This window comes from Raphanus sativus, chromosome 5 (assembly GCF_000801105.2).
Source record: "Raphanus sativus cultivar WK10039 chromosome 5, ASM80110v3, whole genome shotgun sequence".
NCBI lineage: Eukaryota > Viridiplantae > Streptophyta > Magnoliopsida > Brassicales > Brassicaceae > Raphanus > Raphanus sativus.
In genome coordinates this window covers 29,302,956-29,363,903 of record NC_079515.1, presented here as the reverse complement: position 1 = coordinate 29,363,903, position 60,948 = coordinate 29,302,956, and the positions used below count along the sequence as shown (strand labels likewise).

Genomic DNA, 60,948 nt, shown 5'->3' with positions numbered 1-60,948 from the left:
GTTATCCCATCAATGATCCCAACACGATCAATGAAAAGACTACCAACATACTTTGGAGTACAGTGTCTCCGCTGAGCGATTCGGTCTCCAATTGAGCATAAATGTTTTTCCACATACTTTGTTACCCAAAACGTGTTTGACCCATGTTTCACACTCGCTCTGATCTTCCATCCACAACCGCTAACCCGACATATTGCCACAAGGAGAGTTTTTGTTGATTTGTATATTCTGAAAGAAAACCTACCCCTCACTGCTGTCAACCGCAGCTCTGAAAGCAGTGCATCCTTGCTAACAAAACTCTGGTTGACATAGATGCTGGTACAATCCGATTTTCCTCCTTCAATAGCATTTGTCTTAGCATATGTCTTTTCAATTTCTTCAAAACAAATATTATCATCATCTTCCTCGTCCTCATCTAGAACCTTTCCATAAAGACTGTAATCCCCACCATTCTGATCCGTTTCACCAACAATAGTGTTATCAGCATCCTCCTCCCCATTTTCCTCCTCCCCATTTTCCTCCTCCCCATCTTGATTTTCATCTTCAACAGACTCATTATCACCAACATCTTCAAAACATTCATCAGCCTCATCATTATCACCAACATCTTCTTCCCATTCACCAGCTTCATCATTATCACCAACATCTTCTTCCCATTCACCAGCTTCATCATTATCACCAGCTTCTTCTCTTTTCTCTGAAACCGTTTCCACCTTGCTGCGGCTTGATACACAAAGACATACTCTATGCGTTTTGAGTATCTCGAGCAAGTTTCGAACTTGTCTATCACTTGTAACATGAATGGGAGGACTGCTTGGAGTCATCATCATTTCTGCTGGTAATGAGTAGCTAATCTCCACAGTCACTGATCTCATGTCCAGGTTATAATCTTCTTGAGCCATTGCAACAAGTTCAGCATGTGTTGAATCTTCATTCAATAAAAACAATCTTGCTCCTTTGAGATCATCAACCACAAAATCCCAACGGAAATCTCTCAACAACCATTCTCCATACACTGCATGTAACTTAAAAATCATCTGCAAATATTCAAAATAAAACACATTAGTAAACATAGAGAAAATGAAGAAGTTCAACAAACATTATCGCAGACGACTTAGATTTAAGTCGTCCAGAAGACTTAAAGGTAAGTCGTCTAAAGAGGTCACTTTTGCAATTGAAAATTAAAAGGGACGACTTAATTCTAAGTCGTCCGGCTTTGTTTGTTAAAAAAAAAAATTCAGACGACTTATATATAAGTCGTCTACGAAAAACGGGCTAGTTTTGCATTTGACCGAATCGTGTCAGATCTTTGACTATTTCTGGACGACTTATAAATCAGTCGTCTCTGGAAAGTAAAAATTTCAATATTTTATTCAAACTAGACGACTTACACGTAAGTCGTCCCAGGTTAGTTTTGTAATTGAAAAATAAAACTTGAAATTTAACTTTCTCCAGACGACTTAACTAAAAGTCGTCCAGCTAGACGACTTAATTTAAGGTCGTCCGGGATAAGCAAGGTTTGGACGACTTAATTGGGAAAATTCTGGACGACTTTGCTTTCCCCGGACGACTTTAAATTAAGTCTTCTGACGGGACGACTTTATATTATGTCGTCTGGTAAAAATTAAATTATGAAGTTTTATTTTTCAACTACAAAACTAACCTAAGACGACTTACACGTAAGTCGTCTAGTTTAATAAAATATTGAAATTTTAACTTTCCGAGAGACGACTGAATTATAAGTCGTCCAGAAATAGTCAAAGATCTGACACGATTCGGTCAAATGCAAAACTAGCCTGTTTCTCGTAGACGACTTATATATAAGTCGTCTGGACTGTTTTTTTTCACCAAACAAAGCTGGACGACTTAGTTTAAGTCGTCCGTTTGACCAGAAGACTCATCAGTAAGTCTTCTACATACAGATGACTTACTTGTAAGTCTTCTACGCGAACAGATTTTGAAAAAAATTCAAATTCGTACCTTCAACTAGGTGAGATGACTTTGTTTGCACACAGGGTCTTCTCCAACCACCCAGAACCTCAAACGAAAGCAACCGTAAGTCAAAACGAAAGAAATATGGCTCCAAACAATTTTGAATCAAAAGCTTCAGTTTTTTGGATGAATATGGAGAGAAAGTGAAAGAAATGTTGTTTTTAGTTCATAACAATTGAAACAGAGAGAGTGTAAAGAGATTTACGTGCATTAAAGGGCATTAAAAGCTCCAAACAGTTCGTACAAGGTTGTTCCCACTATTCATGGCAGTGGCAATATTGTAAATACTTGAAGAAAATGAGGTTGAGACAGTAAAGAAGCCATTTTCGAAAAAAAAAAAAAAAAAAGGTTAATGGCATTTTCGTAGATAAAATGCAGATGTGGGGTTAAAAACTCAAAAAAAAATTGAGTCAAAAGAAAAGGTTAGTTTTCTGTTTGAATTCAAGTTTTGAGTCACTTTTGCAATAAGCCCTTGATTTTTTTGTCCGACAGTATTAACATAAGAGGAAAAAAAATGTTAACTTAGAATCCTACTGATTCAAACATAGACTAGTCGTTGCGATTGCAGATACGAGAATTTGTGGATAGAAGTGTTTTGTATGTATACATTTCAAATTTGTTGCATTGCGGAATATTAATGACTGGTTGGTTATGAAATATTGCAGCGATTTTAATAATAAACTAGATTTTGACCCGCCCTTAAAAAGGGCGGGTATGTTTTTTGTTGGAAAAATAATTTATGTAGTAAAAATAATGATTTTTGATAAATTATATATTTTAAATTTTTATGACATATTTTTGTTATTTTAAATATGACTAAATTTTTGAAGACTCTAGATAATTCTAATCCGTAATATGATTTTATTTATTGAATCCGAAGTTCAACTTATTTTACACTGATTTTTTTTAATTTACATAAAATATTTTATATCTTCAACCCTCTCTGTATTGAAAATTTATTTGTGCGTTTTCAAAAATTTTCTATAATTTTATTAAATTTAGTTTATGTGATTTAGTTTTTATTTTCAATGAAACTATTTTTTAAGAAGTTGAGATAATTCAGACCCGTATTATGATTTTGTTGATTTAATCATTTGTTATTTCAACTTGATTTTATTTTGAAATTCATTTAATAAATGCTTTCAAATAATTAATAACGTGAAAGATTTTTTTAGAAAGATATGGCGTAAATGTTTATGAAACAAAAATTTTTAAAATGGTAAGAACTGAATTATTAAAATACTATTTAATGTAATTGCAAAATAATGATTTTTTATTGGTTGCAAATACTGACGGCAAAAAGGTACATACAATATTTGTAATTAATTGGAAAAGTTAGGACCATATTCATAAGAAGTATTATGCTTTAATAGTATAGATGTTCAAGCCTAACTGATTTTATAAATTGATAAAAAGACTGTTTATTTAGTAAAATAATTATATTAAATAAAAATTAAGTGACAATAAATGTACACATTTCTATTTTTATTTAAGTTATTATTTTATTCATAAAAATATGGCTTTGAATAATGTTTTTGATTATGTTATTTTCCACCGGTTGAAACTAAAATAATTTTTATTTATTGAACCTGAAGTCAAACTTATTTTACACTAATTTTTTTTTAATTTAAATAAAATATTTTATATCTTCAACACTCTCTGTATTGAAAAAATTAATTGTGCGTTTCAAAATATTTTTCTATAATTTTATTAAATTTAGTTCATGTGTTTTTAGTTTTTATTTTAAATTAACTATTTTTTAAGAAGTTGAGATAATTCAGATATGTATTATGATTTTGTTGATTTAATCATTTGTTTATTTCAACTTGATTTTATTTTGAGGTTTCATTTAATAAATGCTTTCAAATAATTAATAACGTGAAATATTTTTGGAAAGATATGGCGTAAATATTTAAGAAACAATTTTTTTTAAAATGGTAAGAACTGAATTATTAAATACTCTTTAATGTAATTGCAAAATAATGACTTTTTATTGGTTGCAAATACTGCCGGGCAAAAAGGTACATACAATATTTGTAATTAATTGAAAAGTCACGACCATATTCATAAGAAGTGTTATGCTTTAATAGTATAGATGTTCATGCCTAAATGATTTATAAACTGATAAAAGACTGTTTATTTAGTAAAATAATTATACTAAATGAAAAATTAAGTGACAATAAATGCAACACATTTTTTATTTTTTTTTATTTAAGTTATTATTTTATTCATAAAACCATGGCTTTTGAATAATGTTTTTGATTATGTTATTTTCCACCCTTGAAACTAAAATACTTTTTTTACTAAATCAAACATTTAACCATATATAAAAACTTAGTTATTTACATTTTTGATTTTATAATTGGCACAAAATCTATATTGATTAACTAATAAATAAAAATCTACACTATTATATTATGGTAATATAATTAATGATGTGTATTAACGTTAAGGTAATATAATTAATAAAATTATTAAGCTAATGAAATATGGAAATACAATTAATGTAATACTAATATTTATGTTTCCAAACAACTTTCATTTAGAATACTATACTTGTTTCCAAACATCTCCTAAATGTACTTCAACTTTAATAATATAGATTATAAATATAAATATATTATAACATTATAAATATAAAAACATATGATAAAATATAATAATTATTAAAAATAATATTATGTTTATTTCTTGGATTTTTAATTAGTTGAAAGTTATAATTTTAATAATTATTTTTGAAAATTTATATTAAAAATTTTAAAAGAATATTTTGTTTTTTTATATATGTGTATATCTTTATATATGTATGTATATTAAATTTTAAAAAATTCTAATGAATAACTAGTTTAAAGTTTTTATAAAATAAATTATGATATTGTTTGTGAATTTAAATTAATATATAAAATGTGCATATATATTTTTATAATATTTCTATTTTATTTTTTAATTTAAAATTTTAATAAAACATTAATTTATATTTATTTATCTATCCGCAACCGCAAACGTTAGGTGGAATCAATTGTTTTGATTTTAAGAGATCCAGAGTAATTTAAAACGATTTATAGCGGTTTACATGATTATTTTGAAGTGCTGTCAACCGTTACCAACCATAAACACTGTATTTACAGGTGATAGTGGAGAAACTAGTCGTACAAAGACCAAAAGAAGCAAAACATCAATTTGACTTTTTTTTTTCGCTCAACATCAAACTTTATATTTACCAATAAATGAGTACAACTGATTGAAACCTCTATAGAAATTAACCACTCATATGAGGAGATGTACTAGTATCACCCTAGGACACTTACAAGGACATCGATTTGAGTTCGAACGAGAGAAGATGAAAATTTATCTCTTTTTAAAAAGTAAATGAAGTTTTATTATTCTATCAAAACAAAATAATATAACGAGAGGTCAAATCTTTTCTTGCGAACAGAACGCGTAATAGGTCAAATGTTTTTAAATCAAAGCTGGACCCATTCGTGTGAATTTTCGAGTACACACCTTCTCTCTGTGTTTTTTATCCTTTACATTAAAATAAATTTTGTATAGATTTCTGTTTAATGTCGATTAAATCGGATTTAAACTATAATATTTTGCGTTGACTTTTTATTAGAGTAAATTTTGAAGATAAAGGTTTTAGTATCATTTCAGAGCATTTCTAGTATATTTCTATAGCATTTAGAGATTTTTTTCTATGTTATAGCCCGAATAAATCTATTTTGCAGAATATGAATTTTCTATTTTGAAAGAAAAGAGAGGTGGTTCTACTGGAATCATAATTAACAGTTTTTTTTTTTTTTTTTTTTTTTTTGAAAAGGGTAATTAACAGTTTTTCATAGATCATTTAGTAAATTTAAAAGGTAAAAAACTGTAAAAGAACTAGTAGAAAAGATACTTCTCCGGTCTATACTCTGCAATTTGTTTATATCGAAGTAGATGCTTGAGAAAGGCAAAAACTTGTTTCTTGAAGTATAATGCTGGAGAAAGGTAAATCTTAAAGAGGAATATAGTATTATTTTACTTATTCACTAAAACATTTTGGTCCTTTTGACCATTGTGTGCTATATTTATTACAAGGAAATTGTGCTATTTTAGAAAAGTTTTCTATTATTAACTAACACTGTTTTTCTTTGAAAACAATTAATGTTTTAGCAAAAAGAATGTTTCAAAAGATATATATTTATATTTTTAACATATTTTTATTAGTTAATAATGATAAGTAGTAAATTCTGAAGAAATTATTTTGTCTTTATAAGATTTTAGTTGCTTAAAATCGTGTAGAATAATAATCATAAATATAAAATATTTATACTCAAATTTAATATATTTATAATTACCAGTAAAAACTCTAAAACATATATTATTTTAAAATGAATGGAATAAAAAATAATTCAATAATATTATATATATTCCACAAACAAAAACAATAATTTGATTTTCAGACTACCTGATCAAGCATCAAGCTTATATATTACTCCTCATAATAATACCATTGATTGTTTACAAAAAAAATAATAATAATACCATTGACTGACAAAAAATTAAAAGTTTTTACGCATACGAAAAAATATCAACAGTGGCAAATACGTAAATACAAGTAGTCAAAGGGGCTATTTATTTTATACAGAGATGAGGATAAAAATGAAGCGAACGATTATTCATTCATTCCACCGGTTGGAAAGTGGACAGCAAGTGGTACTACCAACAAACACTTCTTTTTCGATTCTTCATATCAAAACCAACAAATCTTTTGCTTCAAACTTCGAGAATCAAAACCAGGTTCGTGTCCTTGACTGAGAACCTTGATTTCAAAGTTTCCATCTTTATCTTCTTCTGTCGGTTGCTTTTGTTTTAGTTTCTTGTTTGGGTAGGTTGTGCTGAAAGCTATGAACTTTTCCCTCCCTCCCTCCCTCCTACTGATAATTAAAGTCATGTTTCAGTCTTGTTTATGGTTTTTATCAATTGGTTTAATCTCCAGTTGAATTTATCTAAATAAAGATCCAACCTTTAAGGTTAGTCTCTGTAAAATCTTCATGTTCTAAGAAAGTGATTTTTTTTTTTGGTTGGCAGATAGTTTTTAATATGGAGGCTACAAAGAAACATATCATCATTCAAGATGGGTCTTCAATGTTTTATCATCAACCATCTTCAGTCCAGCAAATGAACCTCTCTGTTCAGACATTTGATTCTTACTGCACACTTGAATCCTCTTCAGGCCCCACGTCTCATCCTTGTCCTGACAACCCCACTTCTTCGACCACAAGCTTTTCCTCTAACGGAAGCCCAGTTTCACAAGCCAACAACAACTCTCCTTTGAGCGGTTCTTCTTCAGCAACAAACAACAACGAGACAGAGCTTAGTCTCATGCTTAAAGACCTAGAGACTGCAATGATGGAGCCTGAACTAGACAACAACAGCTTCAATAGTTATGAGTTTGGACAACAACAACAACAACAATATAGAGCTGTTTCTTCAGCTATGGAGATGATGATCTCCAAGGGAGATCTAATAGGAACCCTCTACGAATGCGCCAAAGCTGTTGAAAACCACGACGTGGCAATGACTGATTGGTTAATCTCTCACTTACAGCAGATGGTTTCGGTATCAGGAGAGCCTGTTCAGCGCTTAGGAGCGTATCTCCTCGAAGGGCTTATAGCTCGGCTAGCTTCTTCTGGTAGCTCAATCTATAGAGAGATGAGATGCAAAGACCCGACAGGTCCTGAGCTTCTTACCTACATGCATATCTTATACGAAGCTTGTCCTTATTTCAAGTTCGGTTACGAATCTGCTAACGGAGCCATAGCTGAAGCTGTGAAGAACGAGAGTTCTGTGCATATTATAGATTTTCAAATCTCTCAAGGTGGTCAGTGGGTGAGTTTGATACGTGCTCTCGGTGCTCGTCCTGGTGGACGAGCACCGAGAGTGAGGATAACGGGGATTGATGATCCTAGATCGTCCTTTGCTCGACAAGGCGGTCTTGAGTTAGTTGGACTCAGACTTGGGAAGCTTGCTGAGATGCACGGCGTGCCGTTTGAGTTCCGTGGAGCTGCTCTGTGCTGCACTGAGGTTGAAACAGAGAAGCTTGGAGTCAGAGACGGTGAAGCGCTAGCGGTTAACTTCCCGCTAGTTCTTCACCACATGCCTGATGAGAGTGTAACAGTGGAGAATCATAGAGACAGGCTGTTGAGATTGGTTAAGCGTCTGTCACCAAAGGTGGTTACTCTAGTGGAGCAAGAAGCGAACACGAACACTGCGCCGTTTCTTCCGCGGTTCGTGGAGACGATGAGCCATTACTTGGCGGTGTTCGAGTCCATAGATGTGAAGCTCGGTAGAGATCACAAGGAGAGGATCAGCGTGGAGCAGCATTGTTTGGCTAGGGAAGTGGTGAATCTTGTGGCTTGCGAAGGGGTGGAGAGAGAAGAGAGGCATGAGCCGTTGGGGAAGTGGAGGTCGAGGTTTCGCATGGCCGGGTTCGAACCGTATCCGTTGAGCTCGTACGTGAACGCGACGATCAAAGGGTTGCTGGAGAGTTATTCGGAGAAGTATACACTTGAAGAGAGAGATGGAGCGTTGTATTTAGGGTGGAAGAATCAGCCTCTTGTCACTTCTTGTGCTTGGAGGTAACAACAACAAAAGGAAAAGAGAAGATAGTAACAAGTTTGTTTCAGAGGTTAGATAATGTTTATAAGTTTGCAGATTGTGTTATGTGTCATGAACCGAAGAAACAGTTGTTCAGATGTAATAGTAGTATATAGTACTAGGCTACTAGCGTGTGGTGTTCATACCTTAAAGTTTACAGTTTATTGATTTTTATTTTCACAAGAAACTGTGTTTTGACTTTGAAAACGTTTAACACTCTAAAAGAAACCAAGAAGAAGTTGATGTAATTTCAGTTATCTAATTGATTGATGGAATGTCAAGACAGTCATGGAATCAAGCGTTTTAACCAGTTATGCCATATTCAACCAATAACAGTATTTTTGAGTAAAAATCATACTATTTTAATATAGTTTTAGCACTTAAAAAGAATAACAGTATTTTTGCGTAAAAATCATACTATTTTAATATAGTTTTAGCACTTAAAAAGAGTTTTTCTCCGACTGCAACACCAAACTTTATATTAAAATTTTATTTTATAATATTATATATATTTTTTTTTGCTTGTCATTTATTTAATTGTATATCTATTAATAAAATAAGTGATAATATTTTATGAAGTGAATAGTATTTTAGTGCGATGAATAGTATCACATCAAATTTGATATAAAAGAAATTTAATTTCATACTTTTTCCAAACTAGGATATGGTACATTTTTTATTTGCACGAAAACACGTGTCTATTTCTATGTGTTTATTATCTTTTCATAAATTGAGTTTATTACTAAAATTTATACAAGTATTGATTTTTAATGCATTCAATGCAACAATTCCTTTTTCTTATGCAATTGTTAGTTTTTGGTAAAATATTTTTATTGATATATCTACAATATCAAAATTTTGACCGTATCAACATTTTTTTTTACTAATATAGTTTTTTGTTATGTTGTCAAATACATATTCTATTTAAACTTAATAATCAATGATAACTATTGGTGGTATATATGATATGATTCATTGTGGGAACCAAAATTTGCACTGTTAATTTTCGTAAACGGAAGAAAGCAAAAAAAATACTCTATTTTTCTTGAGGTCTGCATTTTCTGCGAGAACCAACTATAAGTGACAAATAAATGCGGAAAATATAGAAATATAACAAAACAAATTTAGAAAAACTAGATCTTTATTTTGAATCCGAGTAAGAGCATTGCGATCATTACAAAATGTTGTAAAAGCTTTGGCCGCAAGAGCTGTCAACGCATTCCATAGTTCTGGCCACCTAAAACCTTAAACCTAATTGAGTCGCAACTCGATAACATAAGACGAAAAACAATACGAAATATGTTTTATTAATTTTGGATTGGACCTTATGAAATGCTGTCTACGTACCCATTTTTGAGGATCAAGCTGAACGTAATTCAGTTATTTTTGCCAACCTACCAATCGGTGTATCAATGTCGGCAACCTTTCAAAAATACCATCTTGAGCATCACCGGTTCCAAGGAGTAGACATTGTTGATGTGGATGTGCCAACTTATAGAAGCTTACTTAGTAACAAACATCTTTGCCAAAACATTTTGCGATTTTTACAACTCTTCTTCTACGCTCTTAGACCATTATTCATCAAACCAAAACACCCGGTTATTGGGAATTTGTCAACTTTATTATTCAGATAGGGTAGATGTATTTGTGGTTCTCTTCTTGGGATGGTCGTCTTTTGCGTATTTAATCTTATTGACATTTGTTGGAGGCGGAATGCATCCAAGAAACTTATTCCTATTATGGTCCATTGAATCTGTTCACATTGAGTGTGGGATACCATAACGAGCACCATGATTTACTAAGGATACCGGGACATAAGTTGCATAAGGTGAAAGAAGTAGCAAGAGAGTAATATGAAGGATTGAAGTTGTATAAGTCATGGTCACAAGGGACTATGAATAAAACAATTGGACCTTTTAGAAAAATGAAAAGAAAACTTTCAACAACAGCTACAGTAATAAGTCTGAATAGTTTATTACTTGTTCATTACTCAACATGATCTTTATGTATTGAAGAAATTTCTTGTGATCTTATGTTAGTTTATCTCACACTAAGACTTCAAAATATGTGTGGATGATATAAAAATCTGTAGTAACTTACTAATTAAACATTTATTAAGATAGTATCATAAAAACAAGGTTTTGAAGTTTGATGTTAATCGTCTCATATAGAAATACTTACTGAACAGAAGAATACAAATAGTTTGTTTTTCATGTCCATTTTTATTTAAAAAATTCAGAAATATATTCTAAAAAACAGTTCATAAAAAAAAATATATATATATATAATAAGATAAGTAATAAATAGGTTAAATTAAATAGAAAGAGAAAAATTATTTAAATACATGTTATAAATTTCAGCTTAAAAGTTAATAAAAAGGGTTAAAATATCTAATTACACACAAAGCTGGCATCCTCCCCACCACTTATACAGCCTGTTATCACTCTCCTATTGGTTTACAAAACGACAAAAGTTATAAATTTCAGCTTAAAAGTTAATAAGAAAATTGATAAATAAATAATTGTTACTTTTAGGTTCTTATATCTCACATTAATGTATTATTTATCTATTTTAATGAGTTATCTATTTTTTTTTAAAAAGACACAGATAATAAAATATTGAATTATAAACTAACACATAAAAGATAATTTGGTTTTATATAAAATAAAAAAAAATAAAAAAACAACAGATTAACTGATCATTTTTTAATTTTAAACAAAATAAATATTATTACACTTTTTGAAGAAAATATTTGTTGTTTAATAATAATTTATTGTACTTCATATATCCCTTTGATAGAAACTTCCATATTCAACAATTCACCATGTAAAACTTTTTGAGGGATCAACATGAAATTGTCTTGAGGAATTTGAAGACTCACTTTACGAATCTTTTTCACTTTTAGTGATTTGTAAATCATACTTTGTCCACCCATATTATAAGAGAGATCATATGAAAATTCTTCGACTTCTGGATAAGATGGTGCAATGCAACATATAGTTACATACACACCACAAGGCTTTCTGAAACACTGAAAGACAAACAATAAGCTCTTCTCATGTTCCATCATAATTGATACCTTATAATTACTCGACAGAAAAAGACATGCCGGATGTAAACATATCAAGCATAGGTCTTCCCCAGCAGGAACCTTTCAGGTGGCCAGTGATATAGTGATCGTAGATATTCTTGTATGAGGCAGTATACTTGCAGCCTGGTACAGGGCATGCACAAAGAGATAATGTGCATTCTTTTTCATGGGCTGATAATTCTCCATAACATAGAACTTTGGTGCAACCTAGCACAGAGCATGGGATACGAATCGTTTCAAGAACTTTTTCCATAGCTCTACATCTTTTATCATCGATAGGAAAAGCACAAGAAGGACATTTGTTCCTCAGTTTAGGACAGCAAACAGAGCAAACCAGATGGCCATTATCACACTGTCACACAAAACGAACGAATAATAACCAAAGTTACATTCCAAAAAGAAAGATTGAGATATCACATTAAATTATGCCACTTTAAGAAAACAATAGCAAATGGCAATAATCTAAAATATCATCTTTCGAATTCAATGTTCTCAAAATGTAACCTGGAATATTGGAGCAATGAATGGCTCAGTACAAATAGGACAATCGAAATCGTCAAAATTGATAATGGCAGAGCGTATTTTATCATCTGTTCTTTTCATTTTTTTAAAGTGAATGCTGCTTGAATCATTTGTATTGCATAGCGATATGATTAATGAAAAAAATGGATATAGAATTGATCAGTTTTAATCAACTCACACAAATAGGATATATGATTTCAAAAGTAAAAGATGGCATGAATATATTACTTACTTGGAGGAAAATCTTTATGAAGTATGTAATATGACCAATTAAACACACACGTATATATTGAAGGCCTCAACCGACTTGACGAGATCAATATACTTTTATACTAGCCAATTTCTTATACGCCAAGTGTAGGTAAACAAAAATCAGCCTAATTGTAACTTATGTGAAGTTATGATATCCAAGTAGGCATTTTTATAGGGGAAGTTTAATTGTATATTTTTTCAAACTCCGATGTGGGACATTTTTTATTTGCAAAAAAAAAACACGTGTCTATTTTTGTGTGTTTATTTTTTTTTCACAAAATGAGTTTATTACTAAAATTTATACAAATAATGACTAAGCATTCAATGCAACAGTCTTTTTTCTTATGCATTTAATATTTTTGGTAAAATACTTTTATTGATATATCTACCATATCAAAATTTTGACCGTATCCACAAAATCTTCTTGCTAATTTTTTTTGTTATGTTCTCAAAGACATCTTCTATCTTAACTTAATAATCAATGATAACTATTAGTGGTATATATGATATGATTCATTGTGGAAATCAAAATTTGCACTGTCGATTTCAGTAAACAAAAGAAAACAAAGAAAACCATACTTTCTTTGAGATTCATATTTTCTGCGAGAGTTAATGACAAGTGACCAAATAAATGCGGAAAAATACAAAAAGATAACAAAACAAATTTAGAAAAAGTAAATCTTTATCTAAAATCCGTGTAAGAGCATTGCAATCATTAAAAAATATTGTAAAAGCTTTGGAAGTAAGAGCTGTCCCTAGTTCTAGCCACCAAAAACCTTAAATCTAATTAAGTCGTAACTCGATAACATAAGACAAAAAAACATATGAAAAAGATTTTATTGATTTTGGATTGGATCTTATGAAAGATTGCCTAATTATCCATTTTCGAGGATCAAGTCGAACGTAATTCAATTAAAAAGAATGTCTAATTGAACTAGCAATCGAATAGTAATATATTTAAAAAATATATATTCGCGCGGATGCGCCAATCAAAATCTTGGTTATGCTTAAATACTTTACTATCCTATATATGTATTACGTGTTGGGCCAATCTTGGTTATGCTTAAATACTTTACTATCCTGTATATGTATTACGTGTTGGGCCTAATATTTTGTACTCTGAAATTTCAATTTGGACTTTTTAATAAAATATAAAGTTGCTAAAAAGTAGATTAAGTCACAGATGATGGCCCAATAAAATTTGACCTCGAATTCTAAAAGTCATAGCCGCCGTTTTTTGCTTCTTCTTCACGGTCCATCAGAGCCGTCCCTCGTATTTGCCTCTTTCGGGTTTTACGTAGCTGAAAAATGGTTCGCTCCCAAGCTCCTGCAAAGAAGCAGCAAAAAATTGATTTCAAGGTTTGTTTTATTTTATTTCGGGTTTCCACATTCTCACTTTCCTTCATGCATGAATCAATCTTTTTTGCAGAAAATAAAGAGAAAGCTAGGGAGAAAGTTACCTCCACCAAAGAATGCAACTAACACGGAGATCAAATCCAAAGGTATATGTTGTCACGCCTACATGAATCTAAAACCTTCTGCTTAAGTTTCACACTTTCTTTGTTTAGTTCTCTGCCCCTTGATTAGCTTAACGTTGTTTTGCTTTATTTGCAGCAATTATAATTCGTGAGCAAAGTGTGGCAGCAGACAAGGATGGCTTTGCTACAAGTCATAAAAACGCGACCTTGCAGGAGCTTCTACGACAAATTACTCATCCCAATGCCAAAGTTCGCAAAAGTACTTTCCTTCTACTTTTTTTTTTCATGTTTCATTACACGTTTTTCATGGTTGAGCAAAATATGGATCAACTTTTTTTTTTGGTCTGTGTTAATTAGATGCGTTACTTGGTATCCAAGACATTTTCAAGAGTCACCCTGCAGAGCTGCAGTCAAATAAATACACTATCGTAGGGTGTCTTAAGGGACGCATTTGTGATGTTGATAAGCACGTGAGAACAGCTGTTTATAAACTGTTTGAAACTCATATCTTTCCTTTCTGTAAAGAAGAGGTATGTCTTCTTTTATTACCACATGGTGTTTGTTATTTCATCCTTATGCATCCACTTTTCAAACTTGCATGTTTTTGTGAATATGTTCAGGATAACCAGCGCATCATGGTGTTACTTTTGAGGCTATCCATATTTCTCGCTATGGCTGATTCATTGATTGATGTTCGTTTGATGGCTTTCGATTTTTTGCACCTTGTTGTGGAGTACTACCCGCCTACATTCTTCTTGTATGCTGAAAAGGTGTGTATACTTAAAGATTATTACAAAAGTATTTTTTTATTCTTGCAAGACATTTCTTGAATTTTCCATGTGCTACTTCATGCAGATTCTTGAAAACTACAAGGATATCATTAACCAGATAAACCATTTTTATGTGCAAGATAAACTCAATCTAAAGGTAGTTCTTTCCGGGTTGACACATTGCCTGTCACTGCTGCCATGTGATGAGAGCGACGCCAAATCACATAAAGAGGTATCCGTATGCATACTGAAAGACAGACTTCATATGAAGAGGAAGTTACTCTGGACCAGGACATTGCATCAAGGTTAACAAACAAGTTACTTGGTTCTTTTCCCCTTAATCCTGGAAACAATCTTTCTCAAAGGGTATGAATCATCACAATGCTAGAATATAATAATTTATATAGCCTATGTTTAATATTTAATTCTGTGCTTATCATTATATTCTCCCTGCCATTTTTGTATTTTCCCTAATGATTATATGTTATGTTTTGCTTATTACTGTATAGTAACATATTGCATTTGCTTATTATCCTAAACACTTAGTTGACTGTTTTCTTGATAGAATGATGAAAGCTACTTTATCCTCAAAGGCCTATTGACAGAAATCTTTTCGGAAGTAAGTGGATGGAGCCACCTTCCTTGTGATCTTTCCAATAGATTTCTGGTATTTATTGAGAATACCCTACTAGGAAAGGTTAGCTCTCAGTATTATATAACTGATCAAGCTGATTAGTTTTCATTAATATATTTTTATTGCGCTTACTCTAACTGCATTGCATTGTTGTATCGTGTGAGCGTGTATTTTTTGCAGATATCCAGTAGCATTAGTAAACCTATTCGTGAAAAGACTTTGCTTGCATTGCACTCATGCCTTTTGTTCCAAAACTTACTTTGAGCTTGGACGGTGATTCTAGAGATAATCTTATGCAGGTTCGTCTATACTTTCTTAGTTCCTTTGATAGCTATAGCATATAGCTTAATTTATATATATGATTGTTTATGTTTTTTTCAGGCATTTTCTACTACCTTTAGCAATTGCAAACCAGAGTCTCCACTTAAATTGGCTTGCATTTCAGTTGTTAGAAACCTGATTATCCCTGTAAGTAACTAACTTTTATTTCATGATATGTTTAGTCTCACTTTCTACGCACATTGATGAAATCTAAAAATCTGTGTTCTTGTAATATCTACAGAATGGAGATATCCTTTATCACAATGACCCAATTTTAAATAACTACCAGCTTGCTTGGCCCAACAAAGTTCCACCACTGCTTAATCAGTTGGGTGATAAGCATCCCGTATCTTCCCAGGTACTGCTAAGTGCTAACACATGACTCATACAACTCTATATTGCCAATCCAGTAATCTTTAGGCGTGCATGGACCATTTTTATCAACTAGGCATAACACATGACTCATACCATTTTTTACCTCAGGTTGTTTTGAAACTTTTGCTTGACCTTGGACGAGTTGCGTTTCTGAAGAAAGTTTCCCCCACATTTGAAGAAGACATCATAAAATTCTTCAACCCTTATCAGGGAGAAGGTGTTGCAAAAAAAAGGAAAAAAGAAAAAAAATATGTTATGAGATTCTTTCTTAGTGTAACTAAGACTAAAAAAATAGTATCTTCATTGTTACAGGTGATGTGCCTGGTGGAGGATCATTTGTAAGTCTCCGTAGGGATGTCCAAGAACTGGCTCTCTCGTTTCTTTACTACTTCACCATAGGTAATTTCTGCTCCCCTTTGCTGAGAGCAGTAGTTTCATGCTGTTTAGGTAAAGTGTATCACATTTCTTTATAAAAGTTGATGACATCATGACTAAAAAAGGTATAAACTGTATATATATATTTCAGATGAGCAACTTGAACCAGATGTGTTGTATCGGATAGTGAAAGTTCTTCACGATTCCTATAAAGATGGATATATCCCGATAACAGATCATTTTAGCTTCATCATCACCTTGATTGCACGTTTCAGAGTTGTCCGAGGAGGTTCTTGTCTAGAATCCGCAAGTTTTTTCTTTTTGATATATCAATGCTTTGTGATAGCTTTACCTTATAGTATTATTATGGGTTTTATGTTTATTTCAGATTCGGCAATTGAGAGTGTTGAACGGCGGGAGACAACATTTAAAGCACTTACAGAACTTGTGTGCGCATATTTGTCAAGAATGGGTGATAGCTTTATTGTCCTCCAGATTATAGAGAAAGTTTGTGTCGAACAAACAGTAAGTTTTGTGATTTTTTAAATAAATAATTACACTTATTATCCAAAGACTTAATCAAATAGACTTTAATGGGTGGTGCAGATCTTGAAACCTGCTTTGAACAATGGTTGTGGCATACTCAGGATGATCTACACATTGGACTCTAAACCTACAAGACTTTCTGAAAGCAGTGTAACAACTATAAGTGAATTCTTACCAGGTTACTTGATCGATATGGTGAATGTGAGTACTTACTGTCCTAACATGTTCCATTATTTTATTTTTTTAATTATTCTCGATTTGATTGACACATCTCTCCTCTCTTCTTGCCAGTGTATACCAGAAGATAAGGACAAGTCTTCTCACCGTTACTATTTAGAACCTTGCATCTCACTGTTTGACCGGAGCTCCAAACTCACAGAAGAGGTTCTGAAAAGAATGGGATTGATGGTCAGCGAAAACACTAAAGCGATTATGCTGGAATCATCATCGGTCCAACAAGACAGGGAGAGCAGTCTAAACTCATTGAATTTGATACAAGACATTGTCTCTGTGATCATCCTGCTGATGCAAAAGGAGGTCGAAGTTTGGAAGATATTATCACCATTCAAGTCAGAGATCGATTTGATTCTGCAAAACGTTATCATGTTGCAGGTGATTATTTTATTTTATCTTCCTACTCAACATTATTGCATGTTGCTCATTGAGTTTATACCTCTTCTTGCAGTCCTCGAGCTTGGCTGTAGAAGGAAAACATATAATGAAAATTGCAGGAGAGCGACTTAGGACTAGCTTAGTACGCTGCACAACTGTGACAGTAGAATGATTTGTGCTCTCAGGTTACGAAAAAGAAGATAATGACTTTTCTTTTCTTGTTTGAGAAAGCACCGAGTTAAATGACAACATAAGGAAGTTGAATGATTTAACAACTTTGAGAATCAAAAGTTACAAAAAAGAAAAAAACTTACAATCCCAATAAGAAATGAAGAAGCAACTAAAATACAAAAGTAGTGAAAGTGTAATAACAAGTGAAAAGTGTAGTAACTAAAATGTGTGATTATCTTTCTATGGTGCCTTTAGACTCCCTAATTTAGTACTGTAACTTTGACAACCTTGTCCTTCAAGTAACAGATATCTCAAAACTTAAAGACAAGTCGTTCTGTTATGAACAATATACAGAGACAGCAAGTTCTTTTACCAGTTTCAGACATACTGTATGTCTTCAACTTCAACAGGACATATCAAACTCACCAATCAACTAAGGATCTGCAGACTCAAAGATGGCTAAAGGGTCAATCCGAGCAACATGAGTGCATTTAGGTGGATGAGCCAAGCTCAGGTTCACATCTCCAGTCCATGTTAACATAATCTCCATTAAAACGAAGATAGAACTAAGTTTGATCCTTTTTGAAGGAGGAACCGTGAACCTCTCGGGCTGACCGTGCTAGCTATAACGAATTTTCTTCCCAAACTAAGTGATTTGGTCAACAAGTCTCTGAGTTGCTCTGCTTCACCGTTCTCCTCTGAACCTTTCCTCCCCATAATCATCCTGCAAATGGTGTTATTCGTCATATTTATCATATCTACCATCATCAGCAGCCTCATTCTTTGTCGCTTTGTCAAACAACATAGCACGGAATCTCCTAAGTTCTTCCCCACGGATGAGCCGTGTCCTCTCGAGAGAATCAGACCCCAGAAGATTTGTGACTAGTAGCTTCTTCATGAACCTCCAGTAATCTCCAAAAAGTATTTGAGCTTTCCATTATAGGATCCTGCCGGGTGCGAGTAGCAAAATTCAGGTCGTGGATCTTCAAAACCTCGTAGGTTATGGAACCCGATGAGACCAGAAAAATTGGGCTAGTAAAGGCGCGAAGGTAAAGGAGAGGACCGTACTTTGAAGAGAGGTTCTGAAATGGTTTGTGAACTGGAACAGAGAGGAGAAGGTGAAGATGACCAATGACCGGAAGAGACGGTGGGCTTGGAGGTAGATTAAAGTCTTGGAGTTTTGGCTCTATTCGTTTCTTGAAGAAGAAAGCAGATAAGCAGAAGCATGAGAAGAGCCATAGTAGGATGAAGATGAAGCATTGTTGAAAGTCAATGGTGATTGCAACCATTGTTGTCTAGAAAAACTATATAGAGCGCGTTAGATGAAATAAGACATAGTGTCACCACAGATATAGTCTCTTGATCAGATCTTTCCTTGAGATCCTCTGTGATATAAAATCAACAATTCGATAGCTTAATCACAAGGAGGCATATCAGGTTTCACATGATATAAATATATATATATATAACATGTGAAAATATGCTTGTTTTTTTTTTTTGAACGGCTCATGTGAAAATATGCTGAAAAGAGTTTCTGGCCTAAAGAAAAAAAATCTTTGATACGCAACACTAAAAAAACACTCCATAACTACCAATCCAAAACGTTTTTGAGATGTCTTGAATCATGAACCGGAATCTGAGCTTGAGATTGATAAGGAAGATCACATTAGCTGAGAAAGGGCTACTGCAATCTGCGAACCGATAAGGGCATTGTTTTTCACAAGCGCAATGTCTGAAACTGTGTCAAGGAACTCAAAGATTTACAATGCTGAGACATCACTGCTTTAGGATACATATGCAAATTTCTGAACTACTTAAAAGTGACTAGATAGTGAAAGATTTTGGTGGAATATTATAAAATTTTAAGGGACTCTCTAAAGAAAGGATACTTGCTGCAAGTGAAGTGCCTCCAGTTAACTCATTTACCCGTGCAAGCAAGAACGGAGTCTCTGCATTTCCAGTAACGTTTTTTTCCCTGGCAAAAAAAACCAAATTCAGGTTTCAGGTTGATAAATTAAAGAAAAAGATGCAAAGCCCTTGATGTGTTCTGATGCAAGTATGCATGAAAGATGTATAAGCTTCTCCTTATGACCTTGCTTCTGTAAGAGCACGCTGTGTTGCTGATTCGATAAGGTTTCCAGCGGCTGAATGCTGTTTAGGAATTGGAACAGCCAATAGAATCCCTGCCTGACGGTTTAGCTTCTTGTTTGCATCTGGCAAAAGCAGTTTTCTCACAGTGGTAAGGGATATAAGTACTTTTAAGAAAAGGGAAATAAAGACAAAGTCTACACTTGCCTATGACTCGAGCACATTCTTCAGGGCTATCTACACGAGAAGGTGCCTAAAGAATCCAATATATCCACATCAGAACTGTATATCTAAACGGAAGCAAGTGATTGAGATCAGTGCTCATGACACAATTTTTGCACCTTACAACCGCTTTTTTCAGTGAAAAATGCCGGAAACTCATCGCTCTTGTATGCAGCAACATATACTTCTTGAGTTTCCTGCATTGTCAACGAAAAGCTACTATCAAAACTCCCAACTCTGATATCACAACATTATGTAGTTAGCTCAAAAATTAAGATTGTTACCAAATATTCAAGAGTCTTCGGAATATCAAGTATGGATTTAACGCCTGCGGATATCACAGCTATAGGAGTCCTTCCGAGTGCAGTAAGATCAGATGATATGTCCATAGCTGCATCACAAGCACAAATTAGCAGCGCTTGGGGAGTGCATATTGTCTCCAATAGTATTTTACACTATCATCTAAACAGAGTTTTCTAACCATGTAGATAGAAATTTGAAAAAGTAAAAGTACAGAAAATGGAGATAAAACTTACATTGGTTAGCATGCCTATGCACACCTCCAATTCCGCCGGTTACAAACACTTGGATGCCAACCTACAAGAACCAAAGTTCATCGGATGAAATGAGTATAAAATGATACCAATATTACCAAATGAGTTACCATTGAAGCGAAAAACAAGGTTGCAGAGACTGTAGTTGCACCATTTCCTCTTGTAGCCACCTGAAGTAAAAACATTTAGGGCAAATATGCTGAGGAAGAATAAGAAAGCAGTCTCCGTTGATTGAAAGTAAATAACTGTGTTCGTCTGAAACAAGTTAGCTAAGCTTGATTGAAATGATGATGCAATTTTATTTTATGAACTTTTTTGTATACTATATTCACTCCTACATAACGACGAGTATGAAAGCAATCTTAAACTGAAGAAGACTAATCAAGTCGTAAGTTCTCAGTTGTACATTAAGATGGTGCAAATTAAGAAGTGAGGAGAGCATAAAGTGACTCACAACATATGCTATGTCCCTGCCAGCAGTCTTCTGGACACTTTTCCCTAGAGATGCAAGACGTTCAAGCTCTTCTTCGTTCAGACCTGTTAACTACAAAAATTAGCATATACCTAAAACATGTACACAAAAGAAAGATCTACCTGATAAGAGTGTCTGCAACCAAGTTGGGGGTTTTCAGGAAACAACCTACCAAAGATGTTATAACGAGAATGAACAGAACTAACCTATGCAAGGAACTCCGTTCAAGATAGCAATTGTGGCAGGGACAGCTCCATTCTCTCTCACAATTGACTCAACCTCTTTTGCTGTTTGCAGATTCTGAGGGTAAGGCATCCCTACAAAATGCACAGTAGCATAACAGTTGAAATCAGACAGAGATTCAAGAAGACAGGCTTTAAGTTCTGAAACCAATCTCAACTGGAAGGGAAACAGACAGAAAAACAAAACAAAAACAAAACAAACCATGGGAGATAATGGTTGACTCAAGAGCGACCACAGCACGTCCGTTGGATATGGCTTCAGATACTTCTGGAGATACCTTCACCAGACTCCTAAGCTGCTTTGTAATACAAAGCAAATCAAGATCAGAGTAAGAGACTTAAATAAAAAGACACGAATCCGATAATCCTTTTTTAGATAGAGAAACCTTGTTGTTTGAATCAAGTGGAGAGATATGATTCTGGAGATTTGAGATTCTATAAAGAGCAGAGGAAGAGGAAGCCATTTCTCTTGAAGAAGTTCGCGATGCACGAAACGAAGAAGACGAAGTAGCTGCAACCCTCTCACCGTTGTAGAAGAAACAAAACCGGAACATTAAATGTGTATTTATATACTAGTATTTCTAAACCGGTTCGGTTCGGTTCGGTTCGGTTCAAGATTACGGATCGGTTCGGATGATTTCGGTATTGTAAGAAACGTTGGAGCGAGAGAGAGATCTTAACTTTAATCCGAGTGTTTGGGTCCGTTGGCGTTGGGAGCATATCTCCGATCCGATCGCAGTCGCCGTCGCCGGCATTCATCGCCGCCGTTTCCTGATCGTCCTCGCTCTGAGTCAGCTCTGTGTTCTCTCTCCATCTCCTCCAAAATCCGTAAGCTTCTTCGATTTTCACTCTAATTGTTTCCCGATCTCACCTAAAAGTATTCGCGACTCCGTGATCTAACAATGGTTGCGTCGTATTGATCGCTGTGACATAGAAACCCTAGTTCACATGTCCATGTTCTCTCATTCGCACTAAAAAAAATTTCCACTGACCTTTGTTTTACAGATCATTTCGAGTGATTTTGATCATACAAAGTTACAAGCCATGGATAAGTCGAGTGCTTTAGAGTATATCAACCAGATGTTCCCAACAGGTTAGTTTTTTCATTCTCTCTGCACATCGGTGTTATGGTTTAGAGCTGTTCATCTTTTGGTTCCGTAATCAGGATGTTTTAGTTTCAGCTGCTGATCAACTGATGGTTTCTTTGTATTTGAATGCTTCAAAATTAGTTTCAAAATTGACGTGTTTCCTTTACAGAAGCATCGCTATCTGGCGTTGAGCCGCTTATGCAAAAGATTCATGGTGAGATTCGCCGGGTTGATGCTAGCATTCTATCTGCTGTTCGTCAACAGGTGATCTTTTTTATTCTTATTGCTCCCTTACTTCAGTTTATGTGAAAGTTAGTCTTAGGCTCTAGATATGATTTGAGCTTACACAAGTTTGTAGCTCCTCTTTTTTGTTGTTCTTTATACTTAGTGTTGTGTGGAACATTTGTGATTCACTCTTTATGAATTTCTTGTGGATGTGTGTACATTGAGCCAATAATTATATTCTATGCACACAGAAAAAGCTACAGTTTTTTTCTGTGTTGAAAGAATAATATATGGTTTTGAGTCTTATTCTTGGGATGGAAATCATACTCCAGAGTAACTCGGGAACTAAAGCCAAAGAAGATCTTGCTGATGCTACGCGTGCTGTGGAGGTTAGTTTTCTCCTAGCTTGTTATGTATTGTTAATATATCATTTCCTTTTTCCTTTCTCCTATCTATTCATTCGCAAGTGGATTTGATTTTTGGCTTTGAATTAACACAGGAACTCTCCTATAAGATTCAAGAGATAAAATCCAAAGCTGAGCAAAGTGAAGCAATGGTGCAAGAAATATGCCGTGACATTAAGAAGTTGGATTTTGCAAAAAAGAACATTACCACCACGATCACTGCTCTTCATCGTCTCACAATGTTAGGTCAGTTAGCAGAAATTTACTTAACTTATCTGGTCATAGTATCCTGTAATCAGAATCACACCTTAAGTGAAATGAAGCCCTATATAGTTAGGGTTCCAAGTTATGCATGATGTTTCTGGTTAATCTACTTGTGGATCTATGTTAATCTTTATATGGTTATCAAATATATGCCATCAGCGTACTATAAGTTAACCAAGTACACGAACCACATTGATAAATTTCGCTATCTTGCTATGGCAGTCTCTGCTGTTGAACAGCTTCAGGTGATGGCGTCAAAAAGACAATACAAGGAAGCAGCTGCACAGCTGGAGGTATCTTTTATTTTAATTCAGCACTCTTATGCGTTTGTTACTTCTGCTATGTTGGTTGTAGAGCTCACTTTCTTTTTAGCTTTATGTTCGCCCAAGGCAACTCTTTGTCATTTTGAGAATCAACTGTAACCCTAGGACACTTAGCTGGATTTCCTAGCAGATGACTATTCTCACTTTCTGATTATATCTTTAAAATTTTGATTTTTATAATATGTTTCAGGCCGTAAACCAATTATGTAATCACTTCGAAGCGTACAGGGATGTTCCTAAAATCATGGAACTGAGGGAAAAGCTTAATAATATTAAGCAAGTCCTCAAGTCCCATGTATTTTCTGATTTTTCGAGGTAATGCCTCTAGTGATCCTACCGTAATTTATGCTAAAATAGTTCTACAGAAATAGCCAAAAGAGGTCCACTGCACTTCTAGTGATTGATTGCCTCTATTTCTTAATTTCTTCATCTTTACTCTGAAGAATATTGCAACGTATCAGGGGATGATTTTTGCAATATGATTCAAAAATTGGTACAACATGCTTGTTGGTTGGCATGCTCTCTTATACGAGTAGTATCTGCATAGTGATTAGGTTATTGACTGCTTCTTTTTGGTGCTACACTCCTAATTGTTGGTTTTTATATAAAATTCCTCCTCCCCTAATTTCCTAAAAGGTACTTTTCCTAAAAATGTATATTGTTGTGATCTCAGTTTAGGTACCGGGAAAGAGACAGAGGAAACAAATTTGCTACAACAGTTATCTGATTCTTGTTTGGTTGTTGATGCTTTGGAGTCATCTGTCAGGGAAGAGTTGGTAAACAACTTCTGTAGCCGGGAGCTAACCTCATATGAACAAATTTTCGAAGGAGCTGGTATGTTGTACAATGCCGTACATTTTTCATGTATTGTTTTACATAACTGCTAAGTGGTTACTTGCTGGCAGAATTGGCAAAGCTGGATAAAACAGAGCGGAGATATGCATGGATAAAGCGTCGAATCCGCACAAATGAAGAAATTTGGAAGATTTTCCCCGCTTCTTGGCATGTGCCTTATAGACTTTGCATCCAGTTCTGCAAGAAAACAAGGTATTGCCTCTTGACTTTTTGATGAACATTTCTGGCCTTCTCTTATCTTCATATTTGCTCAGATATTCTTCATTTTTACTCTTGGAGCTCATTAAAAATGTAGGGCATGGCAACATGACACCCCTATTTTTCTGACCTAGATATTTGACCCACACTTTTATTGTTTCAACATAGCTACATAACAACCATACTTCGCGTGTTGTAAATGAAAATTCGATGAAGAGGAAAAGTTTTGATACAGAAAATTTTATTCGTATATGAGTGACACGTTTTTGGGAATGGTTCATAGTTATAGGAATTATAACAAATGCATGATATATAATAGCGAGTTCTAATTAAAGATCAGTTAAATCTTAGATAAATGATAAATGTTAATTGGTGATAAGTACCACATCCCCTTTTGATAGAATTGTTGTAAGTATCTCTCTAAGTTCTGCTTCAGTGTATGGATGATTCTTTGGTGTGTATGCTTTGCTGCATTGCAGTAGTCACTACGCTGTGAAAGATATAGCGGCAGTATTAACTGTTAATCTTAATCTAACAACAATATGTAACCTTATTAAACGTCATGTGTTCCCATCATTTTTTTTCAGGAAACAAGTAGAATCTATTCTGGTCAACATGAAAGAGAAACCAGAAGTAGCGACATTGCTACTGGTCAGCCATACTCTCTCTTATCAATAGTAGCATACACATGCTTGTCATAACATTAAAAAGTCATTATATTTATCAGATGGATTGTATATCTATAAGAACATTGTTTCACTTCTGAAGAGAATATCTGATGCTTATAAATCTTATTATCCTGTCCTTTTTCGGTGTCATGAAATCCTGTTACTTCTTGATATTTTGTGGAATGTTTCAGGCTTTTATTAAAGTTTGATGTGAATGATTAGGCACTACAAAGGACAGTGGAGTTTGAAAAGGAACTTGAAAAGAAATTTGGTGGTGATGTTCCTACTAGTGATATCGGAGATGACATTGAAGAAATTGGTACATGGGAAAACAATAGTCAGAATATATCCAAAATTCGTAAGAAGTATGAAAAGAAATTTGCTGCTGGTCAAGAATCCGGGGAAAATGTATGTTTTATGTTCTTCATATGTACTATGTAAAACTGCATAGTGATGTTTTATGATCGCTTAAATTTTATTATGATAATTTTTACTCCCTGTTTCAACAGGAAAAGACCGGAAACAAAGATTTATCTGCTCCTGGAGCTGGGGTACATTCCCTTTTTCTTGTTCTCTCTCTGATTTTGGCTGTTGTCATTTCTATTGTAGTTCTGGAGTTTCGTAAAAAGCAAGTGAAAGTGGCTAGTACTAGGCATAACATTGCTTTGATAGAAGACTTCCCTTATCCATTTGAGCTATTCGATCATAGTATCATTTGAATGAGTTCCTTACTCACTGATGTAAATCTCGACCTCGCAGTTCAATTTCCGTGGAATTATCTCTTCTTGCTTCGAACCTCATTTAACCCCATATACTGAGTTGGAAGAGAAGACACTTATGGAACGCCTGGAGAAAGTTGTTCAGGTAATTTAATATTTTCGCATAACGAAATTGTTTTTGATCCAAGCTTTGTCAAGTTCACATAATTTTCATTTCTTTATCAGGAGGAAACATGGGATATTGAGGATGGAAGTCAAAATAATGTTTTACATAGCAGCACTCAGGTCAGTACCTAGTCAAGCCTCTTTAAGTAGGGTTTCTGAGAGTGTTAACTTTGACAGAGATTTACATCTTTATTCATTGTATTAAATGATTCACGGCTTGCACTAGGTTGTGGCACGGGTAGTTTGATTCTTTAGACAGATGTGTTAAAGAAATATCTACTTGAAACCTAGAACTAACTCGGTCATTACCCATTGAGCTGAAAAACATAAACCCGGGTCATATCTAGGGGATGTTTTAGTAGTTAGTAGGAAAAGTTTTCTGTGTGAAACTGGTTATATCGTAACCAATTTGATATTAGTAGATTAGCCTGTGAGAACTTGGTAACATTCCTATACGAACTGTATCTGTCACATTATAGCCATTCAAATTTAGTTTTGTTACGCAGTTTACTATTTGCTTTGTTTGCAGTTGTTTAGCGATATAAAGAAGAGCTTGAAACGGTGCAGTGTTCTCACTAAGAACCAGACTTTATTCAATTTGTTCAAGGTACATTTTTCATTCGTCGATCTTGGATTTTATATATTTACTGGGTATTCGGGCAATGTTTTATTTTTTTCTAAGAACCAGCTTTGTTTGTGGAGTATCATAATTTTTATTTGGAGAAACCTTGTCGTTAGATCAGCTTTTCAAGCGGCCTAGGTTTCTACTAGGGAGGGCGTATACACATGTGCTCTTTAATAGTGTTTGCAGACCAATTTAAATGCTCAAGTTCACGGTCCCATATTAGATGGATGGAGATTCCGAGTTCATTCTTTTGAAATGTTCTCCTCTTTACAGGTCTTTCAACGAGTTCTGAAGGCATATGCTACAAAGCTATTTCTTAAGCTCCCAAAAGGAGGCACCGGTATCGTTGCTGCAGCCACAGGCATGGACGGACAGATAAAGGTGCTGAGCATCTATGCCTTATTCCTGTTTCTCATGTCTACGTTGCGACTTAGTTTATCCTTTTTATCTCTTCTATGCAGGTCTCGGACAAAGACGAAAGGGTGATATGTTACATTGTTAATTCTGCCGAGTATTGCCACAAAACAGTAAGCTTGTTTTTCTGTATATTATTCTATTTACTTCCCTCTTTTCACCTTTAGCACCCTCAACATGCAGCATATACGTCATGTCTCTGTTGGGAGAGGTTAATTGGGGTTGTATAATATGGTTTTATTTTGATTTTAAGCTAGCTGTGATACTATCAATCTTCACATCAAGTTCCAAGAAACTTTCATGGGTCTAGTTACTTTCTCAATGTTGCTGTGATGTGATCTTATACCGAAGTTATTTGTTGGAAAATTTTCTTAAATACCTGTGATGTGGTACATTTTCAAATATATTTTCTGCTGCTTCTATACAATGCAAACTGTTATGTTGTTCCGGGATACAAGATGTGTGTCGATGTCAGTAGGATTCTGTCAAAAAGTTTCGATTAACTGAATGAAAATTGGCACTTCACAAGAATTGTATGTTATTTGTATCGCAGTCTGGTGAATTGGCAGAAAAAGTCTCAGAAATTATTGACCCGCATTATGCTGAAGGCGTAGACATGTCAGAGGTCCAGGTACTGATTACACGAAGGACTTGTAATTTTCTTTGAGTTGTTACTTATTTTGGATTCTTCTTAAGCTGTGTTTCTGTGCAGGATGAATTTTCTGCTGTTATAACAAAATCATTGGTGACGCTGGTCCTTGGAATTGAAACTAAATTTGACAATGAAATGGCAGCAATGACACGTGTTCCATGGGGAACACTTGACAGTGTGGGTGACCAGTCTGGGTAAGATCTAACTGGACTTTAAAGCTTCTATTGTTTCTGATTATATGACCAAGTGTAAGTAACATGCACTTGTATCTTCTTGCAGGTACGTGAATGGAATAAATACAATTCTAAGCGGCAGTATTCCTGTCCTTGGGAACCTCTTAACACCAGTTTACTTCCAGTTTTTCCTCGACAAGGTAATTATGTAGAAAGTATTGTTTGAATGCCTTTATGATGTGATGAATACAGCCTCATAATAATTTTGGACCCGCATCAAATTTATTTTACGGTGCTTATTGTATAAAATTGAAAAATAAATTTATATTCTACATCGTTCATCAAACATACTTCATTACCCTCTACCAGTACTGGAACAGTGAAGCTATTGCCAATAATAGTTCCAGTGTTTAGACTTGACCAACTTTATAGAAAACGACCTCTTATTAGTAAAATTTTGTGCAGCTGGCATCATCCCTTGGACCACGGTTCTATGCTAATATTTTCAGATGTAAGCAACTATCCGAGACTGGAGCTCAACAGGTCAGCCTCCATGCTCTATGTTCTCCATGTGCCTGACTCTAATTCTCTCCAGTGTAATTTTTTTAGTAGTCAACTAGTGACTTGGCTAAAATCCATGTGAACAAAATTGTTTACCTAGTTTATGAGACGTATCCAGACACTAGTGCCAACCTTGTTTTGTTTATATCACCTTCCCTGATTTTGGTATTTCGTCTTGTTATTTATTCAATTCATTCCCTTAACTTCAGTACTACTGTACTAGTATTGTTGTAAGCATTCATGCTAGGAATAATCTATTCATGCTTTGAGAGTTAAAATGTGGCTGCAGGAGATCACTCTCACATATCATGTATCTGAGGCTCTGAGCCTTCTTTTTCAGCTGTTTAGAGTTGGAGCATGACTTATTCTGTCTTTATGGTTTCACAGATGTTACTAGATACGCAAGCCATGAAGACAATTCTCCTAGAAATTCCTTCCCTTGCTAGACAGGTAAGCTCATCAGTACCTATTTATGTATTTGTTCGCCTGCTGGTGACTCTGTATTCAGAAAATTTGGTTATTCTGTTGTCCGAGCATGAAACAATGGGTATCACCTTTTCTCAAAGACCTGATCCCTAAATCTGATATTGATTGATCTTTGATAATATCATTGCGGCGACCCCTATCATTGCAGACTTCAACTGCTGCCAGCTATTCCAAATTTGTGAGCCGTGAAATGAGCAGAGCTGAAGCACTCCTTAAGGTCATACTCTCCCCAATCGATTCAGTGGCTGACACTTACCGTGCACTGTTTCCAGAAGGAACTCCCATGGAGTTTCAGCGCATCTTGGAACTTAAGGTGACTTTGCTCAAATGATATGTGTATATAACAGTTTGGACGACCACGCAACTAAGTCTGAATTTTTTTTATGTTGATGCAGGGCCTTAAGAAAGCTGATCAGCAGAGCATACTTGATGATTTCAACAAGCATGGCCCAGGACTTACACAGCCCTCTGTTTCAGCGGCAATGCGACAACCGGTTCCAACCACAGCTGCGCCGCCAATGGTAATCACTAATCAGGCTACGGCCGCTGGGTTCATAGCAAACAGCGAGGATGTGTTGACCAGAGCAGCGGCTCTTGGCAGAGGAGCTGCAACCACAGGCTTTAAGAAGTTCATTGCTCTTACTGAAGCTGCCAAAGACCGCAAAGATGGGCCTTTAAGGAGACTCTTCAACGCTTGATTTGTTTCTTTTCTACCTCCATCTCTTTATTTTGTCTATCTTTTTTCCACCTCCACTCAACTTTTGATTTTTTGCAATTCCCTTCGTATTTTCACTTTTATGTGTGTTTCCGTGTTAGGTATAAATCAGAGATTCATGTACCATGTGGAGAAATAAAAGTTTTAGAATTTTAAATTATATTTCAAACGAGCATGTAACTACTTTTAAGAAGCTCAAACATGGTGAAGTATTATTACCTTCCACCATACATATCCATAGCCAATTACCCCAATAATAATGATGAAACCATACTTTCTACCACCTGATAATCAAAGGAAATCGTTAGCTATTGCTTTTTGGATACAATTAACAGGAAACAAAAATGATGTCGCAGTAATGAAATGACTTGTATATGATGATGAAAATTGCCATTAATTAGAACACAAGCCTGTCTCTTTGATGCAACAAGTAGCAAAAGAAGGAATAAGAAGAAGAAGAAGCCTTAAACTGGATAAAAAAATAAACCATGGCCAGAAAAATAAAAAAGTAAGTGGATAGGCGGAAAAGTTTCTAGTGTCTTGTTTTCATATCAGCACAGTAACCAAACCAAATCGCTCATTTGTGTCAGATTTTTTTTTTTTAATGCAGAAGATCAGAGCAGAAAGGAATACAAAACTTCAACATATAAAGTAAGGGGTGGTATTGAATTCAGGATTTTGAAAGAATTCACAAGTAATAACTTTTGCGGTACAGTATTTTAAAAGATTTTAATGCAACTGTCTAATTAAGGTACCTGATCCCTCCTGTCGAAATGATAGTGATAGGCCTGTTTGAAGCCAGCAATTACAATTCATGCCTGTTTGAAGACTGTTATAACCTGCAAGAGAATTAGGGATCAGACAAGTAAATCTAAGTCCTCCACAAAAGTCTTTCTTATCCAAATATTTATCCTCGTCAGTAAGTAGATTCATGTCAAACTAACCTGGGCAGTAAGTCTATCAATCTGACGCTTGTTAGCTGATTTAGGATATTTCAGTTGTCTAAATACAATCTGTCAAGAGAAATAAACCATTACTAGCCCATCTTTCCAGACAACATCATACAGATAAAGAGTTGAAACTAATGGAACGGATGTATGGATTGTAATATATGATAAGAACGAGAATTTTTTTTATTGAAAAAAGAAAGAACACACTTAAAGTGTCATACTTAGATATTAAACAGTCGTTGAACCAAAAAAAAAGAATAGTCAAATAGCATAAACACACAAAAACAAGCAGAAGAAACAAATGATCCAGGGGGGGGATCTTTGTCACTTCATCTGTGATAGGCGGGAAAAGTCTACAGGAGTCATCTCCGGATAGCCAGGGATAAGGGGAAGAATCGTTATTCATGAAAGGCGTGAAAACATCAAGCAGGATCAATCTCCCTGTCTCACTGATTACTCTTCTCACAATAGCCTTGCGTTCAATATCCTCTCTAATCCCGCAACTGGCCAAGCGGAAAGTTATGTAGCCAAGTGCGCTTTTGGCTTTGAGTCTCGCATTTGGCGGTTCCACCTCATCGACAGTAGCTTCTATCCAAACTTTCAATATCTTCAATTTGGACAAATGGTTCTGCAGCAGCAACAACAATAATTTTCAAACAAACAATGTATATACATATATATATATATATATCAATGAGTATCCAGATATAAAAAAAAAAAAAAAATACTTACGGCTTGGAGCTTTTTATCCTTTGAAACTAGGACAAGTTTCACATACAGACAAATCCAGTCATTGTCTTGCAACTCTGCTTCCTGAACCTGGAAAACCAAAATATATAATCATACAAATCATAATTGAGTATAAGAAGTGATGATGCTGTATCTTCTAAACCTTATTACCTTGTAAAATCTGTTTCTGTCGTTGAAGGCATCCTCCGACGGCCACTCAAACAATTCATCTTTGTATAGCACTCTCTCATCCAGATCCTCCTGAAACGTCAACAAGGGCTTCATGGCGGAGCTTCCTAAGCAAAAAAATCATAATCAAACAAAGTGAGACTATAATCAAACAAACAATTATAAAAACATGAACAGTAGTGTGCAGTTTACCTCGGCCAAAGATTTGCTCAGCTACTTCAGCCTGGAAGGTTTGCACCAAACCGGTAGCTGGCTCAGTGGCAACGAGAGTCATGTAGTAAGAGGAGAGACAGTTACATGTCATGTTGTATTTGATTAGCTCACTGAATTGAAAGTTTGTACCCTGATGAGATCAAAAAGAAACAGTTGAATGTTATGCACAAAGCAAAGAACAGACTATAAATGGTTTTTTTTTTTTTTACCTCCAACAAGTTGTAATGATGAAGTCCAAGCTTAGCGTAAAGGTCTACAAAATCAGGATATCTGTAGACTGTAGACCCTTTTGCAGTCGACACGCACCAGTGGATTACTTCCTTGTGGTGCATCGATACCCTCGATATCGAAACCCTAAGTTATCATCCATCATCAGTTAGAAACTTAGATAAATCAACAAACGAATATAAAAAAAGTTCAAAAAAATTACCTCGCATTCATGCACTTTATTCCAATACTCCATCAGGTCACGGATGAAAGCCACATTTTTTTCGATCTGAGACTTCATTCAATAAAAAAAAAAGTTAGTAATTAACAAACCCTAGAAGCAGACAAATTATCACCTCCACAGTCCTATAAACAACTATGTTGCATATATAAACAATAAGAAGAAGTTGAAAGAATTACGTTGGATTCGCCGCTGGATTCCGCCAGTTTACGATAGTACTCCCGAGCCTCCTGATCTTCCATCAACTCATCAGATGATCTCCGCAAATTCCCTTCGGCCATGGTACGTAGGATTGAAACAACGGAGAGAGAAGCTTTCTTTTTTCCTCATCGATTGGTAGTTTGTTGATCTTCTTTTCCTTTCTGAGACGGGAGAAGTGATAAATAGATAGATTCCCGAACTAGAGATCCTTCTTGCGGATCCGAAGAATGGGGATACGAATACTTAGAAGAAGATCGTGTAGAAAGAAAGATCCTCTTAGAAGCGTTACGTTCGTAAGCTATGCTCGTGTAAGAGCTCTTGCTAGGTAACTTGAGAATAAGGTAAGATGAAGGGAAATAGTCTATTGATTATTGATTGAGAGACTCGTGAGACTCTACCCGTAAGACTCAGTGACGTTCCTGTCACACTTTCTCTTTTTAAATCTCTAATTACAAACCGTCTTATAAGAATCTGGAGATGCTATTGGGTCTTCTTCCCGCCCTAACCAACTCGTAAAAATATTTATTAGTACTGTAAGTCTGTATCTATAGAAAAATTAGCTGATATTTTTCTATGTTATAGAATAAATAAGTTGATGTTTTTATAATTTCATATATCTATACTATTATTATCTAAGTAAATTTGCTTAGTTGTCACATTCTACATAATTCTAGACTGAGTCAATAAATTTTAATTATCTATACTATTATTATCTAAGTAAATTTGCTTAGTTGTCACATTCTACATAATTCTAGACTGAGTCAATAAATTTTAATTATAGAATAAAACATTTATTTTATAGAATAAAACATTTATTTTACTTTTAGAAATTTATGAAATTCGAACAAACAAATTATCATAAATTAAGTTGTGAGCATTTCACAAAGGGAAAACTTGATGTTGATGTTATAATAATATTTTCTATTGAAATCTTAACATAGTTTTATCATATGTATTTCCATATCATACATTTATTTTTACTTATAGAAAATGCCAGCAAAAAATATAAGATTAGTAATCAACAAAATGGACCATCAATGCTATTTGAACCGAACTAGCTTGAAAATTTTAGTTATTAGAAGTTTATCAGTAAAAAAAAATTTTTTTTTAATTAAAACAACAAATATATCACATTTTTATTTACATAATCATCAAAATACAATAAAAATTTAATTGTAATTAAGGACATTCATTATTAGTGCGCTTTAGGCGGCAAATAAGTCTCCACCGGCACTGTCCATTTTCCATTGAAGAGCAGAACATCAACCATTATTACTGAATGGTGACCAACCATGACTGTGTTTGCCCTGTTAAGACATGTATAAATGTAAATAGTCCAGCATAATGAACTAAATTGCAGGCAACAGGGTGAAACCTAAGCTCCTGTAGGGATTCTTCCAGTGTCGCAATGCTGCGAACACCCTTCACTATGTGACTCATTATTGCTGCCTCACCGAAAGGATCTAAGGGAACTAATTTAGTGCAATCAAAATCAGCTAGTCTCTGCCCCACTTCAACCTTGGTCACTCCGAAGCAGTCAATGTGATGCATAGCACACCCAAGGATGTATGGGTAGCACTTATGACCGTCCTCAGCATTCTTGTAAGATCCAATAAGAGTGGGCTTACAGCTGACATACAAATGCCAGGGAGAAAAATGGCAGTATTGATCTTCCCAGCCGTGAAGTATACACCCTAAGCTTAGAATACCAGTGACACAAAAGACCACCAAAGAACCGATAAATCCACTGATATGTGTATAATTAAGTTCAATTTAATAAAAAGAATTGTTATTATAATCTTAGAAAACCTGGTAAAAGACTAAAAATCCGCTATTAACCTAAGATCCGATATGAGATAATCCGATGAAAACCAAAAAAAAATTTGAAATATTTATTAAATAATTTATACTTCTTAATATTATATAAATTTTAAAAGAAATTTATTTAGACTTTAATGAGATTTGTATTATGTCATTTGAAGAAAATGAAACAATAGTAACTAGGTGATTTTCCCGTGCACATGCACGGGTATAAATATTTATAAAGTAAATATATTATAATATTTTGTTTACCTTATGATAGTTTATTAATATTTTTTTAAAAAAATTAAAATTTCTTAAATTTTTTAAAATTTTTTTAAAAATTTTCTATTATTTATATTGTAATCAATATACATGGTTTTTTTAAAATAACATTGTGTTATTTTAATAAAATTATAATTTTGGATATGTTTTTAAAAATTTTCTATTATTTATATTGTAACCAATATGCATGGTTTTTTTAAAATAACATTGTGTTATTTTAATAAGATTATAATTTTGGATATGTAATATCTCGACTGTTTGGTTATTATTTGGATATATTAGATAACATTTACTTTTTACGATTCAACTAAGATATTTTGTTATACCGATTAAAATTTTGATTAATTTTGTTATTTTCATATAGTTTGATTCATGCCTTCAATTTGTATATATATTTTTAGTAGGATTATGTATAATTTAATATATGTTGTTTTGAAAATAAAATAGTAAAAGTAAACTGAAATGTTGATCGATTCAAAGTTACATCTTAATTGTAATAGTTGGTTAATATATTTGTAGTATTATTTGAGAATTTCATATTTATTTAGTACAATGTTGAGAATAAATCAGAATATAATATTTTTATTTAATGTTTGACTTTGTATAAAATAATTTGGATTGGTCTAGTTACTCATTTGTGGGGTATATTGTGTTATATATTTCCGTTAAATTCAAGTATAATTATTTCTAATCTAATTCAACCAAATCATATTTATTGTATTCATTGCATTAGTTTGGTTTTCATCTTAGAAGTATATATATATTTATGAATTGGCTATTTGTAAATAGCCCATGACTATGTTAATTTCATAGTACTTGGTAATTTGGAATATGTTAATTATCACAAATAAAATTATAAAATAAAGTGATGATAGGTACAAAATTTCTTAAAAATATAATCGATACATTCTAAAAAAGAATATTAATTCTTTATTTTAATATCAAGATTTTTTTCTAAAATTTTCTTTTTATGAAATCAAACTATATATAAAAGTATTTTTGGTTTAAGTTTATAAATATTTTCTTTATCATACATGTTATTTGAAAAATATAAAAGGGAACATAAAAAGATTAAATTAAATTTTATTCATTAAAGATATCTTAGTTTATGCTAATTAAATTAATTTGTAATAATATGAGAAATATATTGATTTAAATAAAATGTTTAATACTTTTAAAAATATATATTATATTTGTTAAGATTACTTTTAAAAAGGGAAGATTATTTTTTTACTTTAAAATCAAGATTATTTTGTGAAATTTCCTTATTATGAATTACACTATATATAAAAGTATTTTCGTTTAAAAATTTATAAATTTTCTTTTTTCTTATCAATATTTTAATATAAATTTGATTTAACTGAACATTAAAATTAAGATAAAAAAATTAAAATAAATTAGTATATAAGAAATTTGTATTTACCATATTGATTATGAATTTGTATCAAAATAATTTAATTAGTTTTATAGGTAGATTATTCACCTTGCACCATGTGCAGTAAAAAATATTAAAATATTTTTTTGACAGATAAATATAAATTATATTTAAAATAAAATGTTATTAATGTCGTAAATTTTCTTTTTATTATCAATATTTTAATATAAATTTGATTTAATTAAAAATAAAAAAAATTAGGATAAAAATAATTTTGTTTATTATTATATTTTAAAATATGCATGTATATATTTAAAATTATAATCTTAGATAGATTTTTCTATCTATTCATTTTATTTAAATATATTAAATAAATTTGTACAAAATTCCATGATTATCAAAAATTAAAATTAAAAATATTTATAAAATATGTAGAAATATAAGAAACTAATGATTTTACGATTAAATTTTTATAATTTTCTAAAAAATTGTATACATTTTTGAAAATATTAGTAATAAAATTTATTGATATACATTTTTATAATATTTTTAAAAATATATAATTAAATGATATTTCGAAATTTGTAATGCAATATTTGAATATATTTATTTTAATGATGATTTATGAGTTATTACCATATTCTAAAAAAAATTCCAAAAATATAAATCGACATTAAAAGTAATATATGAGTTATTACCATATTTTAAAAAGCTTACCAAAAATATAAATTAACATCTCTATAATATTATTTGAGAAGTCAGTTTCCTATGTGTCGCGCTCACGTTAACTCTCGCGATGGTTGATTACAATCACACCCTTAATGAATTAAAAATATTAGATATAATTACTATATTAAAATCGATTTTCCTTTTTTTAAATAATTCCTGTTAATTAGAAATTTCCTTTTTAGTTAACATATATAGTTAAAACATCTTAAAATTAAAAAACGAATTTAAAATAAGAGAATATATTTATATATAATGTGATTTCATAAAAAAAAAGGAAAGTTAACAAAAATAATTTTGATATTTAGTAAAATAGATATTTCTTTTAAAACATAACCTTAACCAATATAAAATATTTCCAAAGTAATAAAAATATTTTCCTTATGTCTATATATTTTCTCAAATAATTACATAAGAAATTGATTAGATAAACCAATATACCTATAGTTAAATAATAATATTTTAATTAGTATTATTGAAATGGTTTATTCATTATTATAATATTTATTGAATATTAATATTTTATAATTAAAAACCTAAAAATGTCTATAAATTTTTTCTTACTTATGTAAAATAATTTCTCAATAAAAATTTATAAGAACTGATATTTATTTTTAAAACGTTAATTGATATTTTTATGACAACTAATTTTATCACAAGCATATTTTGAACAAGAAATTACAAAAAAAATTAAATAATATAATCCTAAAATTTTTAATAACCTAAAATATTATATTTTTCCACAATTAAAAATTTATGTTTTACTTAATATATAGTTTGCTTTTTTCCTTTTTCCCTTATATTTGTACAATCCAATATACCTATAATAAAAGTACATAAGAAAATCTGAATTATTATATTCAAGAATATATTTAAGATTATTGAAAATAATTTTCAGTTTACTTTTATAAATCTAAGTTATAATATTACGTAGAACTTACAAAATATTTTAATTATTATAAATACCAATATGCGTTTATGAGATTAAATTTTTTATCCGTTATTTTATTTTATGGAACTTTCTACTGATTATTTCTTTATTTTTAAAATATTTTAAGAAAATAAAAAATAACAAATTTTATAAATATTGCAAAAATATATTTACACATTTAAGATGAAAAAATGAATTGATGCGATAAACAATCTAATTGGATGAATAAAAATAAAAATAGTTATACTTTAATATAAAAGAATATATGTCACCTTATTCACAAAATGAGTAATTAACATATTATTTTATAGTTATTTATTTTATACATATATATTAATGGATGCTTCAAACCATACCAATAAATAAAAATAAATTACTAACTAATTGTTACAGTTTATTTATTTTTTAAAACATATATATATGAGATTTCAAAATATTATTGTTATATTTATTTATGTATTCTGAATAGACCAACACTTAAGTTTTTTATTTGATTTTCAAAAATATATGTAATATTATTACTAAAATATATATACATATCTAAGGGAAAAATCAATCCAAATTAAATCACAAATTATTCATAATTTTAATATATTTTGAACAAAAAATACCATAGTTGAATTTGAAGAATTTGATGATATCTAATACACTAAAGTTATAATCAAACTAATAATATATTACATATCCAAAATCACACATCTAAGTAAAACAATATGATATGATTTATATAAATTATAGAAAAATCGAAACTAAAATTAAACTATTAATAAATTATTACAATATATTTACTTTATAAATATTTATACCCGTGCATGAGCACGGGAAAATCACCTAGTTATATGTAATTGTCTATGTCATATTAAACTATAAGCCATGTCATCAATTATAGTAGCCATGTCATATTATTTTTGTGAGAATGATTGTAGAGAGGACATGTGGCAAAATCACTTCTCAAATATAGTCTAGGGGATTTTATAATATTTTTAAAAATATATAATTAAATGATATTTCGAAATTTGTAATGCAATATTTGAATATATTTATTTTAATGATGATTTATGAGTTATTACCATATTCTAAAAAAAATTCCAAAAATATAAATCGACATTAAAAGTAATATATGAGTTATTACCATATTTTTAAAAAGCTTACCAAAAATATAAATTAACATTATATGTAATTGTCCATGTCATATTAAACTATAAGCCATGTCATCAATTATAGTAGCCATGTCATATTATTTTTGTGAGAATGATTGTAGAGAAGACATGTGGCAAAATCACTTCTCAAATATAGTCTAGGGGATAGGAAACTTTATTATTGATATGAAAATATTATTTTCTTTTTCTGATTACTAATAAGCTATGATAAGTTTGTAGTTTTAATTATGTTTAGATCTAAAACTTAATTTTAAGATAATTTTTAAAAAAATGAACACGCAAAATTGGCATATCATTATTATGTAAAAAAAATGACATAACAATATTTTTTAATTTGCATGTATATATTTATATCCGATATTAAAATAATATTATAGATGGAAAAATAATATCCAAATTAAATGAAAAGTATAATCTACATAAAATTAAAATTACTATCATTCACAAAATATAGAAATTATTAGTTACCATAGTTATAGAGAATATTTTATTTTTAGTTGACCAACAGGTCAGGAACCGGCTGTCTAGCATGCAACAGCTTGGGGCACCGTCGTATGTGAAGGCCATGGAAACATGATTCTCATACCGATGAGTTTTCATATGTAAACTTTAAATTTCAGCAAAAAACATAAAATACAAGTAACACATGATGTAAAAAGGTTTTTTTTGTTTGAATTAATTTGACATTCATTCAAAAAAAAATATTTTATTTTTAGTTTAAATTAAATGTCAATGGGAAAGACTTGTAAATATATTGAAATACAGCAACATGATCCTAAACTTTTAAAATAGGATTCTACTTTAATAATATATATATATATATATATATATATATATTATATATATATATATATTCCTAAATAGCAACGATTGGTATTAGGTTTGCATGCTACCTACCTAACTTAAAATAACTTTTTGTTATAAGAGAATGACTTCTTCTTCTTTTTTGCATCGTCGAAAACAAGAATTCTAAAAGAATGTATAAAAACAAATTGATTTTTTTAGAAAAAAAATAAGATAAAAAATAATATATGTTCTCAGTCTACCAAAATTTAAGAAATCTTATTACTAATAAATTCAAACAAATGAAACAGTTTGTTTCCATGCTATAAACAAACGATCTATAGTTTTTGTAGCAAATAAATGTGAGAAATTAAAAAAAGTGACAAATTCGAAACAAGAGATGTAACTCACAACAACTCAAATTGGATCACATTAGAATAATCTAAAATAAAATCTCAATATATTTTTATATCACAAGTAACCTCAAATCATGTCATCGTTGTTAATATATGTATATACTAAAATTATCATTTTGGAAAGATATTTAATTGATTTTTTGGGGCAAATACATTAAATCAAATTCTATAAAATAAAGAGAAAAAATTGTTAGGTATACAATTATCAAAATGTAAAAAAAAAATATTTCTAAAATCTTTAGATGTTAAAAAGAAATTAGAAGTTTTTTAAAAAACTACATAAAATTTTGAATAATTGTTTTAGTAATAAAATTATATAATTACAAAATACTTGATTACACCCTCTTTTGTACTTGATGTTTGAAAGCACAACAATTATGAAATACATTTTCTTCCAAAAAGTAACATTAAAATATAAATTAAAACTAATTCAACCAATCATCTTATAAAACATCATTGGTTCACACGATTTACAACAAAATTAAAGTCAATATAAAATTATCAAACATCATATACTTTAAAACATCCAAACTTTTCAAAACATCATCTATGTTAGAACGAATAGAGTATTATATTTATATCTCTACTATTATTATAATAATAAAAATATAAATAAACATTAAATATAAATATAGATATTACAATTAACTTTAAGCCACATCATCGTTGTTAGTATGCTATCTCATCATTTTTCTTTCAAAATCAAATGAAGATAACAAATGACATATCACTTATTAAACAATGTCTAGGGGATTTTCGATCTATTTCTTTTGGTTAAAATATATTATATAAAATTCTATAAATTAAGAGAAATTTCTGTTAGGTATATAAATATCAAAACATAAAATAAAAATATTTCTAAAGCTTGTAGATATTAAAAAGTAAATAATGGTATTGGGATTAGAAGATTACAATTTTTTAAAAAACTATATAAAATTTTGAAGAATTGTTTTAGTATTAGAATTTTCAAAAAATTTCCAATATTTTAATTACAAAAACTAAAGTAAATAATAATTTGAAAATTTTAAATATTATTCTATTATATTTATGCTATTATATTAATGATGATCTATGAGTTATTACCATATTTTAAAAATACCGAAAATATAAATCAATATTAAATGTAAATGTATGTATCAGAATTATCTTTAGACCATGCCATCATTATAAGTATGAGATATAATTATTTTTCTTTCAAAATTATTGTAATGATGATATATGGCAAATCACTTTTGTTATATGTGATTACAGTGTGCAAAAACAAAAGTTTTAAATGTTCTGTTATATTTAAAAATTATAATTTTATTATTTGTTTACAATGTTTAATTTTAAATTTTAATTATATGTAAAAATTAAGACAAAATAAAAATTCAATATATATATATATATATGTATATATTTAAAATTATAAAATTTGGAAAGATATTTATTGATTTCTTTTGTGTAAATACATTAAATCAAATTCTATAAAATTCAATATATATAGATAATTTTTAGGTATACAATTATAACGTAAAACTAAATAATATTTATATAATTTGAAGATATTGGAAAGAAATTAATGGTATTTGAGATTAGAAAATTATAATTTTTAAAAGCTGCATAAATTTTGAAGAATTTTTTTAGTAATAAAAAATTATAAACTACAAAATATAATTAAACAATATTGTAAAATTAATATTACTATATTTTATTTCTATTATTGTATTATTTATTGTTATATTAATAGTGAGCTGTAGTTATTATCTTATTAAATGTAAATGTAAATGTCACAATAAATTTTAAATCATGTTATCATTGTTGGTATATCATATGATCATTTTTTTCAAAATTAAAAATGTCAAAAAAATTAATATAGTGATGACAAATCAATTTTCAAATAATGTGCATAGAGTTCCACAAATAAAAATATAATATTCTTTTTGAGGAAATGTCAGTATGATCATTGGTAATCTAATATCTGCAACAAATCTTCCTTGTTACAAAAAATATATTACACAATACGATATAGTTTAGGTGTAAAAATTAATAAAATAATATAAGAGGTAAAGTTTAGTAATAATTAGTAGTGGGATAAGAGGAAGAATCTAGCCAAAACACTTTTCTCTAATACTTTATATATACATCTCTCATCATTTTTTCAATTTTTTTCTTTTATTATAGAGGAATTTTCAAAAATACCACTTTCAAGGTACCATTATTCATCTTTACCACCACTAAAGACACATTTTCAAAAATACCTTATTTATTAAAATGGTAAAAACTCTTATATCTTTGTTTTTATATGCTTTTCAAAATTCTAATCCCATATTCTAAATCATAAACCTCCAATTCTAAACCCTAAACCCAAAATCTTCAACTCTAAACCCTAAACCCTAAACTATATACCCTAAATTCAATATCCTAAACCCTAAACCCTAAAGTTTAAACTATAAACCCTAAATCCTCAACTCTAAACCCTAAATCCTCAACTCTAAACCCTAAACTATATACCTTAAACCCTAAAACATCAAATCTTAACCCTAAATCCTAAACCTTTAAATCTAAATCTTTCATTAAAAGTAGTGGTAAAAGTGGTTAGTGTAAACATGAAAAGTGGTACTATGAAAATGATATTTTTGGCAATTTCTCTTTATTATAATGGTTAAGATGCATTGAAATATACTGATAAAGATGGTCTATGCATCTAAAGATTCACGTGACTATTTTCCAACGTTCAAAAGATTAGATTCTCTTTCAAATTAAAGGCTTCCTTTAATCTTTCAAAATCGACGCCGTTTCGTCATAGCCAGACGCGGTTTTATAAACCTCAAGAGACTCTTCCTTCGCTCGAAAGAAGAAGGATCTTGGCTCTCCTCCTGAGTAAAAGAAAACGAAAGTGATGGCTGCCGTAAATGGGTACCAAGGAAACACTCCGGCGGATCCTCCGGCGTCAAACGGGTCAAAGCAATCTGCGCCTCCGACTAAGACTGTTGACAGCCAATCTGTTCTCAAAAGGTTTCTTCTTTTCCCAATCGGAGACTTGTCATGTATGCATCTTTGCACACAAACTGTTTGTTGTAATGCTTCTTAGAGAATCTATACACTTTGAATCTCTTTCACTTAATGCAGGCTGCAATCTGAGCTAATGGGCTTGATGGTAAGTTATCATCTTTTTGGTAAATAATAAAATCTTGAACCAAATAGTTAATAAGATGCTCATATCGGATGCTTTTTTCAGATGGGCGGTGACCCGGGAATATCGGCATTCCCAGAGGAAGACAACATCTTGTGTTGGAAAGGGACAATAACAGGAAGCAAAGATACTGTCTTTGAAGGAACTGAGTACAGACTCTCACTCTCTTTCTCCAATGACTATCCTTTCAAACCTCCAAAGATCAAGTTCCACACTTGTTGCTTCCACCCCAATGTTGATCTCTATGGCAACATCTGCTTGGACATTCTCCAGGTCAGAAAAGAAAAAATGTACCTTCCTTCCTTCCACAAAATCAGACAAGTAACCAATCTCTTAAATCATCTTCTTTTTTTGAGCAGGATAAATGGTCTTCTGCTTATGATGTGAGGACAATCCTACTATCCATTCAGAGCCTTTTGGGAGGTAATTTATTATTATTATTATTCCCCGTACGTAGCATTTGATTTCCTTTTTAAAATCCATTTTATTAATTTTTTGCGTTGTTGTTCAGAACCCAACATCAGCTCACCACTGAACACTCAAGCAGCGCAGCTCTGGAGCAACCAACAAGGTAAAAATAATGATTTCACATTCATCTTCTGCCACTATAAGTTTCTTACGTCTCTTTTGTATTCTTCTTGTACAGAGTATAGGAAGATGGTTGAGAAGCTCTACAAACCTCCCAGTGCATGATATCTTCTTCAAGTTGTTCTGATTCATAAACCTCTCCACATGCCTGCCTTTGATGAACAAGAAGAAGCAGTTTGTGTCATTTAATTTGTTTCTGATTCATAAACTACTGTTTTATCTGTAACATTTTACGATGTGAGCTTTTCAAAAATTAATCAGAATGATACATTCTTCTTATTAATCTCAAAACCAAAAAACAACACAAGTTTAAAGTAATACAATCATCATCCCTATTTATTGTTGAATTAAGGAACAAAATAATGGTGAACAAATAATGCCTCTTCTAGCTTTGAAAGAATCACACTAAATTAAGAAAGGCCACGAACTTTTCCAGTGACGGTGTCAATGTCAATTTCATAGAAGCAAGGTCTAGTGGGAAGTCCAGGCATAGTACTTATTGTACCAACCAAAGGATATATGAATCCAGCTCCAATACTCCCTCTTACATCTCTTATCGGCAACACAAACCCCGAAGGTGCTCCTTTCTTTGATGCATCATCTGAGAATGAGTACTGTGTTTTCGACATGCATATAGGAAGGTTGGAGAAGCCTTGCTGAGTATACATCTCAATCTGTTTCTCAGCCTGCATTCACATTCATAAACATATATTAACTTCTAGAAGAAGAAAGAATAACCAATGTTTGGACTACACTCAGTCACCTGGTCTGAGTATTCAACACCGCTGGCTCCGTAGGACTTGGCAATGGCCTCAATTTTATCTTTGATGCTACTGTCCAATGGGTAAAGAAACCTAAGTGGTTGTGTATTGTTTTGACAAGCTTTCTCAACCGCAATGCCAAGATCCACCTTCAAACAACATTTACAAGATATAAGAAGGTGCTAAAAGTTTAAGAAGAGAGAAGATTTTTTCTTTACCGCTCCTTTGCCACCATGAGCATGGTGGGAACAAATCACAGCATCAAAAGCACCAGCATCCATCGAAAACTTCCTTACCGCATCTAGTTCTGCTTCGGTATCCGTTGAGAACACATTCACAGCAACAACCACATTCACACCATACGCCTTCATGTTAGATATATGCTTAACTAGATTCACACATCCAGCTTCCACCAAGGAAACATTCTCGCTCACATAGGCGTGATCAAGAGGCCTCCCGGCAACAACGCCAGGCCCACCACCATGCATTTTCAAGGCCCTAACAGTCGCCACAACAACCGCACACTGAGGCCTCAGCCCGCTGTAACGGCACTTGATATTCATGAACTTCTCCGTTCCAATGTCAGAGCCAAAACCAGCTTCGGTCACCACGAACCCGCCACGTCCCACCAGCTTCAAAGCGATTTTATCCGCAACGATAGACGAGTTCCCATGAGCTATGTTAGCAAAAGGACCAGCGTGGACTAGCACAGGCGTCCCTTCGAGCGTCTGCATGAGCGTAGGGTGAATAGCGTCTTTCATCAGAACAGCCAAGGCTCCACCAACACCGAGATCATCAGCCGTAACCGGCTCCCCGCCCCTGCTGTTACCAATCACCATCTTACCAAGCCTCTCTCTCATATCACCGAGAGAAGTCGTCAAAGCCAAAACAGCCATGATCTCACTAGCAACAGCAATATCAAACCCTGTCTCTCTACTCATCCCTCTCTCCTCAGACCCCTGACCAACAGTGATCTTCCTCAAGAACCGGTCGTTAACATCCATCACCCTCCTCCAAGTAACAGAACCAGGATCAATATCAAGCCTAACAAACCTCTTAACCTCCTCGGGAGTAAGCTCCTCAGGACAAGTCTTGAAAACCCCAAGCTTCCTCAAACGCCTGAACATAACGTCGCTGAAACAACGCTTCCCTTCTTTATCGACAGGACACAGCCTGTTGAAGAGAGCCTTGTCTGATTGAGAAGCCTCGTGGAACATCCGAGCGTCTATGGCAGCAGCTAAGAGGTTGTTGGAAGCAGTGATGGCGTGGATGTCTCCGGTGAGATGGAGGTTGAACTCATCCATGGGAATCACCTGGCTGTACCCACCACCAGCCGCACCTCCTTTGATGCCAAAGGTCGGTCCTTGAGACGGTTGGCGAAGACAAGTAACGACCTTTTTGTTCAAGTAAGCTCCCAAGGCTTGGCAGAGACCTACGGTGGTGGTGGACTTGCCTTCTCCGAGAGGAGTTGGAGTGATCCCTCCGACGACGACGTAGTAGCCGTCTTCTCGGTCTTGGAGGTCATCGAATGCAGACAACAAAACCTAACGTAAAACGGGTTGAGTTATGTCGGGGGAAAAGCAGAGAGGGAAGAAGGGGATGGATAATAAAGGAAGGACCTTTGCTTTGTATTTGCCGTAGAGATCGTAGTGAAGAGGGCTGAGGTTGAGAGATTTGGCGATCTCGGAGATGTGTTGAGGCTCGACGGAGTTTGCAATGTCGATGTCGGATGGGACAGGTGTCACAACCTGAAGCTTTCTTGTCACTGTTGTTTTTGGTATCATCACTGCTGATGATTCTCTAGAAGACTGAGAAAGACAAACGAAAGTGTGCTTCGGTTTTGGCCTTAAGGCGAGAGGTGGAGGAGGATGAGGAAATGGGAGATGACGATTGACGACGACGACCATGATGTGTTTTGTTTGTCTTCGTCCCTTTTTTTTTTATTATTCTTTCGTTAACATATAATAATCGACGGCGTTAAATGACGGTTTCACCCTTTATCTATAAGCCTGCTAAGCGCAGCCAAAGGCCCATACCAAGTGGACGTAGACTAGTTCATAGCAGAAGATGCTAGTTTAAAGATGTTGAGAGTGAAGGTTTCATATAGGGGAGATGATCATGATACTAACTTTCATGTTGTTTCCACACTAGGTTTGGTGTTTTGCCTTTTTGTTTGTATGTTTTGGAGTGAGCAATTCTGAGATGGTTTGATCACTATGAATACACTTGTTTGACATGGTGTAATCTTATTTGCAATTTTTCATAGCTTGTGGTCAAATATTGCTTTGTAATTAACATCTAGAATATATCATACTCATGGCTTAAAAACTGGTAAAGTTTTTCCTGATACCAAATTCCTTGGCCTGACATTCTTTTAAGTGTGGATGAAAAGGTGCTTCTGTTTATCTCTTATGAAATTAATAAATCAAAATTCTAATTAATGAAACATAGAGTACTATTGGAAATTCCAATTTTTTTGGTCAGCATGAAATTTCATTTATCATCATCACCTTTACATTATCACTAGATCATGACCCGCGCGCCTGCGCGGATATATCTTTTGATTCACATATTTTATATACATGTTGTATCTATCTTATTAAAGTAGAAGTACTTTAAGCTTTTGTTTGGTAATAGGGATAGGAGTCTTTAAAAAATTAAATTTTGTTTGGTAACAAAGATAGTAGAGAATTTTGTCTTTTCCTTATTTAAATGATAGATTTAAGTATTTAATGTCTTTTCCTAATTTAAATAATAGATTTCTTTAATAGAATGAATCTTAACCAAAATAAATTTCCTTATAGATTTTTTGTTGACATTAAATATTTTTCAATATTTATTAATAAAAATAATAAAATAAAAATCACACATCAAAATCAATTTATATATCATATAAATAAAATATAAAATATTTTATTTATAAATTGTTAGTATAATACTTTTATAATATAAGTCCAATTAGTTATAAATATTAGATTTTTATATGATACACTGTGATATAATAGACGATTAAAATCACATAATATAATTATTTAAAGTAATAAATAAATTTTTTGTTTTAAAATGTTATACTAACAGTTATGTAATACATATTAATTTACATATATATATATATATATGTATATATATATATATATAGATATTATCATTAGAACAAAGAAAAAGAAAGCAAATATTTATACGGCCACGGGTCAAACTATAGAAATAAACAACAATGGCGTAAGATTTTTTTTTTAACAAATTTATTTTAATTTCAAATATGTTTATATATTTATTTATTTATAAATTATTTTATTTTTTATTAATAATGCTAAGATTTTGGAATTGGAAAAAATTATGACCCATCTCTATATTATTTTAATTAGAAATTTAAAATTTATATCAAAATATTTTTTTAAACTTTTAATTTTTTATTATAACTACAAATGTTAATTTTCAATCTAAATTTATGTTTAAATATTACAAATATATGATTTATAAATAAAAAATTAAAAACATAAAATAAATACCCGCCCGGTTGGGCGGGTTAATAACTAGTATTATTTAAGATTTATAATATAAAAAAGTTAGAATGATCCGGAACAAAAAAAAATCGCTCCGGACAAAAAAAAATCAAATACCTACTTAGATCTAAATGTTGAGAACTCGAAGAACTCATACCTGAAATGAACATATTTATACCCGATCCAGTGAGTTAAATTTCAAACATAATATCTTTTGTTATATTTTTAATTCATTTTTTGGGTTGGTGAGATTTACTATTTATTCGGAAGATTTTTGGCTAACTTAATGATATATATTTGTAGGTTTCTTTTTTTCTGAACATGAAAAAAAAAAAAAATTGGGTCTTGATTAAATTTATCTTATATAACAAATTGCTGATTAAATTTAATTAGTTGAAAGTTATAGTTTTTTGAAGATTTATATTAAAACTAATTTGTAACAGTAATATCATTTTTGTTATAAATTAGTATATCATGGTTTATAGGTTCAAAGTATAGAGTTAAGTCGTCTTCATAGTATTGTTAATATTGATAGATGCAAGTTAATGAATACAGATAATATATTGTATTATTAGTAATCTGTCGTATAGTATTATATGTTAGTAGATGTAATATTAATAATCTATCTTATAGTATAATATGCTAGTGGATACATCTAGCTTATAGTAAAATATATGCAATATAAAGAAACATGCGTAATAGATATAATAATAAGGTAAGAAGTGAAAAACTATGGTAATGGTTGATATTAGTTATTTATAATAAAGTATGTCTAATAATAAGTAGATTAATATAGCATTAATTACATAAAGTCCAACTTTAAAATCCACCTAGAAAAAGTTGTAATGTTTCTGTTTTAATAAGATAGATTTTCTTAGATAACAAAGAATACATAAATAACATTCCTACACATTTACACAAACTTGTGCATATGCGTCTATATAACAATAATAATTAACAAACAAATATTGAATAAATGTATATATACACACACTGACATAGACGCACATAACCAATTATGTAAACATTCATACGAACGAAGATGATGATGATTCATGACTGTAAAGAGGCAACGAGAAGAGCAGAGCCAATGCTAGAACCATCTTCCATGGCTTTAACGACCACGTATTGGCTCACTTCTTCTCCTAATATCTCCACCAAGGCTTCTTCCATGTATTCTCTAAACATGGTGTAGTTCATGTACAGACCTCCTTCTACTGCAACAACTGTTCTTTTCTGCATCTGGGTTTCGCTTCTGCTTCTCACACTCGTGATTCCTCCGCTACCATCTCTACCTATCTTCTTCAAGATTCCTGCAATGCCCGCTGCTGCTAGCCTCCCTGCTCTTCGTGTCACCACGTCACATATCTTTACCACGAGTTTCCTCACCTTCAACGGTACATCTGATACCTGTTTGTTCATTTTAAATGAAAGTGATGCTTCCTCAAGTCCACCATGTAACATTTTCAAGTTCCAATCACAAGTTACTGTAATAGTGAGATTTTAAGTTACCCCCAAGTCTTTCAAGATTCTTGCTACTTCTTGCAACTCAGGTGTGTCATCTTCATGCATGGCCGAGACTGAATTTGTTCTGAGTGATTGAAGTAGACATGTAAAAAACAAACATTATTACATAGATAGTTTATGCAGAGGAAGATCAAAGCGTGTCCACGTTAATTCAATAAGTTTAAGTACCTTAGAACGTAAGGCTCAGATAACATGGACAAGGTGGTTCCAAAGATGTCGGAGACTTGTGACATGCGAAGGATTACTCTTCGAACAATGTCACCCAGATACAGTCCTCCTATCATCTTCTCAAATCCCTATATATAAACAACAATCCCAAAGATCTTAATTGCTCATTCATCACTTTATTAGTTAGAAACTTTAATGTATTATTACCAAATGGATAAAAGAAAATGTTAAGGAAAAGATCACCATATCATTTGGATTTGAACTCTCAGCATCCAAGTCAATGTCATATGAAGTTCTTGGCAGGTGTGAGGACCAAAAATTCCCCCACTCCATATTGACTACCTGAAACATAAGAATGAAAGAAAACATTTCTTCTAGGATCTAAAGATGGTTTCTCAGAATAGACTAATGAAAAGATTTTTTTAGTACCATGCTTCCAGAAGTGGTAAGCAGACCCTGAGACTTGATTATGGCATCGGTTCGTTCCAAGTAACATGCATTACTACCTGTTCCAAATACAACCGCAACAACTGTATCTGGATCATGATAATATCCAAGTGACAGGGCTCCGACAGTATCATTCACCTGCTCAGGAAAGAAGACAAACTTCATTCACAACTAAGCATCATTTCATGAGGTTTTTCTGGTAGATAAATATATATTTTTTTGGTTCAGATAAAGCCGTCAAAATGTTTGTCGGAAAAGGGGTAGAATGATGAATAAAATTGGAGCCGAATTTACCCAACAAAATTATTATGTTCCGGCGACAAAGCAAAACTTACAAGAGCTGCAACATGCATATCTAGGCTTCTTCTGTTCAGCGCTCCTTGTAGACATTCAGCTACGTCTTTCCCAACCTAATAATAATAATTAGGATTAGCATGTCACATTATAAAATAACCTTGACTTTGCATAATGTTAAAACTCACAAATTAACTACCACTAGATCGGTTACATGATCACAAAGCAATAACACAGCTAATGTTAAACAGTATCTGAAAACCAAGCCAAGTAATTAAAGTTAATCATTTTTACTAACCATTTCACTAATCTCAAAACCTTTGGTCCATTTGATTAGAGCTCCTGAAGATATAGAAGAATGCTTGACAGGGAAGGAAAACGTAAATGCAAGTTCCCTTTGTGAACTACTGGACCCGTTTCCTTCTTTTTCGATAAACCTTTCCAGGGAAAAGGCGAGAAAGTTGAAAAGAACCTACACTCATGAGAACCTAAATTAAGCATCATGCATTATATATAAAAGCAAGGACCAGTGAGAAATAAAAAGAAGTGAAGAGTCACCACCTCGCTGGTGCTATTCATCAAATGAGAAGGTATGGGGTGTCGTTCAACATCTTGAACATCGAGATATGACCTTTCACCACCTAGAAGGACCCTTAAAATCCTAAAGTAAGTGCCTCCGAGGTGAAGTGCATAATAAGTTCCTTTCTCCGTCCTGCAAATTATACACACAAACGCAACATGTTATAAGAATGAATGCCGAGTCTATAGCCTCTTCATTGCACTCATGAAGATAAGATAAAGATAGTGATAGAACAGTAGTTAGCAATCTAGTGGATAGGAACAAGATACCAAAGTAAAGGTAAGAGATAAGAGAACGAGAAAAAGGAGAACTCGTTGAAAGCTTTTTATAGTAGTATACGTAATCTTCACATACAAAAGGAAACAGAATCAAATGATCTATGTGCCTACAGCGAGAAAATGCTACCCAAAGACACTTCTTTTATAGCGACCAGGACCAATAAATGAGTTCCTTATCTCAGAATCTTAAAGAGTGAGGAACAAAGTCGATAACCTTTAAAGAATCAATTCGAAAGAAGTAAGGAAGGAAGAAAGGGTTTACCCAATGGGCAAATGATGGACGAAAGTGAGAAGCATTTTAAGCTTAGAGCCACCTTCAGAAGCCAAACCAGCGTGCATCTCAACCGCCACCGCATCCACCACTTGCCTCAACCTCCCCACCGGAGTATCGCAAGCTTCCTCCAGCTCCTTCAGAATCTCCACCACTCCCCTCCATTTCCTCCGGCTCTTGACTCTCCTCCCCACCATCACCGCCGCCACCGAGCAAGACACTATAACAGCCGCCGCCGCCGCAAACGCCACCGCGACTTTACCCATCACACACAACACACACACACGCTCGACACTTCCTTCCTTCTCTCTCCTGTTGGAAGCTCTAAGACGGCAGAACCTACTCAAGTAAAGAGTTGAGCAGTGAGTACCGTTGATCGGAGAAACCAAAACGACTCCGTTTCGACATCATAAAAACCGACTTTTCTGTTCCTTCTTCTTTCTCCCCTCAGCTCAGCTCAGCTCAGCTGTTTTCTTCTCTACTCCGTGAAACTAATTAACTGCTTCGATCCGGTGGTGCTTTCCGTTTGTGATCTCCGGCGATGTTTCGAACTCGTGTTTCTTGTCTTGCCGGCGGTGTGATACTGACGACAAATATGGAGAGAGAGAGAGAGAAAAAGAGAGAGATGAGAGAGAAGGGGCTGGAAAGCGAAGTGATGGTAATATTATTTATATATATATTCGCGTAATTTCATTACACCCTCTCTCGTCTTTTTTGGATGTCGACGGTTTCGATTTTTTTACTTTATTTTTATTTTCCCAAATTATATTTTTTTCTATTTTTTGTAGCAAAATCCATTATCATGACTCTATTTAAAACATATATACGATGATCTGTTAATATTATTTTGTAAATATTTGTAGTATGAAATTTCTGGTGATCATTTTACTATCATTCACAAAAATAAATGATTTGAATAATGGTAAAAATGGTTACATTTTGAATTAATTTTCCTATTTTTTCATTACTATCTTTCGTTAGTTTTAGTTAACTTACATTTTTTATATCAACCTATTTTCAGAGAATTAAATAAAATAACTTTCGAGTTTTATCAATAAGTCTTGTTTAAAAAAAACGTTTTATCAATAATCAACCATACTTTATATCTAGAGTATTTCACTTAATTACGATTATTTATAAATATTGATTTTATTTTGGTGTGATAATTTGGTCCTAATATCCAATATCCATTTTAGATCCACTTAAAAAATAAAATATTTGAATTGTCCAGAATTCATATAATAAAATTTTGAATATGTCGAATCTGTATCTTTATTTCAAAATATATTAAATTTTTAATTTTATTAATAATTATATCTGATAATATTTATACATAAAATTATATTTATAATATTATACTTATATATTTATGAATTTTGTATAAATATTTATTTGTCTATTTTTGTCAGTTAAAATATTTATTTATGTATTATTTTAGAATTTTCTTATTTGAAAAAAAATAATTAATTATTTTTATGCATTCGGTAGCATAATATCAAAACAGATACATAAAATTTAGATATATATAAACCACAAATCTGGATCAGAATACTAAATTCATAGATTCAACGAACTTGGATCAGAATATCCTAAATTTTGTAGATATTTGAATCTATTTCACTCTGTGTAGTGGTAACAAGAAGTAAAACAACATTAGACAGCTAAGAGAAAGAAAAAAACGTGTTTATTTTGACACAAAATGGCAAAATATGTTGATTACTTGTACCCTCAGTTTTCGTATAATATTATCGTCGTGCCCAGTCTTCTCTCTTTTTCTTTTTCTTTAATCACACTTTAAGGTGAGAGTTATAAATAGGGAAATACCAAACGTAACAAAGTTACATTTAAATTCCACAAACATATTATAAATTATTTTAAAACTAAAAGTAAAAGAGTGATGCCGCCCGTTTGACCTTTGACCAGTAGATTTAATGACACTCTCCTTTGAATATGATTTCAACGGCGTGCTCCTTTCTGCCGTTGGGAATCTCTCATGATCAATTATTATACTTCAGAAAACTCTAACCATCAAATAATTAATTAGCAAATAATCATCCGTCCTTTTGAGCAGATTATTGATAATGACTCGTGTCTGAATCACGTCCAATAATAAACTAGTAATGTACAACGGGCTGAATTGTAGTTTTCATGCTTTTCTTCACCTTTTTGCATGCCCTACATTAGCCAACTTGGCAAATATTATGCGATGTTCGCATTGGCATTATTATTTTACGCCAGCCATTATTGTACAATTTCATTATTTATTTTAAAAGTTTTGGAAAATGATTACCAAACCCAACCCAAAATTAAATGCTCTATTATAACTTTACAAAATAAACTAATTGTTAAAAGTTATGTTATTTTTACGAGTATAATTTTATCAGTCATAAACATCAACTACTGAACTTTTTTTACTGAAATATTTTCTATTACATTGAGATCCCAAAAACGTCATTTAAAAAATAGTCAGAAACCCGTTCAATTTTAATGAAAGTTATATGTAAGAATTTTCGTTTTGATATTCAGTCTCAGATCAGAAATTTAATACTTTAGCTCATTTTTAGTTTGAGATTCTGCAAGAATACGCAGTGGAAGTCTGCGAAAACAAAATAAGATTTATGTATAAATATTATATGAAATTATCAGTACAACTTCAATAGTATCGAATGTCCTTTGGTGAATGAATGTGGCGAACAGCCGCATAAAAGCTGGCAATTTTAATTTTGCATTATAGTTTTCCATTAAATTTGTTTTCAGGCAAAAATGTTTTTATTGTTGGGAGTATAAAAGTATCTGCTTACAATGGTGACAGACAAACAGGGTAAGAGCCCATGAAAACGCACGTTGCCAAAGAAAATAAAGAGAAGAAGAAGGAAAAGATCGCTCTTCCCCAGTTTGCCAGCTCACCGCCACTCAATAGCAGGACCCATAATTTATTGATATTTACCATTCTGACCCTTCAATCTTCGTGTCCGCTAACCCTAGAGAGGTTCTCCGCGTTTCTGTTTCGTATTTCTAACGTGATTGTGGTCACGTGATATGACACGTCATCTGTTACCATTTGATGACGCAACGCTGTCTTTCCTCTTTCTGTGTCGTTTTGAATATTTTTCTTTTCAGTTCTATATTCAATTGCAATTAAGTTTATGTAATTGCATTTACTGTTTATGAATTTTATTCACGTAACTGAATATTTCGATTTGAGCTAATATCATATACGACTAGTATAAATTTTGCTTTATTTTTTCTTGATGTATAATGTTGAAGGTGGGTTTTGTATATCCATCAATACTCTGCTCGATTCCAAAAAGAGTTTACTTAACAATCTCAATTCATATTTAGTCAAAACAAAAAAAAACAATCTCAATTCATATTGAATTGTTATCGATTCAAATATTGAGCTCGTCTCGCACTTGTCATATTTTTCAGCCTCTATTTAGTTCCAATATAAACGAGGTTTTGTACGTGCTTTGTTCCTAAATTGCTTTCATCACCTCTAATTCACTATTCTACATGTAACTAAAGTTCTAAGATTTAAATAACAATCAGTCAGGCCCTCAATCCGCCTTGGACCGCTTTTGACCGCTGATGAAAATGGGTAAAGCCCAACTAAAACAAAATTGTAATTGAGTTAAATTTTAAACCAACCAATAATTTAAGAACCGGGCCACACCCATGGACAATCCAACCAATAGATACTCCTAGGAATAGAGCAACATGAGTTCTTGCAAAACAGCAAATGAAATTGTCGCCAAGAAAGTGATTTTTAAAAATACAATACGCACTGATTCGGTTAAATCGTTTCGGGTAATTTGGTTAGTTGGTTCGGCCACACTCACGAATTGAACTTGAAAATTTTGGTTATGTTTTCAATTATTTGGTTTTCTTAATTTATGCTAAACTGAACCTTTTTCGCTTCAGTTAAGTTTATGTTTAAACTAATTTTTTTTATTTAATTCAATTATTTTCAATTAATTTTGGTTAGTTCCGTTCGTTTTCTGGGTATTTTCCGTATTTTTTTTCAGAGTCAGATTAATTTTGTTTTTGCCAAACTAAACTGAACCGACTACTAAACTGAACTGATAACCAACTTTTGAAAAGCTTGCCGACCTGACCCGACTTGTAACCGTTTATGAATCCAGAACCAACAATTTGGGTTCGGTTCTGGCTCTGGTGTAGATCCCAACGCTAGGATAACGAAACAATGAAGAAGAAAAAGAGATGATCATCCAATACATTACTGTGTAAACCTCACAGTTTCATCAGAATCATTGAAATGAAGAGTATAAATAAAATAAATTTCATAAAACCACTTAACAGAATCGTTGAAACAACCTTAGAATCAATGAAGAGTATAATTTACAGGTGAAATGAAGAGTATAGATCCGGCGAGCTCTTTTCTCATATCTATGTTCAATAAAGCCCCAACATTCTGAGTTCCATTACATGACTCTGGTCAAGATCAGGAACATTCTTGCAGTCTCGGTCTTCCACTATATACTCCTGATACAGAACCACAATGTTGAATATCAAGAGAACCAATAACGGTAAATAAATAAAGTAGAGAGAATCTGCACCTTTGTGAGTTCTTGTTTGGCAAGAACATGGTAGTGCCGCTCATTGATCCTTTGACCACATATAATTGCGATGAAGAACCCATAAAGTAGTCCTACCAAGACAATGGCCAAAACTGCAACATAAAACAGACTCATTAGATTAAGACACATATCTCAGAGATGATGGTGTTGCACTATAGAAAGCGAGAAGAGGTGTTACCAGCTAATGTGTAGAAGCCATAAGGATGTTCCTCATAACCGAACATCTCACGTAGTTCTTCGCCGTAGAACTTGTAAACTAGTAACCCCAAGAACGCTACTACCTGTTGATACATGAAGACTATGTCCATCAACATAAACATATTGACTTAGCATCACAAATATCATCAAATCCAAAAACACATAAGGAATCTCCTGTATCAGATTTTGAATGCAACAAGAAACCAGTGATCTGGTTACTAAACTGTATGGCAATTATAACTATGGATGTGAACTCTCATGAGTTGATTCTAGTAAAATTTTCATAGTGTAGATGAACAAAAATCAGTTATTAAGCTGATAAACATCGTAGAAGAACGAAAAACAAGTGCTGTACCATCTGGACAGTGATTTGGCAATTAAAACAATGGTTTTGTGCTCTCGTGAGTTGATTCTAGTAAAATTAAAGATCGTGCGAGTGTAGATGGACAAAAATGAGAGTCAAAAAGCTGATAACAATCGTAGAAGCAAGTGTATAAAAAAAAAAAAAACTAATTAGGAGAACAAGTAATTTTACCATCTGGACAGTGATGAAAATGAAAGCATGATCTCTAGCAACCAGGAGCTGAAATCTCAATCTCAACCACCACCTATCAGGAGGCACATTGGCTCGGAGTTTGAACACAGCTCTACACTCTGTACAATGCGAAAACGCAAAACCTTCCTGATACATAAACCAGCATGAGTTAGCAAAAAAAAAAAAAAAACATAAACCAGCATTCAGAACATACACATCCTAGAGAGAAAACACTTCATAAGCTCAAAAAGATAAGAGCCAACAGATAACAAACTTCGTAGCAACTAGTGATAAGTAACTAACCTTGGTGGAGCGCCAGTTATCGAGACAAGATCTGTGCACGTACTTCTGAGTACCTTTACAATTGCACGGACCAATCAGATCTTCCCCTGCAAACCATTACACAATAATAATAATAATCAAAGTCGTCTCAAAATTTTGAGATCAAGAAAGCCTTGTTATATCCATACCTCCAACGTCAAGGCAAATTCGACATTGTGGTTGATCTACAGCAGCAACGAGATGCGTAGTTTCGTTATCGTCATCCTCATCATCATCACTCTCAGCTATCTCAGAAACCTCTCCTTCTTCCTCTACAACACGATCGCCTCTTTCCGCTGCTACGATTTCGTTGGTGGATGTGGATTCGTCGAATAGAATAATCTGTTCTTCGTTCCGGTCATCATCACTAGGCACTAACTGCATCTCTTTAATCCAGAAGAAACAAAAAAATCAAATCAACAAAACTTTCGTCAGAAAGCTCGATCTAAGCTTTACCCGAATTCTCGAGAAGTTTCTTCTAAGCCAAGCATTGCTTGCAGTTCGCGACTAAGAAATTGCTAACTATAGCTGCCGAATCAGAGTGGTGGCTATTGATTTGGTTCTCTCGACAGATTTATCATTATGTGTTGAACACAGAGACGACGACGACGAAGATCTTTGAGCTTTGAGAGAGATGAAGATGATGATGAATTGAGATTTGATTGAGATCAGAAAAGAAAAGTCTGAGGGGTAAAACTGGGATTTAAAATTATGTCGAGAGCACGTGACACGTGGGTTAGTTAAACCGATCGGACAAGAAGTAGCCGGTCGGTATCTAGCAATAATCCTTGTTCAAAACTATAATTTTAAACGGTCTCTTTTCTATTTGTCGAATCTATTCTATTAATTCTTCAACATGTCCAATTGATAGTAAGTTATGTCCAATTTAAAATACAATGCATCTAAAATATAACTGCATAAAATAAACTATAATAAAATATAATAACTACTTCACATTCCATAACCACCAAAACTCATATTGTCTATTTGGTTTCCTGCTTTTACGTTATAAACCGTCAAGTTCAGTTCCATTCAAAACAAATCGTATTTTTCTTCATGCATATAAAAGATCAACAGAACTACAGACGCATAAAATATATTGCGTTCTTGATTTTTGGATGTTCAACAAAGAAACGAAACCACAAGAGTATGTTTTTAACGTGAATGTCTAAAACTAAAATAGACAGATTAAAAACTCATCTATTGATACACAATCATACATATAATAATGACACCAACATCAATACTACTAAAATATAAACATGATATATTGATATAGGTTTGGTTCCACTATTTTAATACAAATATTAAAAATAATTATTAATAATTTAAGAAATTGCATATGTTAGTTTATGTGATATTATTGAATTAATATCATAACAAAAAATACATAGTATTTATTTAACTTTTAATATATTTTTAAGGGAAAATAATTTAAGACATTTACAAAAAAATATGATTAAGAAAAAACACAAGTATTATAATTAAATATCTAGAAAAAGTTAAACAAAAAAAATATACATGTCCTTTTGAAAAGACGGGTCAGAATCTAGATTCTGAAGACCCGAATGTTCTCAAATATTTAAAAAAATAGTTTCATATAAACTTTTTAAAATACACAAAAACAGATTTTATCAATACATAACGGGTCTATGACAAAAAAACAATAGTTTAAAAATATTAAACTTTTTATTTAAATTAAAATACTAAAAATAAAATCACTGTGAAATAATTCACAAGTTTAACAGCAGGTTAATAAACAAAAATCATAATACGGCTCAGAATTATTTGGAGTCTTCAAAATTTTGGTCATATTTAAAATAAAAAAAATAATTCATACAATAATTTTAGATAAATTTCATAAAATTCTTAACAAAATATATTTTATCAAGGATAAAAATATTCATGACATAAAATTAATTTTTTCAACAAAAAACATACCCGCCCTCTGAATGGCGGGTCAGAATCTAGTCTATTCTATTAATTTTGCAGTGTGCCCTATTGATATATATTGTATCCATTTAAGAAAAAACAAGAAAACTATATATAACTGCTTAACATGTGCTTAACGTATCACGCTTCGTGGTGGTCATTGCTAAACGGAACCATATATGTATATCATATATATATATATATATATATATATCTACTTCTCCATGATTTAACCTAAAACTCTGTTGTGGGCACAGGGTCAGGCCTTCCGGAAATATGGAACTGAGGTTTAGTCCAATAGTTCGGATTGGTACCTGAAACAAAGAGTGAACATTTTTATGAGTTTTATAAGTTTATGATGCAAACAGAAGCAAACATGAATATGAATCAGAATGATAATAAGAATAAAAGCAAATAGAAAATGGATAGATTGGTGGAGATGGGATCTTTGTTGCTGGACTGAAGTCACTCTCAACAAGATCAATGGATGGAAGATGGATAGATATGGGATTTGCTTGCGGGACTGAAGTCTCTCTCAAGGCAAATCAGTAGATGGAAATGATGGGGGGATTGAGGACGCCACAAAGCTCTGTGTAAGGATGCTTTGATAAGTCAGGTTGCTCAAGAGCTGCTTCTCACAACACTCAAAAGACTTAGATAATAGTTTTAAGAAAAACTAGAAAAACTGCATATTCATTCATAAAATTCAAGGGTGATTAACAAAGACAAACTAAATGAGCTTATATAGGCTCGACCTTGGGACTCTCTAAGAGTCTAAAAATGACTTAAGGAAAGAAATAAAATTGAAATAAAAGTCTTGGAAGCAAAGGCTTTGATGGTTCCATGTAATCTTCCTTTAGCTTGATTTATGCCTTCTTCCAAATGAGATGATCTTGTATCTTGATATCTTCTTGAACCTGGATGGTTTAAGGGGATAAGTGAGCTTCCTGGGAATCTTCTTGATAGCTTGGAAGGTGCTGAGGTCGTGCATAAACTCAGGGAAAAAGAGCTGTTGGAGTTTGAATGCAAGAATCTCCAAATAAGGCAGCTTGGTGTTAATGGGGATCCTCCTGATCCTATGATGGCTGGTGCATGATATGAACTTGTAGAAATCCTCTTGAATGAATATAATGTCTTCTGGAAGTCTTGGACTGATCTTATTGTCTTCTGGTCGGAGTTGGTTTGGTTGGAAATGATCAAACCGAAAGATTGTCCAATCTTGCCATAAATAGCTCCGGTTTGATTTAAGTGACTCTTCATTGAACCAACTGATCTCTTGGGCTCTGGTGTAGCTAAGGACTCCTTCAATACCTCCTGATTGGTTGAGATGATCTCCTGGACGCCAATGTCTGGTTTGAAGCTGATTGAACCGGTTAGCTTCCAATTGAGGCAAGTGTAGAACTGGTTTGACCGGTTCTGGCAAATTGGGCATAACTTCATAATTCCGTGGCCATTTCTCCTGATATTGGGCTTCCTGGAAAGATGAGAGACTCCTCTTGAATCCTATGATTGGCTTTGGTTCAGGCCGCTTCTTCATTGGGCTTGAATCTCCTTCAAAAGTCGGGTACTCGCAGATGGATGGGCTGGGGAACCTCCGGTTTGTAAAATTCATAACTCCTTGGTCCAGTAAGCTTTTCTGGATATTCCAATTGGGCTGGACTCCGTCTGGAGT

General features: G+C 32.6%; 9 protein-coding genes and 2 pseudogenes across 10 annotated transcripts; 5 read left to right on the top strand and 6 right to left on the bottom strand.

The window, feature by feature from the left end:
• The first annotated feature begins 6,652 nt into the window (after nucleotides 1-6,652).
• LOC108857078 (scarecrow-like protein 5) lies at nucleotides 6,653-8,737 on the top strand. The gene is made up of 2 exons (XM_018631006.2): nucleotides 6,653-6,774; nucleotides 7,066-8,737. The coding sequence occupies exon 2, from the start codon at nucleotides 7,078-7,080 to the stop codon at nucleotides 8,617-8,619; it is 1,542 nt and encodes a 513-aa protein (XP_018486508.2). The 5' UTR covers nucleotides 6,653-6,774; nucleotides 7,066-7,077; the 3' UTR covers nucleotides 8,620-8,737.
• An 837-nt stretch (nucleotides 8,738-9,574) lies between these two features.
• LOC130494965 (sphingolipid delta(4)-desaturase DES1-like) lies at nucleotides 9,575-10,633 on the top strand (annotated as a pseudogene).
• Nucleotides 10,634-11,720: 1,087 nt separating this feature from the next.
• Nucleotides 11,721-12,328, bottom strand: LOC130494964 (putative E3 ubiquitin-protein ligase SINA-like 6). Its single transcript, XM_056985838.1, has 2 exons — nucleotides 12,230-12,328; nucleotides 11,721-12,077 (listed from the first exon to the last, which is right to left on the bottom strand). The coding sequence occupies exons 1-2, from the start codon at nucleotides 12,326-12,328 to the stop codon at nucleotides 11,721-11,723; spliced, it is 456 nt and encodes a 151-aa protein (XP_056841818.1).
• A 1,558-nt stretch (nucleotides 12,329-13,886) lies between these two features.
• Nucleotides 13,887-17,843, top strand: LOC108858722 (uncharacterized; annotated as a pseudogene).
• Nucleotides 17,844-19,226: 1,383 nt separating this feature from the next.
• On the bottom strand, nucleotides 19,227-21,906 carry LOC108857565 (pseudouridine-5'-phosphate glycosidase). Its single transcript, XM_018631555.2, has 12 exons — nucleotides 21,746-21,906; nucleotides 21,562-21,655; nucleotides 21,324-21,434; nucleotides 21,100-21,182; nucleotides 20,756-20,815; nucleotides 20,628-20,688; nucleotides 20,376-20,482; nucleotides 20,211-20,288; nucleotides 20,077-20,122; nucleotides 19,874-19,994; nucleotides 19,671-19,756; nucleotides 19,227-19,513 (listed from the first exon to the last, which is right to left on the bottom strand). The coding sequence occupies exons 1-12, from the start codon at nucleotides 21,821-21,823 to the stop codon at nucleotides 19,443-19,445; spliced, it is 996 nt and encodes a 331-aa protein (XP_018487057.1). The 5' UTR covers nucleotides 21,824-21,906; the 3' UTR covers nucleotides 19,227-19,442.
• A 131-nt stretch (nucleotides 21,907-22,037) lies between these two features.
• LOC108863301 (vacuolar protein sorting-associated protein 53 A) lies at nucleotides 22,038-30,054 on the top strand. Its single transcript, XM_018637680.2, has 24 exons — nucleotides 22,038-22,187; nucleotides 22,365-22,452; nucleotides 22,617-22,711; nucleotides 23,005-23,061; nucleotides 23,172-23,322; nucleotides 23,563-23,633; nucleotides 23,854-23,978; nucleotides 24,337-24,497; nucleotides 24,569-24,710; nucleotides 25,304-25,367; nucleotides 25,607-25,792; nucleotides 25,894-25,935; nucleotides 26,144-26,248; nucleotides 26,329-26,388; nucleotides 26,798-26,875; nucleotides 27,167-27,274; nucleotides 27,355-27,420; nucleotides 27,861-27,938; nucleotides 28,020-28,153; nucleotides 28,239-28,332; nucleotides 28,598-28,675; nucleotides 29,081-29,143; nucleotides 29,328-29,492; nucleotides 29,575-30,054. Exons 2-24 carry the CDS (start codon nucleotides 22,404-22,406, stop codon nucleotides 29,875-29,877), a joined length of 2,475 nt encoding a protein of 824 aa, XP_018493182.1. The 5' UTR covers nucleotides 22,038-22,187; nucleotides 22,365-22,403; the 3' UTR covers nucleotides 29,878-30,054.
• Nucleotides 30,055-30,706: 652 nt separating this feature from the next.
• On the bottom strand, nucleotides 30,707-33,016 carry LOC108858721 (UPF0725 protein At1g23950-like). Its single transcript, XM_056985837.1, has 9 exons — nucleotides 32,603-33,016; nucleotides 32,406-32,477; nucleotides 32,185-32,329; nucleotides 31,955-32,105; nucleotides 31,745-31,869; nucleotides 31,577-31,663; nucleotides 31,017-31,472; nucleotides 30,839-30,907; nucleotides 30,707-30,733 (listed from the first exon to the last, which is right to left on the bottom strand). Exons 2-9 carry the CDS (start codon nucleotides 32,414-32,416, stop codon nucleotides 30,707-30,709), a joined length of 1,071 nt encoding a protein of 356 aa, XP_056841817.1. The 5' UTR covers nucleotides 32,417-32,477; nucleotides 32,603-33,016.
• A 9,846-nt stretch (nucleotides 33,017-42,862) lies between these two features.
• LOC108834679 (ubiquitin-conjugating enzyme E2 20) lies at nucleotides 42,863-44,142 on the top strand. The gene is made up of 6 exons (XM_018608006.2): nucleotides 42,863-43,097; nucleotides 43,212-43,239; nucleotides 43,321-43,548; nucleotides 43,635-43,698; nucleotides 43,787-43,846; nucleotides 43,922-44,142. Exons 1-6 carry the CDS (start codon nucleotides 42,982-42,984, stop codon nucleotides 43,966-43,968), a joined length of 543 nt encoding a protein of 180 aa, XP_018463508.1. The 5' UTR covers nucleotides 42,863-42,981; the 3' UTR covers nucleotides 43,969-44,142.
• Nucleotides 44,115-46,566, bottom strand: LOC108834678 (formate--tetrahydrofolate ligase). The gene is made up of 4 exons (XM_018608005.2): nucleotides 46,244-46,566; nucleotides 44,843-46,168; nucleotides 44,627-44,773; nucleotides 44,115-44,549 (listed from the first exon to the last, which is right to left on the bottom strand). Exons 1-4 carry the CDS (start codon nucleotides 46,529-46,531, stop codon nucleotides 44,274-44,276), a joined length of 2,037 nt encoding a protein of 678 aa, XP_018463507.1. The 5' UTR covers nucleotides 46,532-46,566; the 3' UTR covers nucleotides 44,115-44,273.
• Nucleotides 46,567-48,964: 2,398 nt separating this feature from the next.
• LOC108856432 (hexokinase-3) lies at nucleotides 48,965-52,319 on the bottom strand. Its single transcript, XM_018630226.2, has 9 exons — nucleotides 51,684-52,319; nucleotides 51,125-51,275; nucleotides 50,862-51,035; nucleotides 50,605-50,679; nucleotides 50,252-50,407; nucleotides 50,066-50,164; nucleotides 49,823-49,950; nucleotides 49,640-49,718; nucleotides 48,965-49,537 (listed from the first exon to the last, which is right to left on the bottom strand). Exons 1-9 carry the CDS (start codon nucleotides 51,956-51,958, stop codon nucleotides 49,181-49,183), a joined length of 1,494 nt encoding a protein of 497 aa, XP_018485728.1. The 5' UTR covers nucleotides 51,959-52,319; the 3' UTR covers nucleotides 48,965-49,180.
• A 3,578-nt stretch (nucleotides 52,320-55,897) lies between these two features.
• LOC108857257 (uncharacterized) lies at nucleotides 55,898-58,015 on the bottom strand. 2 transcript variants are annotated; one of them, XM_018631217.2, is made up of 7 exons: nucleotides 57,801-58,015; nucleotides 57,494-57,730; nucleotides 57,327-57,412; nucleotides 57,024-57,170; nucleotides 56,469-56,571; nucleotides 56,270-56,382; nucleotides 55,898-56,195 (listed from the first exon to the last, which is right to left on the bottom strand). In XM_018631217.2, exons 2-7 carry the CDS (start codon nucleotides 57,726-57,728, stop codon nucleotides 56,106-56,108), a joined length of 774 nt encoding a protein of 257 aa, XP_018486719.1. In that variant the 5' UTR covers nucleotides 57,729-57,730; nucleotides 57,801-58,015; the 3' UTR covers nucleotides 55,898-56,105. The 2 variants fall into 2 exon arrangements, with proteins under 2 accessions (XP_018486719.1, XP_056866399.1); XM_057010419.1 differs by lacking the exon at nucleotides 57,801-58,015 and having other exon boundaries at nucleotides 57,494-57,794.
• Between the last annotated feature and the right edge of the window lie 2,933 nt (nucleotides 58,016-60,948).

What these genes read in the sequence shown, in the direction of transcription:
- LOC108857078 (XM_018631006.2), top strand. Translation starts at nt 7,078, where the DNA reads ATGGAGGCTACAAAGAAACATATCATCATTCAAGATGGGTCTTCAATG.
- LOC130494964 (XM_056985838.1), bottom strand. Translation starts at nt 12,328, where the DNA reads ATGAAAAGAACAGATGATAAAATACGCTCTGCCATTATCAATTTTGAC. An exon ending in TCATTGCTCCAATATTCCAG is followed by an intron (nt 12,078 to 12,229) that starts GTTACATTTTGA and finishes TTTGTGTGACAG; the next exon opens with TGTGATAATGGCCATCTGGT.
- LOC108857565 (XM_018631555.2), bottom strand. Translation starts at nt 21,823, where the DNA reads ATGGCTTCCTCTTCCTCTGCTCTTTATAGAATCTCAAATCTCCAGAAT. An exon ending in GCAGGGACATAGCATATGTT is followed by an intron (nt 20,816 to 21,099) that starts GTGAGTCACTTT and finishes TTTTTACTTCAG; the next exon opens with GTGGCTACAAGAGGAAATGG. An exon ending in AGAATGTGCTCGAGTCATAG is followed by an intron (nt 19,995 to 20,076) that starts GCAAGTGTAGAC and finishes TGCTTTTGCCAG; the next exon opens with ATGCAAACAAGAAGCTAAAC.
- LOC108863301 (XM_018637680.2), top strand. Translation starts at nt 22,404, where the DNA reads ATGGATAAGTCGAGTGCTTTAGAGTATATCAACCAGATGTTCCCAACA. An exon ending in ACAAATTTTCGAAGGAGCTG is followed by an intron (nt 24,498 to 24,568) that starts GTATGTTGTACA and finishes ACTTGCTGGCAG; the next exon opens with AATTGGCAAAGCTGGATAAA. An exon ending in TATCTGCTCCTGGAGCTGGG is followed by an intron (nt 25,936 to 26,143) that starts GTACATTCCCTT and finishes TCGACCTCGCAG; the next exon opens with TTCAATTTCCGTGGAATTAT.
- LOC108858721 (XM_056985837.1), bottom strand. An exon ending in ACAGAAACAGATTTTACAAG is followed by an intron (nt 31,664 to 31,744) that starts GTAATAAGGTTT and finishes TTGGTTTTCCAG; the next exon opens with GTTCAGGAAGCAGAGTTGCA. An exon ending in AGGATAAAAAGCTCCAAGCC is followed by an intron (nt 31,473 to 31,576) that starts GTAAGTATTTTT and finishes TTGCTGCTGCAG; the next exon opens with AACCATTTGTCCAAATTGAA.
- LOC108834679 (XM_018608006.2), top strand. Translation starts at nt 42,982, where the DNA reads ATGGCTGCCGTAAATGGGTACCAAGGAAACACTCCGGCGGATCCTCCG. An exon ending in CTGAGCTAATGGGCTTGATG is followed by an intron (nt 43,240 to 43,320) that starts GTAAGTTATCAT and finishes TGCTTTTTTCAG; the next exon opens with ATGGGCGGTGACCCGGGAAT. An exon ending in TCTGCTTGGACATTCTCCAG is followed by an intron (nt 43,549 to 43,634) that starts GTCAGAAAAGAA and finishes TTTTTTGAGCAG; the next exon opens with GATAAATGGTCTTCTGCTTA.
- LOC108834678 (XM_018608005.2), bottom strand. Translation starts at nt 46,531, where the DNA reads ATGGTCGTCGTCGTCAATCGTCATCTCCCATTTCCTCATCCTCCTCCA. An exon ending in CTCATGGTGGCAAAGGAGCG is followed by an intron (nt 44,774 to 44,842) that starts GTAAAGAAAAAA and finishes TGTTGTTTGAAG; the next exon opens with GTGGATCTTGGCATTGCGGT. An exon ending in GTGTTGAATACTCAGACCAG is followed by an intron (nt 44,550 to 44,626) that starts GTGACTGAGTGT and finishes ATGTGAATGCAG; the next exon opens with GCTGAGAAACAGATTGAGAT.
- LOC108856432 (XM_018630226.2), bottom strand. Translation starts at nt 51,958, where the DNA reads ATGGGTAAAGTCGCGGTGGCGTTTGCGGCGGCGGCGGCTGTTATAGTG. An exon ending in GTCCATCATTTGCCCATTGG is followed by an intron (nt 51,276 to 51,683) that starts GTAAACCCTTTC and finishes TATAATTTGCAG; the next exon opens with GACGGAGAAAGGAACTTATT. An exon ending in GAATCTTGAAAGACTTGGGG is followed by an intron (nt 49,538 to 49,639) that starts GTAACTTAAAAT and finishes ATGAACAAACAG; the next exon opens with GTATCAGATGTACCGTTGAA.
- LOC108857257 (XM_018631217.2), bottom strand. Translation starts at nt 57,728, where the DNA reads ATGCAGTTAGTGCCTAGTGATGATGACCGGAACGAAGAACAGATTATT. An exon ending in TTTTCATCACTGTCCAGATG is followed by an intron (nt 56,572 to 57,023) that starts GTAAAATTACTT and finishes ATGTATCAACAG; the next exon opens with GTAGTAGCGTTCTTGGGGTT. An exon ending in CCAAACAAGAACTCACAAAG is followed by an intron (nt 56,196 to 56,269) that starts GTGCAGATTCTC and finishes GTTCTGTATCAG; the next exon opens with GAGTATATAGTGGAAGACCG.